The 72,089-nt window shown below is 40.9% G+C and overlaps 1 protein-coding gene and 1 non-coding gene across 2 annotated transcripts; one reads left to right on the plus strand and one right to left on the minus strand.

Moving 5' to 3' along the window:
- Positions 1-19,886: 19,886 nt before the first annotated feature.
- On the minus strand, positions 19,887-33,733 carry ARL14EP (ARF like GTPase 14 effector protein). The gene is made up of 4 exons (XM_070383629.1): positions 33,585-33,733; positions 23,316-23,803; positions 21,946-22,073; positions 19,887-20,425 (listed from the first exon to the last, which is right to left on the minus strand). Exons 2-4 carry the CDS (start codon positions 23,739-23,741, stop codon positions 20,197-20,199), a joined length of 783 nt encoding a protein of 260 aa, XP_070239730.1. The 5' UTR covers positions 23,742-23,803; positions 33,585-33,733; the 3' UTR covers positions 19,887-20,196.
- Positions 33,734-71,564: 37,831 nt separating this feature from the next.
- TRNAC-ACA (transfer RNA cysteine (anticodon ACA)) lies at positions 71,565-71,636 on the plus strand. The gene has a single exon. It is a non-coding gene; the product is annotated as a tRNA-Cys (tRNA).
- The last annotated feature ends 453 nt before the right edge of the window (positions 71,637-72,089 follow it).

Raw genomic sequence — 72,089 nt, forward strand, 5'->3', positions numbered from 1 at the left:
ATACCAACGAAAATACCAGTTATCTTAACTATGTCTCTTATTTTTACTATAGAATTTCAGACCCTACTGGCAAATTACCATAGTTGATGCTACATTTGTCTTTTAAAGGTGGCTGAGTCCATGAGAACTATAGAGTGAGAAGAGTCTGCAAGGATTTGGAAGAGAAATAGAGATGTGGCCGTAGGTCACAGCTGCTTGCTCTCCTTTTTAAATATATATTATATATATGTTCCAAGGGCCTGAGTTTTAAATAGGCTGTTTTACCCTTGAGCTCTGATGGTCTTTATCCTCAGATGAAAAGAGCTAACTCTCCATCTGGTCACCACCTTGTATTCATTTAATGTCCAGATCAGATCAGATCAGTCGCTCAGTCGTGTCCGACTCTTTGCGACCCCATGAATTGCAGCACGCCAGGCCTCCCTGTCCATCACCAACTCCCGGAGTTCACTCAGACTCATGTCCATTGAGTTAGTGATGCCATCCAGCCATCTCATCCTCTGTCGTCCCCTACTCCTCCTGCCCCCAATCCCTCCCAGCATCAGAGTCTTTTCCAATGAGTCAACTCTTCACATGAGGTGGCCAGAGTACTGGAGTTTCAGCTTTAGCCTCATTCCCTCCAAAGAAATCCCAGGGCTGATCTCCTTCAGAATGGACTGGTTGGATCTCCTTGCAGTCCAAGGGACTCTCAAGAGTCTTCTCCAACACCACAGTTCAAAAGCATCAATTCTTCGGCCCTCAGCCTTCTTCACAGTCCAACTCTCACATCCATACATGACTACATGAAAAACCATAGCCTTGACTAGACGAAACTTTGTTGGCAAAGTAATGTCTCTGCTTTTGAATATGCTATCTAGGTTGGTCATAACTTTCCTTCCAAGGAGTAAGCGTCTTTTAATTTCATGGCTGCAGTCACCATCTGTAGTGGTTTTGGAGCCCAGAAAAATAAAGTCCAATCACGGGCAAAAAGACAAAATGGTTGCCTCGTGAAACTGAAAAGTCCTGGGTTGACTTCGGACATAGCTGGATCCAAAGGCTCCAATTCTGTGTGTCTTGGTCTTTGGCTTCTGCTTTTGCCCTTGTTGTTTGCGTTCTAAGGCAGATTCTAGTTAGGCAGTGTCCAGATTAACTACCAATACGTCCAGTCGTAAATCCACGAGCTGAGCAACCCTCATCAAAAAACCCTCTTTTTCTTTAATTCTAGCAAAGTTGATGTTTATTGGCTTTGACTGGCCTTGGTAATCACGTACGTGTGCACGCTCAGTTGTGTCTGACTCTTTTGTGACCCCATAGACTGTAGCGCACCAGGCTCCTCTGTCCATGAAATTTTTCAGGCAAGAATACTGGAGTAGGTTGCCATTTCCTACTCCAGGAGATCTTCCTGACCCAGAGATAGAACCCGAGTCTCTTGCTTCTCCTGCATTGGCAAGTGTATTCTTTACCAACTGCACCACCTGGGAAGCCCTTGCTAATCATGGATCCACACTTAAAACATTCATTAAGGCTACAGAGGGCAGGAGGAGAAGGGGGTGACCGAGGGTGAGACGGTTGGATGATACCACTGACTCAATGGACATGAGTTTGAGCAAACTCCAGAGATAGTGAAAAACAGGGAAGCCTGTTGCGCTGCATTCCATGGGGTTGCAAAGAGTCAGACATGACTTAGCGACTGGACAACAAAGGCTACAGAGACACAGCTCTCTCAAAGGCTGGAGGTGGTGATGCACCCACTCCTGGAATCAAAGAGCAAGGTCTATTCCACCTGAATTCCATGGGCTGAGAATATAAGGGTAATGGCTCAAAGGCAAATTTCAGCGAAACACTGAAAGGGAGAACTGATACTGGGATTCAAAGCATGTGAACTTTAACTGGAGCAGTAGAAACAAAATAAAAATGAAGAAAAAAGCCAAAGCAGATTGAAGAATATTCCAAGGAGGAACCAAATGGATTTAATAATATGAACAGGAGAATGGAGTAAAAACTGACTTAGCTTTATAGTCACTGAATCTTCTAAGGTCAGATATATATAGAGAGAGAGAAAAAAAAGATTAGTGAAAGTTTTATGTGCTTTAATTTAGAGCTAGTATCTTTCTGGGAGCCAATTTGGAATGGGGACAAATTAGGCTGTTGTATTAACCAGGGTTCTCCAGAGATCTGGAAACAAGAGAATGTGTATAAACATATGGTGGGGGGTTAGTCACTAAGTCATCTCCAACTTTTGTGATCCTATGGACTATAGCCCACCAAGCTCCTCTGTCCATGGGATTTTCCCAGCAAGAATACTGGAGTGAGTTGCCATTTCCTTCTCCAGGGGATCTTCCCAACCCAGGGATCAAACCCAGGTCTCTTGCATTGCAGGCAGTTTCTTTATCGACTGAGCCACCAGGGAAAAGAGACATATTTTAAGGAACTGGCTCACATGATTATGGGGGCTGACAAGTCCAAAATCTGCAGGCAGTCTGGGGATCCAGGGGAGATCTGATGTTGCAATTCAGGTCTGAAGGCAGTAGAGGCAGAATTCCTTCTCCCTTGAGGTACACTGATCTTTTTTAAGGCCTTCAACTGATTACATGAAGCCCATTCACATTATAGGAGGTGTGAGCCAAGTTGCTTCAGTCATGTCCCACTCTTTGCAACCCCATGAACCCTGCCAGGCTCTTCTGTCCATGGAATTTTCCAGGCAAGAATACTGGAGTGGGTTGCCATGCCCTTCTTCAGGAGATCTTCCCAACCCAGGGATCGAACCCGCATCTTTTATGTCATTGGCAGGTGGGTTCTTTACCAGTAGCGCCACCTGGGAAGCCTCAGTTCAAAGTCTATTGATATATATATATATATATATATATATATATATATTTATATTTAATTGGTGTGTTGTTGGTTTACAATGTTGTGTTAGTTTCTGCTGTACAATGAAGTGAATCAGCTGTATAGTTTTGACCAACCTAGACAGCATATTGAAAAGCAGAGCCTACTTTGTCAACAAAAGTACATCTAGTCAAGGCTATGGTTTTTCCAGTGGTCATGTATGGATGTAAGAGTTGGACTATAAAGAAGGCTGAGCACAGAAGAATTGATGCTTTTGAACTGTGGTGTTGGAGAAGTCTCTTGAGAGTCCCTTGGACTGCAAGGACATCCAACCAGTCCATCCTAAAGGAGATCAATCCTGAATATTCACTGGAAGGACTGATGCTGAAGCTGAAACTCCAATACTTTGGCCGCCTGATATGAAGAGCTGACTCATTTGAAAAGACCCTGATGCTGGGAAAGATTGAAGGCAGGAGGAGAAGGGGATGACAGAGGATGAGATGGTTGAATGGCATCACTGACTCAATGGACATGGGTTTGGGTGGACTCCGGGAGTTGGTGATGGACCGGGAAGCCTGGCGTGCTGCGGTTCATGGGTTGAATCAAAGAATCGGACATCACTGAGTGATTGAAGTGACTGATACATATATCCCCTCTCACTTGGACCTCCTTCCCACCATGGCAGTGCACGTAGGTCAATCCCAATCTCCCAATTCATCCTATCCCTGCCCCTCTGTGTCTACCTGTCTGTTCTATATGTTTGTGTCTCTATTCCTGCCCTGCAAATAGATTCATCTGTATCATTTTTCTAGATAAAGTTTAACCCATCTAAAAAATACTTTCACAGCAGCATCTAGAGTATAATCTTTGACCAAAAACTGGATGCGATCACCTAGCCAAGTTGATACATAATATCAGCCCACTTGAATTCTGAGTGATTCTCACACTGAGCAAGAAGGCTTGGACCCCAGTGCTCAGGCCAAACCTCAGACTAGTTAAATCAAGTACTACCGGTAAATGAGGCTTAGGTAAAAGTATTTTTTGATACAGCAGTTGTTCTTTGAGCATGGTTTCCGGACCAGTGACTTCAACCTCACCTGCAAACTCTCTACTCCAGACCGAGTCAATCACACGATGGATTTATCCCTGGCCCTGCAGTCCATGGTTTTAACAAACCCTCCAAGTGATCGTGATGCATGCTCACATTTGAGCACCACTGGTCTGGAGTTCTCCAGCAATACAGGCCAAGAGGTAGCTCCTCATTAAGGATCTTAATAATGATGTTTGTTGGAAGGATACATATGAGAATAAGAGGGTCTTGACTGTATGTGGCCAAGCTGCACTGAGATGGGGTATTTTCAAGTTACAATAGATGGACTCATCTGACAGCAGCTCTGGTGACTGAATGAGGCTTAAGCAGTTGTTGAAAGTGTCGTGTGTACATGTAGAACCCTCCTCTTCTATTATAGTGCCTCAGCTTTTCTGTCACTGCATCTCTCCTTATACAAACTGAATTTTTCTCCTTTATTTTCTGTTTAAACTCCTGAGAGAAACTGATTGGCTGAGTTAATAATTTTCACTGTTTGGGCAGTGTCTCCTTAACATTTGCCCAACTTACAAGCTCTGCTGTCTGGTATGAAGACTGGCTTTCCTTGGGTCAGGACCGGGTGAAACAAGATGCAGGATGTTAAATGGCGTCTCCTAAGGCCACTTCCCTTAAAAGGCCTGAGCCACTAACAGGCGTTGTGGGTACTTCACAGTGGAAGGCTTGGTCTGTTAAGGATGTGTGGTTGTCTCTGACTGCTAAATCTATGCGTAGTTCTTTGACACAAAAAGACATCAAAGAGAAATTAAATATTTGTTCAACTATACATTTTGAGAATGAATTGGAAACGTTAACTAAAAACCTTTGGAAATGTTTCCCTTTCAATATTTCCTATAGGAGTCTTCTTGTGGCCTAATTTAGGAACGCCATGAGCCATAATATTTGGAAAAAAAATGAATCTTATTTGCATGCACCAGATTGTGGGGCCTGTATCTTATGTAGAAATTCTCTTTGCATAGTCTCATTCCTTAAGCCAGAAATGATTAGAAGCTTGCTGGTATTTTTAAAAAACCTCATGTAATGAAAAGAAAGCTCATGTGATAGTTTTCTCCAGATCATTTCAGATTGGCTCTCTAGGCCAATCTTTTTCTTTTTAGTACAATTTTGAATTGTGGGCAATAGGGAAAAGATATTATAGCAACAGATAATTTGTGATTGAATTACTATGAATTATACCAATTTAAATTTCCCTTGCATGGTTTGGGGTGACTTTTTATTTTGGCTGCACTGCATGGCATGAGATCTTAATTCTTCAACCAGGGATCAATTCCATGCTCCCTGGCCTGGAAGTGTGGAGCCCTAACCACTGGACTGCCAGGGAAGTCCTTGGGGTGACTTTTTTTTCTTAAGGGGGTGAATTTTTAATTAACCTATGGTTGACTTACAATACTGTATTCATTTCAGGTATTCATGTATATTCTTTCAGATTCTTTTCCATCATAGGCTGTTACAAGATATTGAATACTGTTCCCTGTGTTATTAATTTGCCTATTTTTTATATAGTGTTGTGTATCTGTTAATCCCACACTCCTAATTTATCCTAATTTGTCCCCCTCCCCATCTTTGGTAACAGTAAATTTGTTTTCTGTTTGTAGACACTCTTAATAAACTGATGTAATTTCACAACACTAGCTGAGCTGGGAAAATAAGTCCAATCCAAATCAAAAAGCTAAATAAACTTTGAGAAAGGTATGAGATTGTTACTTAAAAACCTTAAGGATACCACAATTCACTGAACATCCCTGAATCATTTTACCTCTCTTAATGCCAAAATTAAATTTGTACTTTACACAGAACCTCGTAGAAACCACTTACATGGTACCAGTATTACCACTATTGGTAACTTTATCTTATGCCACCAAATACCAAATTTTTTTCAAGAAAATATTATTTTTGGCTATGCTGGATCTTCTTTGCTGCATGTGGGCTTCCTCTAGTTTTGGAGAGTGGGGGCTACGGTCTAGTTGCAGTACGTGGGCTTCTCATTGCAGTGGCTTCTCTTGTGGTTTTCCCTGGTGGCTCAGATGGTAAAGAATCTGCCTGAAATGCAGGAGACTTGGGTTCAATCCCTGGGTCGGGAAGATCCCCTAGAGAAGGAAATGGCAACCCACTCCAGTATTCTTGCTTGGAGAATCCAATGGACAGAGGAGCCTGGTGGGCTACAGTCCATGATGTTGCTGAGATGGACATGATTGGATGACCAACACTTCACACTTCACTTCTCTTGTTACGGAGCACAGGTTCTGGTGGGTGGGCTCCGTAGCTGTGGCTCACAGGCTCCAGAGCACTAGCTCAGTACTTGTGGCACAGAGGCTTAGTGGCACGTGGGATCCTCCTGGACCAGGGATTGAACCAGTGTCCCCTGCGTTGCAAGAAGGATTCTTAACTACTGGACCACCAGGGAAGCCCACAAATTTAATTTTTAAAATAACTGCGATATTACCATGAGGCCCAAATCATAAATGTGGGCTACCAGAATTTAGGATAATTAAAACCAACATTTAATTTGTATTTATCAAATTGTTCAATATAACTGCTTGGATGTTGACAACAAAGGAATAATTAGAAAGCTAAATTTACATTTTGAATTGTTTTAGGTCTCCTTTTAAAAGATCAAATTCTTCAATCTTGGTTTTAGATATTAATGAAAAAGTGAAAGTGAAGTTGCTCAGTTGTGCCCGACTCTTTGCAACCCCATGGACTGTAGCCTACCAGGCTCCTCCATCCATGGAATTTTCTAGGCAAGAGTACTGGAGTGGGTTGCCATTTCCTTCTCCAGGGGATCTTACCGACCCAGGGATCAAACCCAGGTCTCCTGCATTGCAGGCAGATGCTTTACCGTCTGAGCCACCAGGGAATCCTAATAATTAGATATTAATAAGATATTAATAAGTTCTCTCATTAAGACAAAGACCCCACAACTCTGAGCCGAGGTTTGGTTTTTACTTTATTTCATTAAAGTAAAATGTGCCCTTATCTCAAAATGTGCCTCTGCAAAGAACTGAGTTAAAAAAAATCAGCCTGTTTAAAAATCATGAACCCCAAACTTCTTTTGTATTTTCATGTATTAGCTGTTACAACTGGGAGTACTGGAAGGTTTTGGCTATTTCAGTGATAGTTGCAAACATTTTATTTGTAATAAGTCCACTTATTCCAAAACCATAGTCTAGGAAGATTACAGCAACTTTGAACAAGCTTTTGTTTGGTTGTAGTGATATGAAATGAGAAAACTGAAAGTTCAATCTTTGTTTCACAAAGAAATTATTCCCTCATGGTTTCAAGGGGGAAAAAGTTAATAAATTTTAGTTGTGCCACTTCAATGGGGCTGTAATACTTTCAAATTGCATTTAAAGGTGGAAAATTATCAACCCAACTGAGTTAACAATCTGTTTTATCTAATAAATCTCCTTTGTCTTCTAGAAGTTAAATTATCTTGGTAAGATTAGTCAATCTGCCTAACCATGCAGTTATATATAATCTACAAATTGGGGTATATACTCTACAGAAGTCTATTACATCTTTAAGTTTTCAATGAAGTATTTGATGATTTTTTAAAAGAACAGATAAAAGCATTATTTCCCCAAGTTTTTCTGCTGCTGCTGCTGCTAAGCCGCTTCAGTCATGGCGGACTCTGTGTGACCCCATAGACCGCAGCCTACCAGGCTCCCCCGTCCCTGGGATTCTCCAGGCAAGAACACTGGAGTGGGTTGCCATTTCCTTCTCCAATGCATGAAAATGAAAAGTGAAAGTGAAGTCGCTCGGTCATGTCCGACTCTTAGTGACCCCATGGACGGCAGCCTACCAGGCTCCTCTGCCCATGGGATTTTCCAGGCAAGAGTACTGGAGTGGGGTGCCATTGCCGTCTCCGTCTCCCCAAGTTTCTCTAACTTTATAAAATGAAAAGAAATCCAGAAGTGTCCATGTATACTTTCCTATCCCCACTCATATTCTTAAAAATTTGGTGACCACTGCTGGGCAAGACCTAAAAAGCCATTCTACTTTGACAATTTTCAAAAATATCTCACATCAGTGTAATGACCAGTGTTCACATTTTAATTTATACACAAAGAGATTAAGCATATAGTAGCAGAGAGTTTATTTTCGTGAAAATACCAGCAGATGTCAGCAAAAACTAAGGCAGTGTCACATGAATCTATGCAAAGATGCTAAGTGATTTCTAACAGCATAATCATAAGAAAATCTCTAATTACGAAAGCTCAATTCATGTAAGACACCTTGGATTTTTATGTTGCTATTTTGACTTGTAAATAACCTTTTTGGAGGAGGGGAAGGTGGGCCACAGTGGTATCCAGCTTTTTTCGAGGTAGCAAGAGCTCTTTTAAGGAACTGAACTGCTCTGATTTTGTTTACTAAAACTCATCCACAACACTACATAACAAAGCAAATTACACTTTAGACAGACATTCTCAAAAGAAAAAATCAAGTAGTTTACAGAAAACACCTATTACGCAGGTACTTCAATAAATGTTCAGGGATTCAGAATGTGGAATATTTATGAGTACTCAAATGTATTTTTCCGAGGAGTTCATACTTTTCATCAGCTTTTCACAGGGGTCCATGACCTCCATAAAGTTAAGAACCATGCTAGAACTTACTATAAGTTATATTCTCTGCATTAATACATCATTCTCCATATGTGTGTGTGTATATATATATATATATATATATATGTATTTCAAAATACATCTGTTAAAAATTACTTAGCTGAACCCATGCCAGGAAAGCAGTTTTAGAATAGACTGTCAGGTTGTAGAACAGACGGTTATATAGAAATAGATGTAATATTTTAAAAAATAGAAGAATCTCATGTATAATATTCCAAAGATAAGCTATTTTCTTATACTTGTAAAAGACAAATGGGAAAAAGATCACTGGAATGTCAATCATTTTATTCAAATATGTACATGCATTTTTAAAACTCTGTTTGTGACCAATACTGTGTTAAGACCAATGTTTGTAGTCTTTCATTAACTTTTCAACCAGGACCCATATTTAGCCAAAGTTATGTGTTTATGCACATGACTGTTTATGCAACTTTTGTTTTTAAGACTTTAAAATAACAACCACGTTGAACCGTGTGTGTGTGTGTGTGCTCAGTCGTGTAGACTCTGCGACCCCATGAACTGTAGCCACCATACTTAAGCAAAATATAAAAGGGGTCTAGATGATGATTTCATTGTATTCTGTATTTCTGTAATTTTATGTTAAAACCATAAGTGGACTTTTGATGTCATGTAATGAACAAATATTTATAGAACTGCTCAAAAAAGTTTCCCTTAAAAAACTTACCTTTGAAAAATAACAGAAATGTTCTACTAAACAATGTTGAAATATAACAATTTGAGTTTTGGAGAACAAGATGGCGGAGGAGTAGGTGGATGTGGAGTACATCTCTATCCACGGATACATCAGGAATATACTTCAGACACATAAGTGCAAGCAGAACACCAGCTGAGAGCAGGCGGGAGTACCTGACCAGAGGAAAAGAACATAGAGAACCACGCAAAACTCCACAGGATGAAGGAACTGGGGAAAAACAGGAGTGTTAGTAGGACTGGACCTGCCCTCAGCAGGTGGGGGAACCGAAGCAGGGGTCTGATCCCCACATCGGGGCAATTGTCTGAGTCAGAGGAGAAACATTTAAGGCTGAGAGTGAAACAGCTGATCTGTGGCAGCCTAAATGGAGTGAGAATCAGACAGTCCTTGCCACATCCATACATACCCTGGACAGGGATGCAGGTCCCATGGAAGGGGCAGTGGCTGGGAGCTGGAGTTTAGGGACTGTGAAGTGATCCCAGGGCAAGGGCTGCTGTTGACTGTGGAGAGATGGATTGAGAGGATGTGAGGGAGGAGATTGTGATGGGAAATGCCTGTGGAGGAAAGCCGGGCAGCCATGGAAGCAAGGCGATACTGCTGAGTCATGCGTAGGGGGTTAGAGCCATCACCATAGTAGCCTCTCTCTCCCCATACCCCAGCATTGGCAGCTGAACAATAAAGAGGTAGACCCACCAAATGTCCGAGGCATTGAACTACAGAGTAGGACCCCAGCCAGGGGACCCCCTCTATGTGCCTAACACGCTGAACAATAGAGAAGGACCTCAGGCAAGGGAACCCTCTAAGTGCCTGAATTGGGCGGAGCTATAGAGATAGACTGGCTAAAGAGGCCTTCTGATCACCAGCTCTAAGAGGCTCAAAAAAAGACTGATAGGGCTATAACTCCAGTGGTGGAGGGGTAAGCCAAGCAGCTGTGCCACCTTCACAGTCAACTCTCACTGGGGCAGAGCTGCCATAGACAAAAAATGTCTTGCGTCTATGTGCACAGGGTTGCTTTGGTAGTGTCCAACTCTTTGTGACTGTGTAGACTGTGGCCTAACAGGCTTCTCTGTCAGGGAGGGGGTTCAGGCAAGAATACTGGAGCATATTGGCCCATACTGGTTGCCATACCCTTCTAGAGCACTGTATTTCCTGCTGGCCTAGCTACCAACCTCCCTGAGTACCGGGTGCTGCCAGAATCCCTCCAACCCAAGCAGCTGCGCCACCTCCACACCTGGCCCTCACAGGGGCAAACCCAAGTCCTCCAGGGCAACCTCAGGAGCAAACTCCAGTGGATGACCCACATGCAGAGGTGGACATAAAACCACAATTGAAACACAGGGCCAGTGTGGCTAAGGAAGAAGACCCAAAACCTTCCCACCATCTGTACAAGCTGCAGACTAAATCCACACAATCAACTAGGCAGATTCTGTGTCTATGGGATATATAAACGATCATTGGGAGTTCCCACAAAAGAAAACACCCTAGTTGTGGGCATTGTAGGCAAGAACACACAGGAGTAGGAGCAGATTGGAATCTGAGCTGTCCCCACAGCAGGTCCAAAGGTCAGCAGGGTTGGAGGGCAGCCTAGGGAGGTATGGTGGACTGTGACTCCCAGCGAGGGAAAGGACTTTGACAGCAGTGACTCAAGAAAAACATTTATTTTTTGATTCATTCTGTAGAATCTTTTGGATGATTTTTCTCCCCACACCCGACTCTGTTGTAGTTGCCGATTTTATTGGCACTATGAAATCCAATTAAGCTTTTGAGCTTTTTTTTCCTCAGTCACATTTTTTATTGTTCTAAACATCTGCTTCTACATTGGACTTGTGTAGTTATGTAGTTTTCCCTTTTTTCCCCTTAATTTTAATTTTTTTAAGCTATTGTTTTTTTCTACATTTATTCCTTTGCTTTTCCTACTGTTCTTTTCCCCTTGCAGTTAACCTTTAATGTATGTAAATCTTCATCTACCTCTATTTAATTTTGCATGTCTATTCTTTCTTTTCTTGCTCTCCTTTCCTCTGAACCTATTTGTTAGTTTTATTTTCATTGCTTTATTCCCCAATTGGCACCTTGCTTTAGTTTTGTTCTCCAGTTTGTGTTTTATTAGTTCTGTTCTGGTAGATATAACTTTTGGTTTCCTTTGTTTGCTGGATCAATATATTGTACTTCATTTTTGTTGAACTGTTTTGATTTTGCGTATTAGGTGTATATTTATATGTTTATATTCAGAAATGCTTTTTATTGTTGTTATAAACCTCTGCCTCTACATTGGCCTTTTGCAGTTCTGTGGAGTTTTCCTTTTTCTTTCTTCTTCTGTTTTTTTTTTTTTTTTTTTTTGTAATTTCATTTTTTAAACCTATTATATTTTTTCTACATTTATTCCTTTGTTTGCCTTTCCTACTGTTCTTTTCTCCTTGCAGTTAATCTTTAATGTATATAAATCTTCTTCATCTACCTCTATTTAACTTTGCATATCTATTCTTTGTTTTCCTTCTTTACTTTCCTCTCAACATATTTGTTAGTTTTGTTTTCATTGCTTTATTCCCCACTTGGTACCTTGCCTTAGTTTTGTTTTCCACTTTGTGCTTTAGTTAGTTTTGTTCTTAACTGGTAAATATAATTTTTGATTTCCTTTGTTCGCCAGGTCAATCTACTGTACTTTATTTTTGTTGCACTGTTTTAACTTTGCTCATGGGTGTATATGTGTATATTCCATTATTTTAATTATTATTTGCCTGATCTCATAACTGCCATTTGTCTGGGGTTCAGCTTTGGTTTCTAGTTTTTGGATATTTGTTTTAATCTCACTTAATGTCATAACAAACAACTTGTGGAATCTTTGTTCCTGACCAGAGATCGAGCCCTGAGCCTTTGGAGTGGGAGCACTGACTCCAAGACCCTAGACTACCAGAGAACTAACCCTGCTGCTGCTGCTGCTGCTAAGTCGATTCAGTCGTGTCCAACTCTGTGCGACCCCAGAAACGGCAGCCCACCAGGCTCCCCTGTCCCTGGGGTTCTCCAGGCAAGAACACTGGAGTGGGTTGCCATTTCCTTCTCCAAGAACTAACCCTAGGGAGTATCAAATAGTGAGAACTCACACAAAGGAAACCATTTGAATACAAGACCAGGCATCACCCGACCACCAGTCGCCTGCTGTGCAGATGCTTCATCTAAACAACAAACAAAACAAAAATACAAACCCAATCATCAGCAGATAGGATTACCACCTCAGTCTTTCCTTCAGAGGAAAAACAAACAAATAAACAAAAACTCTTAACAAATCTCACCCTATAGGAAGCTTACACAAACCACTGGACCAACCTTAGGGCAGAAACCAAAAGGAAGAAAGAATTCAACCTTCTTCAAGGGAAGAATTCAACTTTCCTTGAAGCCTGGGAAAAGGAGACCTCAAACATAATAAGTTAAAAAAATAATAATAATGAAAAGGCAGAGAAATACTACACAAATGAAGGAACAAACTAGAAACACAGAAATCCAAATAAAGGAAGAGGAAATAGGCAAACTACCTGAAAAAGAATTCAGAATAATGATAGTAATGATGATCAAAAACCTTGAAAGCAAAATGGAGAAAATTCAAGAATCAATTAAAAGAGACCTAGAAGAATTAAAGAATAAACATACAGAGACAAACAACACAATTACTGAAATTAAAAATTCTGTAGAAGGAATCAATAGCAGAACATCTGAAGCAGAAGAACGAATCAGTAAGCTGGAAGATAAAGTGGTAGAAATAATTTCTGAAGAGTAGAATAAGAATGAAAAGAACTGAGGATAGACTCAGAGAAAATGCACCAACATTTGAATTATAGGGGTCCCAGAAGACGAAGAGAAAAAGAAAGGGTATGAGAAAAAATTTGAAGAGATTATAGTTGAAAATTTCCCCAACGTGGAAAAGGAAATAGTCAATCAAGTTCAAGAGGCACAAACAGTTCCATACAGCATAAACCCAAGGAGAAACACACCAAGACACATACTAATCAAACTAACAAAGACTAAACACAAAGAAAGAATATTAAAAGCAACAAGGGAGAAGCAACAAGTAACATACAAGGGAAACCCCATATGCTTAACAGCTTATCTTTCAGCAGAAACTCTGCAGGCCAGAAGGGAATGGCAGGATATATTTGAAGTATTGAAAGGGAAAAATCTACAACCAAGATTACCTCATCCAGCAAGGATTTCATTCAAAATGGAGAAATAAAATGCTTTTCAGATAAGCAAAAGTTAAGAGAATTCAGTTCCACCAAACCAGCTTTACAACAGATGTTAAAGAGACTTAAATAGTCAAGAAATACAAAAGAAAAAAAGATCTACAAAATCAACCCCAATTAATGGCAATAGGAACATATATACCAATAACTACTTTAAATGTAAATGGGTTAAATGCACCAACCAAAAGACACAGACTGGCTGAATGGACAATGGGAAGCAAAACAAAGCTGGAGTAGCAATCCTCGTATCAGACAAAACAGACCTTAAAATTGTTAAGATTACAAAAGGAAGGACAGTACATAATGATCAAGGGATCAATCCAAGAGGAAGACATAACAATTGTAAATATCTAGGCACCCAACATTGGAGAAGGCAATGGCACCCCACTCCAGTACTCTTGCCTGGAAAATCCCATGGACAGAGGAGCCTGGTAGGCTGCAGTCCATGAGGTCGCTCAGAGTCGGACAGGACTGGGTTACTTCACTTTCACTTTTCACCTTCATGCATTGGAGAAGGAAATGGCAACCCACTCCAGTATTCTTGCCTGGAGAATCCCAGGGACGGGGGAGCCTGGTGGGCTGCCATCTCTGGGGTCGCACAGAGTTGGACACAACTGAAGCGACTTAGCAGCAGCAGCAGCAGCAGCAGCAGGCACCCAACATAGGAGCACCTCAATACATAAGACAAACACTAACAGACATAAAAGGAGAAATGGACAGTAACACAATAATAGTAGGAAACTTTAACACCCCACTCACACCAATGGACAGTTCATCAAAACAGAAAATTATAAAGAAACACAAGTCTTAAATGATACATTTGATGAGATGGATCTCATTGCTATCTTTAGGATATTCCATCCAAATGCAGAATACACCTTCTTCTCAAGTGCACATGGAGCATTCAATATTCAATATATTAGATTGTTTTTTTGAAGAATCAATATTATGAAAATGACTATACTACCAAATGCAATCTACAGATTTAATGTGATCCCTATCAAATTACCAACAGCATCTTTCACAGAACTAGAATAAAACATTTCACAAGTCATAGGGAAACACAAAAGACCCCGAATAGCCAAAGCAGTCTAGAAAAGAAGAATGGACTTGGAGGAATCAACATTCCTGACTTCAGATTATACTACAAATCTACGGTCATCAAGACAGTATGGTACTGGAACAAAAACAGAAATATAGACCAATGGAACAAGATAGAAAGCCCAGAAATAAACCCATGCACCTATGGGTACCTTATTTTTGACAAAGGAGGCAAGAATATACAATGCGGCAAAGACAGCGTTTTCAATAAATGGTGCTGGGAAAAGTGGACAGCTACATGTAAAAGAATGAAATTAGAACACTTCCTAACACCATATACAAAGATAAATTCAAAATGGATTAAAGACCTAAATGTAAGACCAGAAACTATAAAAACTCTTGGAGGAAAACATAGGCAGAACACTGGATGACATAAACCAAAGCAAGATCCTCTATGACCCACCTCCTAGAGTAATTTAAATAAAAACAAAAGTAAACAAGTGGGACCTGATTAAACTTAAAAGCTTTTGCATAGCAAAGGAAACTATAAGCAAGGTGAAGACAACCCTCAGAATGGGAGGAAATAATAGCAAGTGAAACAACTGACAAAGGGTTAATTTCCAAAATATACAAGCAGCTCATACAACTCAATGCCAGAAAAACAAACAACCCAATCAAAAAGTGGGAAAGACCTGAACAGACATTTCTCCAAAGAAGACCTGCAGATGGCTAACGAACACATTAAAAGATGCTCAACATCGCTCATTACTAGAGAAATGCAAATCAAAACTACAATGAGATATCACCCTACACTGATCCGAACAGCCATCATCAAAAAGTCCACAAACAATAAATGCTGGAGAGGATGTGGAGAAAAGGGAACGCTCTTGCACTGTTGGTGGGAATGTAAATTGAAACAGCCACTATGGAAGATGGTATGGAGATTCCTTAAAAAACTAGGAATAAAACCACCATATGATCCAGAAATCCGTCTTCTAGGCATACCCCAAGGAAACCAAAACTGAAAAATTATCAAAAAAACCCCCCAAAACTGGACATGTATCCCATTGTTCACTGCAGCACTATTTACAATAGCTAGAACACGGAAGCAACCTAGATGTCCATTAACAGATGGCTGGTGCACTGAGACGACCCAGAGGGATGGTATGGGGAGGGAGGATGGAGGAGGGTTCAGGATGGGGAACACATGTATGCCTGTGGTGGATTCATTTCGATGTTTGGCAAAACCAATACAATATTGTAAAGTTAAAAAAAAAAAAAAAGAAGTTGTGGTACATACACACAATGGAGTATTACTCAGCCATAAAAAGGGACACATTTGAATCAGTTTTAACGAGGTGGATGAACCTAGAATCTATTATACAGTGAAGTGAGTCAGAAAGAGAAAGATAAGATACTGTATTCTAATGCACATATATGGAATCTAGAAAAATGGTACTGAAGAATTTACTTACAGAGAAACAATATACAGAGAATAGACCTATGGACATGGGGAGAGGGGAGGAGAGGGTGAGATGTATGGAAAGAGTAACATGGAAACTTACATTACCATATGTAAAATAAATAGCCAACAGGAATTTGCTGTACGGCCCAGGAAACTCAAACAGGGGCTCTATATCAACCTAGAGGGGTGGGACGGGGAGGGAGATTCAAAAAGGAGGGGATATATGTATACCTACGGTTGATTCATGTTGAGGTTTGACAGAAAACAAAATTCTGTAAAGCAATTATCTTTCAATGAAAAAATGAATCCAGCATCTGACTTAAGTACGTGAAAGTGTTAGTTGCTCAGTCATGTCAGACTCTTTGCGACCCCATAGACTGAAGCTCGCCAGGCTCCTCTGTCCATGAAATTATCCAGGCAAGAATACTGAAGTGGGTTGCCATTTCCTTTTCCAGAGGAACTTCCCATCCCAGGGATCAAACCCATGCCTCCTGCATTACAGGCAGATCTTTACCATCTGAGCCACCAGGGAAGCCCACCATGGATTTAAGTATTAGGAAGACAAAATATTCTTTCTGCCAGTGCTCTGTCAAAAACATATTGGTCAAGGAATTGATAAAGTTTATTCCTGATAACTAGGCCAGTGAACAGTTATAACTTAAAAATGACATTTAATTCCATGGTCGAAAATGGCATTCCATCAAAGTAAAATCAGTCATTTAAAAGATACCAAAAGTACACAGGAGTAAAAATAAACCTCTATTGGTCAATTCAATCAAACTGGCTGTATAAATCTTTCAACAGCTAAAAAGTATTTCAAATTGCTAAAAGGCTAATTTGATTAAACTAAAGTACTATCTTTAGGGAAAATAAAAACCTAGTTCAGAAAACGTGTCTAGACAATAAGGTTTTAGACACATTGATAGGTCTTATAGTCTATCTAATAAATTAGTCTTACAATTTATTCTCTATCTCAACCACTGTTTCTCCACCTTTCTTCATTAGTACTCCATCATGGAGCTGTTTTTAGTCCTTTTAATCCTAGTCAACACCCTATTAACCACCACAGATAAAATGTACGTGCATGTGCACGCATGCTCAGTCATGTCCGCCTCTTTGTGACCCCATGGAATGTAGCCTGCTAGGCTCCTCTGAAGGCAATGGCACCCCACTCCAGTACTCTTGCCTGGAAAATCCCATGGACAGAGGAGCCTGGTAGGCTGCAGTCCATGGGGTCGCTGAGGGTCAGACATGACTGAGCGACTTCACTTTCACTTTTCACTATCATGCACTGGAGAAGGCAATGGCAACCCACTCCAGTGTTCTTGCCTGGAGAATCCCAGGGACGGGGGAGCCTGGTGGGCTGCCGTCTATGGGATCGCACAGAGTCAGACACGACTGAAGCGACTTAGCAGCAGCAGCAGCAGGCTCCTCTGTGGAATTTTCCAGGTAAGAATACTGGAGTGGGTTGCCATTTCCTCCTCCAGCAGGTCTTTTCAACCCAGCGATTGAACTCGAGTCTCGCATCTCCTGCACTGGCAGGCGGATTCTTTACCACTGTGGCCCCTGGGAAGCCTAATGTGAGGTCTATCTGTTTAAACGTTGCATATATATCCATGCTTTACATACAGAAACAGATTTTTGCCACCAAGGACAAATTTTCACCAAGAACACAGTCTAAGTAATGAAAGGTTTACAGTATTAAAACATTTTAAAAAAGAGTAAGTGGGGAGAAGAAATGATGTATTTTAGCACTTACGGAATTATGGAGTTTATGGAATGGAGATTATTTCTAAAATAGTTCAACTACTCAGATATATCAGATTTTTCCTGAAGTATGTACTATTCTCACCTATAGGCAGTCTTTGCTTTGCATGGGTGCTAGTGTCAATCAAAATACTCAATAATTAATGGAGAGAATTACCATTGTGTGACCTTGAAAAAAATGTCAAAATATTACAAGGTGTCAGTTATAAATGTAAAAGAATGAAAAAAATGTGACTTAGTATACTGTAATTTAAAATACCAGAAACACTGGGAATTAAAGTGCTATTTCATTGTAAAAAAACTAATCATGAATACTCACACTTGCCTTTTTGTTAAGTAACGTATGACACTGGGAAAGCATCTTTTCTATACCACTGCAAATTTTCATACTTCTATGTGGAAGTTTAGCTTCCACTATGTTATTGTTTGTGTTTTCAATGTTGGGAACCATCTCTGTAGTTTGCTTTAATGTGAAGTTTGTTACCTCTGGGACATGTTCATCCTTTTCATCACAACCCTCATTTATGATGAGTCTGCTTGCACCAAGTTCCTCTAGCTGCACATCTAGAGGCTCTAGCATAGCAACACTGGCAACATTCCCATGATCAGTGATTCCTTCTATAACCCCGTCTATTCATGTTTCACCTCTAGCTTTATCATTTTCATTTCTTGACTGCAATTTTGTCTCTGTTGGCCATTTCCGATTACACGCTTTGTAAAAGTGCCGGAGTCCAGCTTCAGCAGCCAGGGAATCTGCCTGAATGGGTGAGCGATGCCAGTGGGGGATGATGTAGTCTCTGACTCACAGTATGGACCTACATGTTTATTTCAAGCTTCAGGTTCTTTTTTATACTTTGACAAAAGCATTAGGTCAGAGGTTTGAAGTTTTTAGCTTCCTCCACCAAAATTGACTGTACTTAACATCCCTGGCTCAGACGATAAAAGCATCTGCCTACAATGTGGTAGACCCGGGTTCAATCCCTGGGTAGGGAAGATCCCCTGGAGAAGGAAATGGCAATCCATCCACTCCAGGACTCTTGCCTGGAAAATCCCATGGATGGAGAAGCCTGGTAGGCTACAGTCCGTGGGGTCACAAAGAGTCTGAGTGACTTCACTTTCAACTTGTGATTACATTGTAATTCATGCTACATTCCTGTTTATTTCTTATCTTTCTAAATCCTGTTTGCCCCTAGTATCTTAAGATCACTCTCTCTTAAAAAGGCTTCTGCTGCTGCTAAGTCGCTTCAGTCGTGTCCAGCTCTGTGCGACCCCATAGACAGCAGCCCACCAGGCTCCCCCATCCCTGGGATTCTCCAGGCAAGAACACTGGAGTGGGTTGCCATTGCCTTCTCCAATGCATGAAAGTGGAAAGTGAAAGTGAAGTCGCTCAGTCGTGTCCAACTTTTAGCAACCCCATGTACTGCGGCCTACCAGGCTCCTCTGTCCATGGGATTTTCCAGGCAAGAGTACTGGAGTGGGGTGCCATTGCCTTCTCTGAAAAAGGCTTCTAGCTATTCTTAATTATTTCTAAACCCTAAACTCAACAAACTTCTTTTGCCATAAATATTTCCCTCACAAACAAGTCTCAAACAACAATCCTTGGCCTCAAGCTGCGGCCTATGTGCTCATCCTGGGACATTCTTTGTAAAGATCCTTGAACAAATGTCAATGGTTACTTTATATTCTGGGCACAACTGTAGAAGGCTTTGTGCTTTCTCATGCTTCTCTCAAGCACCTTAACATTCTTTCCAGCCAACTCAACCGAAGAAGGGAAAGAACAAGTCAGAATCACAAGGCCTACCTCCTTCAACCCGGGGCCGTGCCTGCGAGATGAGGAGGGGGTTGGGGCCGTGCCTCCATTTTGCCAGTAATGCCTAACGTGGCTCCTGACATGAAAGGTCATGTGGGTGACAAGGAGACAACACCACTACGTGCTCTGCTGTCTGAACAAACTGAGTAATAGACGTGCAGCGATGAATCACTAGCAGGATTTGAGAAGTAATCTGACTACTCAGTCACTGACCTTGAAGTACACGCGTTACATACTGATTTGAGAGCTTAACAGCTAGCAGGAAGTTCGTACCTCATGGAACTACTCACAGTTAACATACCACAGTAACTGAAATTTGAACTGTTGCTGTTAAGGAACTGGTTTATTTAACTGTATCAGTGCCATGGAAATTTATGGACATGGGAGTTGTACAAACAGAGGACTGCCTATACATTACTTTTTTACATTAACCCAGAAAGGCTCAAAGAGATGACTGCTGAGTAATGAAACAGTCCATCTAAACTGACATCAAATAATTTATCTTAAGGTACCCAAAGGCAGTGTTAGTGCACACTGAGTACATATGTGTGATTTGGCAAAACCAACTTTAACATGTATCTTAGAATTACAGAACTTTAGAAATACAGAAAGGGTCACAATCGGACACCACAAATTATCCAGCATGTTTGTTATGAATTATTTCTCCTCCTTCGATTTCAATTTGCTCATATAGCCACTTTCGATCACAGCGGCATTCGGCACCACATTTGGTAGAACCGCAGGCAGGACAAGCATAGAAACAGCCTAAGCAGTCTTCATCGAGGCAGTCACAGAGGTCCATTCCACTGAAAATCAGGAGACCCTGGCTATCGTAGACCTTACTCTTTGCCGGGATCACCTGTCTGTAATACAAAACACAAGGCAAGTTATACACTTCATGCATATTTCATTTCTGAATATTTAGTTGACAATAGGGTAATAAAAAAAATGTAAGGGAGATAAAATGTTTCGGATTATAGATGAAACTTTGCCAAACTGATACCTGGGTTACCTGACTCAAAGTTACTCTACAATTAACAGTTAACAAACTGCTTGTGAGAAGAAGGCCCTCTCTTGTAAAGGGTTGAAACATATCCAAAGGAATGCAGGCGAAATGTGTCCAAAAATAATAATATAGCTGCTAAAACTATTTATCCCTTACCAAAAAGAAAAGACTAGGTAATAGTGGTGCATTTTATTAGCAACCAATCTCTTTACTGCTTTGTGAACACAGCTTTATTTTTATCACAGTATACCATCCAGCTGTTTTTTATACTGCAATTAATCTGTTTCTTGTTCTTTGACAGACTAGCAAATCTGGCCTCAAAGCACCTAATGACTCAATGGAAAACCTTCACAGATGGAATAATGGCCTGTATAAAAAATAATTCTGGATGATTACACTAACATTGCTTTGTCAATTTGTATTTTAGAAATGCTCAATTTAAAAAATCATATTCTGAACAATTTAGCTTTCTTGTTCGTTCTATTAACTACACCAAAATTGTTTCTATTTTGCTATGCTTAGAAGTTCAGTCATGTCTGTCTCTCTGTGACCCCATGGACTGCAGCCCGCCAGGCTCCTCGGTCAATGGGGATTCTCCAGCCAAGAATACTGGAGTGGGTTGCCATGCCCTCCTCCAGGGGATCTTCCCAACCCAGGGATTGAACCCAGGACTCCTGCATTGCAGACAGATTCTTTATCGTCTGAGCCACTAGGGAAGCATAAGTAATCCTTGCTTGAGGACATTCTATATACAAGGACTCTTTCTCTTAGAAAATGTGTCCTAAGTCATTCAGTCATGTCCCGCTCTTTTTCACCCCATGGACTACAGTCTGCCAGGCTCTGTCCACGGGATTCTCCACACAAGAATACTGGAGTGGGTTGCCATGCCCTCCTCCAGATCTCCCCAACTCAAACCCATGTCTCCTGTGGTTCCTGCACTGCAGGCAGATTCTTTACCACTGAACCACCGGGGAAGCCCATTTCTATTTTAGACATTAAAAAATAAAAAACAACCTTGCATTCTCACAAAATTTGTTTTAGTTGCCACCTATAGAGCAGAGACATACAACTGATGTATTAATGCTTTTCAAATAATTATTTTAGTTACAAGAAGTATAGTGTGCTTAAATTATTTTAATTACTGTGCCAAAAAGATTATATAAATGCACTTCATTGAGACTTTCTTAGAAACAAAAAAATTTTTAGAGTGGAAGGGAACACCTTAATTTTCTATGAGACCCTTGGGGGTTCTTACTAATTCCAGATTATCGAATTTAAACTATCTAACCAGAAAACTCAAAACTTGTAAGAGAAAGATAGGAAAACAATGCAGATGTGAGGCAAGCTAACATATGACTTAAACAACACATAGTGTACCTGTCTGAACCAGCTGTTGCATTTTTGGTAAGCCTTCTTTTTTCTCTTTTACCAGTTTCTGGAGCAAATTCAGTTTGCTTTCCTGGATTTGCAAATTGTAATGACCTCAAAGCTTTAGCAGTTCTTCCCTGAATAAAAGTTAACAAATTATTAACTCAAATCTTAATATCAAACCATACACAGATATTTCACTTAACATTAATCCAGATTATTTCTTAGTCGGGAACAGTCTGGAACTTGTAAAAAAGAAAGAAAAAAGTTTTAGTGCCCAAATGTAACAAAATTTATACTGGGTCCTGGAGCTATGCCTTTGAGGGGATAACAAAGGAAAAGCACTACATATAATTTAAAATTTTAATTATCTTTTAATTTGGTTTATTAATATAATAGAAAGGAGAAAATTGAGAAAAATATGCCAGCAGCAAGAATTATAAATTGCTTATAAATAGAAAATTTGACAAGTCCTCCTTTGACATACCAGTCCTTGTTCTACACCAGAAAGCTTTATGAAATCTTAAACTGTTCTGATAATGGTTAAATAATCTAAATGTAGGCATGTGAATAAGGAAGAGAGTTATAAGATATTTAGTACTTGCAATGTAAAAATGTATGCTTTTTGACAGTAGGGAGTCCTAAAATTAGCCTTGACCATAACAAGAATTCAGAGCTAGACGCAAAGGAAATTCACAAACATCTTAAAAACCCAGATAAGAATGGGATAGTGCCAAAGTCAAAAGAAAGGCTGAAATAAGAAACAATTATTTCAAGTCACAAAGTTCCTTTTAGAGCAGCAGTTTTCAAGTCTTTCATAAAAAAGGGAATTCATTCTGCTGTATTTCAAACTCTTGCTGGCAGGCATAACCCACTGAGTTACTTCTGTATCAGAAAAAGAGCTAAGATTGTTAAGCTCTGGCAATGCCAGAATGTCTGAGCACTAGGAGTTGCCGCTTGAAAGTCTAGGGAATAGTATATTATTCTTTCCCCAAGCCAACTCTCTTTACCATACAATCTGGGTTTCCACAAATATTTAGAAAACATCATCTATTTTCACCTCCCCAACTTTACATTCACTGCATTCAAGTCCATCCCTTGATATTCTAGTGGAATTGGTCCCACTATCAGTTCTGGATACCAAAATGCTAGGCTGCTGCTCCAGTCCCAGAGTTGGCCCTCACGTCTTTGGATTCAACCAACCACAGATTGTAATAGTGCTGTACTGACTGAAAGAAGTCCACATATAAGTGGACCTGCACAGTTCAAACCTGTGTTGTTTAAGGGCCAACTGTAATAAAGTGATATAAATGATTTCTTTATAATTAAATAAAACCCTACATTATAGAAGTAGCAGAGAAAAAATCGACTGTACATACGTCTGAGTCAGGTTTTCTTTTCTGCCGGTCTTCAGAATCAACATCCACACTTCCATTGATTATCTGTGTACATTTTGGACAAAGCTTCCAACCAGGTACAAGCTGTCTTCCAAATTTTGCACTCAGAAAAGTGGCATCATCTAAATCAATTACATGTAAATTTTTTTTGGCTAGTTTTTTGTGTATGTTAAATGGGTCACAACATGACTTCTGCAAATCCTCAAATCTGTCGATGTAAACTTTTGCATGATGGAAGCAGATTGTATTGTTCCCAGAAAGTGTCATTCCAGTTCTCAACTGAAGTAGAAGCATGTCATTTGATGACAATTCTTGCAAAGTCTTGAAACCTGTATGACGAGTATAATAGGTTTTATGGCACTCATTTGTGGTTCGAAGCTGGACTCCAACTGAACATGGATCCATCATGCTTGATTATAGTAAATTTCCTTTCTGATTTCCACCTAGAGATCACTCTCTAGCAGATCACCCTAGAGAAAAACATTAAAGACAGTCAGATTTGTGCTGCAAAAATTTTATCTGAGAAGCTGAAAAAGCATTTGAGAAAATGCAAGGTCTGCATAATAAAAAGAAAACTCTTAGCAAGCAAGGAATAGAAAGACATTTACCAAAAGCCTACAAAAACATAAGAAAGCAATCATGGCAAGTGTGACTATAGTAAATATGTCAATTCTACAGGAATTTATCTATAAATTCAGTATGATTCTAAACCAAATTTCACCAGGTATTCCACAAATCCCCCACCACCCAGAATTTAGGAAGCTGGTCTATGGAAGTGTAAAGGTTCAAGAAAGCCAAGATAATCTTGAAGGAAATCAAAATAAGAAATTTATTTACTATAAAGCTATTATCATTAGAACAATGTGTGGGATCTCTCAGGTATCACTGTTAGGGTAGAATTATTTACTATTAGATAAAATACAGGATGCTCAGTTAAATTTGAATTTTAGATAATGCATAAACAATTTAAATTATATCACAAATATTGCTAAAAAGTCATTTGTTGCTTCTCTGAAGTTAAAATTTAACTGGGTTTCCTCCTATGTTTTATTTGCTAAACTTGGCAGCCTCATTTACCGTGCCTTCCCTCTCCCCATCTTCTAGTACGTAGAGATCTTTCTTTGGTGCCAGTTCCACATTATCTCCCACCTCTTCTGTGCTGTTAAAAGAAAGCTGAACTACCACCGATGAACAAATTACAGGACCTCCTCAGGTAAAAATTAAAGTGCCCCGTCTGAAAGAAGACAAGACCAGTTGCAGTACAAAAAGTATTTTTCACACTGCTTAAAGCTCAATGGCATACTGGAACCATTCACTTGAGTGAAACTGTCATGATAAAAGTGTACACACCTGAATCAAAGCAGTTTTACATTCAAACACTGCTTTAAAAAATGAAAAAGAAAAAGGTTAGCTCAAGAAGCACAAAATTTCAGGCATTGATTTCAGTGGCTGCTGCCTGCTTTCTAACACCTACCCGCTCTGGTTACTCCTCCCCTGTAGTAACTCCCAATGTTCTCCCTTCTCTTCCCCTCCCTTAGGCTAAGATTCTAATATGAGTTCTCAGAATTTGTTTCCAAGCAACTGTTTCTTCTGCTCACTTAGGCCTGTGCTCTGGCAATGTCACCCACAATTAGTATTTTTTTTTTCCTTCAAGTGGTAGTCTAGTAGCCTCATGTTGTTCTCTTCACTTGCTGCTGCTACTGCTAAGTCACTTCAGCCGTGTCCAACTCTGTGCGACCCCATAGATGGCAGCCCACCAGGCTCCCCCGTCCCTGGGATTCTCCATGCAAGAACACTGGAGTGGGCTGCCATTTCCTTCTCCAATGCATGAAAGTGAAAAGTGAAAGTGAAGTCACTCAGTCGTGTCCAACTCTTTGCAACCCCAAGGACTGCAGCCCACCAGGCTCCTCCGCCCATGGGATTTTCCAGGCAAGAGTACTGGAGTGGGGCGCCACTGCCTTCTCCTCACTTGCAGCATGGTGCTATGTTTGCCAAGGCTTCCCAAGTGACACGAGTGGTAAAGAACCTGCCCACCAATACAGTAGACATAAGAGAAATGGGTTCTATCCCTGGGTTGGGACGATCCCCTGGCAGAGTGCATGGCAACCCACTCCAGTATTCTTGCCTGGAGAATACCGTGGACAGAGGAGCCCGTCGGGCTAGCACCCATAGGGTGGCAAAGAGTCAGACACGACTGAAGTGAATGAGCACAACACAGCACAATGTCTTCCTTAAATACATTACTATTTATTGTCCATGAACTAGTACTAGCATCAGCAGGGAACTTATGAGAAAAGAGAGATCTCAGTGGGCTCAGTGAATTAGAATCTCATTCAAAAAATAAATCCCCAGATGATACATAAGCACATTACAGTTTGAGATGCACTACTATAGATAATTCAATTAACAGAACATTCACCAAGCATCTTCTATATTTACAGAATACACCAAAAAAGAGTAAGAAACACATACAGACATGCACTTGCCTTCTAGGAAGTCTGATACTTAAGGGAAGATTATTTGAGAGGGGGAGAGGGAGCTGTAAATTTCATAAACTAGATTTGGAGAAAAATACCTGGCTTCAGTGGAAAACTGCACTGTTGAGAGTACAACCTTCAGGTTGTCACATTCTGATTACATGAGAGCTCTGCATCTTTCGCTGCCTTTGAGCTATTTTCAGGTGTAAAAATGTAAATGTAAATGTAAATGTAACTAACAGCAATGCAGAACAATTCTTGTCCATATTCTGGTAAATTCTGTTAGAGGTACAACTGACTCCCCTGGCCCACTGTGGAAGAAGACAGTTTTGCCTCTACTTGCTCATTTATTTCAATATTCCTGATCAATAAATGTGTCTGTTCTATCATTTGAACTGGTTATAACATTTTACCAATCCCCTTGTTAATAAGGAAAATAAAAACCAGGCACTACTGATTTTATACCAGTGTCACAGTCACAATTTTACTTCCTCCCTCTTTTTTTTTAATGGAAAATACATTAAACATAGGAAAAGTTTAATTTGCTCCAGCCAAGTCACTTAGACCAGCACAATATCTAGTATTTCTCACAGAAGGAAAAAAAAAATAAAAACCAGCTTCTTATGGGACTGGATGTAAACCATATACCAAATAAGCCCTAAACGTGTTCATTTAGACCTGATTACTTTAGATTGGTTTTCCACCCTCCCCTCCCTACCCCTCTTTCAGGAAAATTTCACTATGGTACAAGTGAGATCGGTCTGTAAGTACTTTCAAACTACACTGAGTGATGTAGGATTATTAATTCCTGAATGTCAATGAGTATCCTAAGGCCTTCCTATATAAATGTTCCAATGAACTTTATTTGTACATTTTCCACTTCAAATAGAAAAATGCCTTTTAACAAGTTAAATTTTACCTGAGACCTGTACTACTGGTTCTTGAACAGGCCTGCCTAAAGAAACCCTCCTACTCTCTGTATGGCTTCTGTAAGACTCAAGAACATCCCACTGTTTACCTATGACCAGAACAAAGGACCTCCAAATCCCCATTGTCTCATTTATAAATTTGTGAGTAATTAGCTGAATTGCTTGCTGAAATAATCAACTGGAACAAAATTGGAAAAATATAGCTAACCATATTTTAAGTTTCTCTCCTTCCTCTAGGCCCCTGAACTTTGGTATAACCTCGGCCAGAGCCAGCAAGGAATCCCTCCAGAGAAAAAGCTGGCCTCAGGCTAAAACAATCTGGGATCTACAATCAGACCAAGCAGTTCTGTTCCAAGCACTGTTTACTCCTCCCCTGAGAAGCTGGTAAATCTTTTGGTCAGAGAATTCTTTCCACTGCAATAATCTCTTTTCCCCTCTGGCAATAATGCTTTCAATAAAGTCTCTCCCTACTAACTCCGGATTTTATTATTTGACCCTTTCTTTAAAAAGTTCTGCATTCTCAATTTTCTCTTGCTTTAGAACTGCCAATACTTTCTAAACAGAGTAACTAAACAGAGTATGTTTTGTGATTCTAAGATTAACTTTCAATATTTTTATAGCACTCCCAGAAGAGTGGAGAGAGAAAGAAGTAAATATAGATTTGTTAGACTTCATTCTTCTATACCTGAGGTAGTAAACACAAGTACTGGATATTTGCTCCTCATATGATGTGAACACTGACAGCTCAGGGAATACGCCTTTTTAAAAAACTGAGGTATTGACACATTATATTAGTTTCAGATGAAACAATGCAGTATTTGTACATATTGCAAAATGATCCACACAGTAAGTTTAGTTAATATCTGTCACCACAGTTAGAAATTTCTCTCTCTTTGATGAGAACTTTTAAAGTCTACTCCCTCAGCAGCTTTTAAATATGCAGTACAGAATTACTAGTTAGTCATCCAGCTGGACGTCACCCCACTACTTATTTACAGCTGGAGTCTGGACGCTCTGACCCCCTTTTCACCCACTTTGCCCACCCTGACTCTTTGCAATGGCCATTTCCAATCTGTTCTTTTAATCTACCAGTTTGGTTTTTAAACTTAAATTATCTTTGCTAGATCCCTTGAAGTAAGTTTTAAGCATTTTCTCTTGCTATCCATTACCCAACTCTAAGGTAGGTAGGGTAGGTGCACTGAAGAAGTGGCCTCAAACAAGGCCACAATGCTAGCAGGTTTTCCTAATCCCATGAGCTCTAGGACCCGATCACAGGCCTCCTACGGGGGTTAAAGCAGCACCATCACAATCATCACTACCACTAACACAGCAGAGGGACACGGGAAATAATTAGGGAACTCATTGTTTTCTTCCCCGAACTATAGGGGAGATATGACAATACGTTCCAATGTGCCAAGTTCCCTAATACAGCCTGTGCTTTGTTACCACTCTTGAAGTTAGTAGGAAAAAAATCACATTAAGAGGAACTTTAACCAAACAAAAAACTTAAATGTATTTTTAGGTCAACTTTTAAGAATCTTTCCCTTTCATGAAAAATGTCTTTTTTCAGTATAGGGACAATTTATAAGGCATTTTCCCATTTATCTTTTATTTAATAAAATAATAATAATAATTCCATTCACCCCTCCTATGCAAATCAGCAGTTTCAGGCCTGGGTGCGTGCACACCGGAGAGTGCACACACACGTCATGCCTCTTGCAACTGTCAACTTTTTGTGCCCATTATCCTCAAATACTACCTACAGGACATGTGAATGGGTACCAAGAGAAGGGTTAAATGGCTAAGTGAAATAGTCTTAAATCTCAAGACCCAGGCACCATAAAGTAAACTTCAGACAATAACACAGTCCACAGTATCCAGTCAAAGATGACAGTGTAGAAGACCCTGAACTTATCTCTTCACATGAACATGCTGAATTTGTACCTACATACAGATCAATTCCTGCTGAAGAAATACTGAGGGCTGCAGAGCAAGTGATAGAGGGATCACACAGGATGGGTAAAAGAGACAGAGACATGGTGTCGACAGGAAACCCATCCCCCACAAGGGTCTTCAGCAGGGAGGAATATCATTGAGGAGCCTGTACACAGACTTGCCCATCCTGGGACAGAGCAAAAAAGCAGCTGTTTCAAGGGCACCTACACTATCATGAAGGGAATCCATTTACTAACCCTAAAGAGCCTGCCAAATGATCAGAGAACTTCTGAAACTGTAGCTGCAGTCTAAGGTACCAGGGAGACATGCGGGTTTGATCCCTGGGTCAGGAAGATCCCCTGGAAGAGGGCATGGCAACCCACTCCAGTGTTTTTGCGTGTAGTATCCTATGGACAGAGGAGCCTGGCAGGCTATGGTCCACAGGGTTGCACAGAGTCCGACACGACTGAAGTGACTTAGCACGCATGCTTGGGAATTTATATACATATATATGTGCACACACACGTTATTATTATATGTCAATATATATGAACCTATGGTAACCACAAACCTACGACAGATACACAAAAACCAGAAAGAAATCCAAAAGTAACACTGAAAAAATAAATCATCAAACCACTAGAGGAGAGACCAAGAGAAGAACTACAAAAACAACCAGAAACAATCAACAGAACGGCAATAGGTACATGGAAAAGGTCAGTTTTCATTCCAATCCCTAAAAAAGGCAATGCCAAAGAATGTTCAAACTGTCGCACAATTGTACTCATCTCACACGCTAGCAAAGTAATGCTCAAAATTCTACAAGCCAGGATTCAACAATACATGAACCCTGAACTTCCAGATTTCAAGCTGGTTTTAGAAAAGGCAGAGGAACCAGAGATCAAATTGCCAACATCTGCTGGATCATCGAAAAAGCAAGAGAGTTCCCGAAAAACATCTATTTCTGCTTTACTGACTATGCCAAAGCCTCTGACTGTGTGGATCACAATAAACTGTGGAAAATTCTTTAAGAGATGGGAATACCAGAGCACATGACCTGCCTCCTCAGAAATCTGTATGCAGGTCAGGAAGCAACAGTTAGAACTGGACACGGAATAACAGACTGGTTCCAAATAGAAAAAGGAGTATGTCAAGGCTGTATATTGTCACACTGCTTATTTAACTTATATGCACAGTACATCATGAGAAACGCTGGGCTAGAGGAAGCACAAGCTGGAATCAAGATTGCTGAGAGAAATAGCAATAACCTCAGATATGCAGATGACACCACCCTTATGGCAGAAAGTGAAGAAGAACTGAAGAGCCTCTTGATGAAAGTGAAAGAAAAGAGTGAAAAAGTTGGCTTAAGGCTCAACATTCAGAAAACGAAGATCATGGCATCTGGTCCCATCACTTCATGGCAAACAGATGGGAAAACTGTGAGAGACTTTATTTTCTTGGGCTCCAAAATCACTGCAGATGGAACCTGCAGCCATGAAATTAAAAGATGCTTCCTCCTTGGAAGGACAGTTATGACCAACCTAGAAAGCATATTAAGAAGTAGAGACATTACTTTGTCAACAAAGGTCCGTCTAGTCAAGGCTATGGTTTTTCCAGTAGTCATGTATGGATGTGAGAGTTGGACTATAAATAAAGCTGAGCCCCGAAGAATCGATGCTTTTGAAGTGTGGTGTTGGAGAAGATTCTTGAGATTCCCTTGGACTGCAAAGAGATACAACCAGTCCATCCTAAAGGAGATCAGTCCTGAGTGTTCATTGGAAGAACTGATGCTGAAGCTGCAACTCCAAAACTTTGGCCACCTAATTCAAAGAACTGACTCATGTGAAAAGACCTTGATGCTGGGAAAGACTGAAGGAGGGAGGAGAAGGGGACGACAGAGGATGAGACGGTTGGATGGCATCACTGACTCAACAGACATGAGTATGGTAAACTCTGGGAGTTGGTGATGGACAGGGAGGCCTGCTATGCTGCAGTTCATGGGGTCACAAAGCGTTGGACTCGACTGAGTGACTGAACTGAACTGCACTGAACACACATACCTATCAATAATCACTTTAAATGTAAGGAGATGAAATGAACCACATAGGGGTGGGGTGACTGGATTAAAACAATAAGTCCCATCTATATATTGCACAATAATGTTCCCCTGGTGGCTCAGGTGGTAAAGATTCTGCCTATAATGTGAGAGACCCAGGTTCAACCCATGGGTCTGGAAGATCCCCTGAAGGAAATGGCAACCCACTCCAGGATTCTTGTCTGGGAAATCCCACGGACAAAGGAGCCTGGCAGACTACAGTCCAAGGGGTCACAAAAAGTTGGAGACGACTAACACTTTATTGCAAGAACGACTAAGACTTTGATACACTGCACAGTGCTCGTATTGGGAACAACTCAGCAAACCTTTCAGGTCTCTAAACTCCATTTGTGATTTGTCTCTATTCCTAGGGTCCTTAAAGGTCAAAGAGGAACAGAATACTTCGAATTCAACAGCTGAGGGATGGTTTACAGACCAAGACGAATGAGTAAAGCTCTCTTTATTTTATCTGAATTCTGGATGTGGTCAAAACTGTCAAGCACTACTAACTACTCCTGGAGATGAACAATACTTTAATTTTTTAACAGTACTTCAGTTTTTTTAAACAGATTAATTAACAGTACTTAATACTACTTATAATACTATGGAGAAGGAAATGGCAACCTACTCCAGTATTCTTGCCTGGGAAATCCCATGAACAGAGGAGCCTGGCAGGCTATAGTCCATGGGGTTGCGTAAGAGTCAGACAAGACTTAGGGACTGAACAACAACCACAATTAACTTAATACTCAATATAGATGTTGGGTAAGTGATTGTGACCTTGAATTGTAAGCTAATGTGTGGAAAACACTCACCTCTTCCTAGAAAACAAACGTCTGGACACTGAGCATGGCATTATTGGTTCAAACATCACACAATGCAGGTCAAACTACACTACCTGAAAATTTCTGTTACATTTTAAGTCTTCATATTGGGGCTTCCCTGGTGGCTCAGCTGGTAAAGAATCCTCCTGCAATGCAGGAGACCTGGGTTCCATCCCTGGGTTGGGAAGATCCCCGGAAGAAGGCGGACATGATTGCACGACTCTCACTTTCACTGTTCTCTATGCTCGGAAAGCCAGGCAATGCTAATTAATCCTTCAAGACAGTGTGCCCATATTCATCTTTCTGGCATGCCTTACCCAAATTCTATTGTTACAGATTCTTTTTCCTCTGTTTGAAACTTTGCCTCTATTACTTCTCAGCTGTTGGAAGACAGGAGCTATATGGTGTTATTTCCTATATCACTTAAGTAAAAAGAAGAAGGAAGTTCAGGGACTTCCCTTTTTATAGCACTCATCACTGGCTTTCTTCTTTCCTGTTAGTTTTTTCCATTACATACTAAGCTCCATGAGGGCCAGGAATCATCTGGGTCCTGTTACAGCTGTAGCTTCTTTCGAATGAATCCATGTTCCTCAAACTGCCAGAATCTCACACGGAGAAGGCTGAATCGCCCCCAAATCAGTATAACCAGATGCTCAGGATCCTGCAACTATCCCAATTTCAATCCTGTGGTCACAAGCACAGTGATGGCATTCCTCCCACACACCCTTCCCTAGGGGCTTCTTCTCTTTGGAGCAGTAGTTTAAAGTCCTTAACACTTTCTTTGTTGAGTTAGTCACATCCAGACTCTTTTGTGACCCTGTGGACTGTAGCTCAACAGACTCCTCTGTCTGGGATTTTCCAGGCAAGACTACTGGAGTGGGTTGCCATTTTCTTCTCCAAGGGATCCTTCCAACCCAGAGACCAACCTGCATCTCCTGCATTGGCGGGCGGTTTCTACCACTGAGCCATCTGCCAAGCAACAGTTTCTTTAGCCTGATTAGAATCCCAACCTCCTTTCTTCCAAAAACTGAGCCTGGGAATACCTACTCCACTATCACGCAACTTAAAAGTTTCATCTTTTATATTTTTCAATAAATGATTCCCCTCTGGGAAACTAAAACATTTTAGGAATGACAAAGTATGGGAAGTCTTGCTAAGAACAAGATTGTAAAGGTAAAAGTATTGTTTTAAAAAGTGAAAGTCGCTTAGTCGTGTCAGACTCTCTGCGACCCCATTGAGTATACAGCCCATAGAATTCTCCAAGCCAGAATATTGGAGTGGGTAGCCCTTCCCTTTTCCAGAGGATCTTCCCAACCAGGGATCCAACCGGGGTTTCCCGCACTGCTGGAGGATTCTTTACCAGCTGAGCCACAAGGGAAGCCGAAGAATACTGGAGAGGGTAGCCTATCCCTTCTCCAGGGGATCTTCCCGACCCAGGAATCGAACCGGGGTCTCCTGCATTGCATGCATAACTACCCTACTTTTCACCAGCTGTTTGAGAATGTTGTAAGCCACCAGATCCAGCGTATGAGCCCCTATTATGTTCATGCTACCGGGATGGAGAAAAGAATACTATTCGACCTCCAGCCTCAACCAAACAGCTAGGACTAGGAAGGTTCTGATTTAAAAAATAAAACCCAAAGAGCAGTGGATGGGGTTCTAAGCCACAAAAGGTCTCCTCTAAATAAGACAAACCTTAAGTCAAAATTAGGACGGCTCCAGGTCTCCCCAAGAGAGGCGACAACCCGCGGAGTCGACAGGAACCGTGCTTGACTTCGACACAAGGGGCCGCAGATCGACCGGAGGGAGAGGGGGTCGCTGCAGGGCCGCAGGCCGCGGAAGGCCCCAAGAACGCAGCTGAAAATTCCCCTCACGTGTCCAACGTGCTCCCCCTCCTCTGCTTTGGGACCCTCCCTCAGCTGGCCCGAGCCCCGCTCCCACCCAGGAACGCGTCTCCACGCCCCAGACCCTCCCCTCTATCCCCTGTTTACCTTTAGCTCGAGCTCTCCACCGACCCAGTGCGCACCATAACCGCCGCCTCTGAGTGGCCTGGGTACGCGCTTTTCAACACTTCCTGGAGTTTACCACCGAGAGAACGGCGAGGGAGGCTAGAGAGGCTCAGCGCTACCATAAAGAGAGGCCCTAAAGAAGTCTAGAGGGGAACAGAGCTTGGCGGCCTCCGGGGCGGAAAGGGCGGGGCGGCATGAATTGGCGAATGATTCAAGGTGAGGCAATAGTTGCTTCAGATGCTGACGGAATTTTTTTTTTTTTCCTTTGACATTAGGGAATTGTGCCTAGGGTCAACTTTACCAAGATGCAAGTTCCGCTAACTTGAGTTGTGTTCGCGAGTTTCTACGTCTGTGCGTGACGCAGAATCTTTGCACCTCAAGCCTCCTAATCCCTGAAGAAGTGAATGAATTCAAAACACCTTAAGAAGGCCCTCTGTATGAGGTCTCCCATTTTATGATTTACTTAATTCAAGCGAAATATATTCCAAAATGCATCCCCTTTGTTATAAACTATAAGAATGTGTATGCTCACTGGCTCAGTCGTGTCCGACTCTTTGTGACTCGGTGAACTGTAACCTGCTGGCCGCTCTGTCCATGGGATTCTTCAGGCGAGGATACTGGAGTGGGTTCCCATTTCTCCTCCAGGGGCTTTTCCTGAACGAAGGATCGAACCCTTATTCCTTCTGTCTCTTTACCACTAGCGCCACCTGGGAATCCCATTATAAACTATGAGAATAGCTGTTTATTACTTCGAGTGAAATAGGAGGCCTCCCAGGCGGCGCTAATGGTAAAGAACCCGCCTACTAATGCAGGAGACATAAAAGACGTGGGTTCGATCCCTGAGTTAGGAAGATCGCCTGGAAAAGGCATGGCAACCCGCTCGAGTGTTCTTGCCTGGAGAATCCCATGGACAGAGGAGTCTGGTGGGGTACGGTCCGTTGGGTCGGAAAGGGTTGGACAGGACTGAAGGGACGAAGCATGCACGCTTCGTGTAGGAACCAGGAAGACACTTGCAAATTTTCTGAGGAGAACAAAAAGTGTTGTCTTTCTTGTATCCTTATTGTCTGTACCAATTAGGAGCTCATTAATTTTTAAAGCCTGGCTTGGAGAATTTTGAGCATTACTTTGCTAGCGTGTGAGATGAGTGCAATTATGAGGTAGTTTGAACATTTCTTTGGCATTGCCTTCCTTTGGGATTGGAATAAAAACTGACCTTTTCCAGTCCTGTGGCCACTGCTGAGTTTTCCAAATTTGCTGGCATATTGAGTGCAGCACTTTCACAGCATCATCTTTCAGGATTTGAAATAGCTCAACTGAAATTCCATCACCTCCACTAGCTTTGTTCGTAGTGATGCTTTCTAAGGCTCACTTGACTTCACATTCCAGGATGTCTGGCTCTAGGTGAGTGATCACAGCATTGTGGTTATCTGGGTCATGATGATCTTTTTTGTAAAGTTCTTCTGTGTATTCTTGCCATCTCTTCTTCATATCTTCTGCTTCTGTTAGGTCCATACCATTTCTGTTCTTTATTGAGCCCATCTTTGCATGAAATGTTCCCTTGGTATTTCTAATTTTCTTGAAGAGATCTCTAGTCTTTCCCATTCTATTGTTTTCCTCTATTTCTTGGCATTGATCACTGAAGACTGATGCTGAAACTGAAACTCCAATACTTTGGCCACCTGATGGGAAGAACTGACTCACTGGAAGAGACAATGATGCTGGAAAAGATTGAAGGCGGGAGGAGAAGGAGACGACAGAGAATGAGATGGTTGGATGGCATCACCAACTCGATGGACATGAGTTTGAGTAAGCTCTGAGTGTTGGTGATGGACAGGGAAGCCTGGCGTGCTGCAGCCCATGTGGTTTCAGAGAGTTGAGCTACTGAACTGAAGTGAATTTTTAAAGCAGATTTATTCACCTGGAATTTTTGAGGGCCCTCCATCTCTTAGCTAAGGGGCTAAGCCTTCAAATATTTTCAGGTAGGGGTAGGAGGACCCCTGTCCCACCCTGCCCTGCCCCACTAACCAGCCTATAAGGCAAACGTGGAGAAAAAGAGAGAAAGCAAGGCAGTCAGGCAGAGAAAGATTTATTATAGGAAGAAAGAAGAAAGAGACTGGCCTTAGAGAAAAACCAGTGCCCTCTTTTTAAAGCCAATGCTTCTTATACCCTATTGATGGGAAATTGTGCCCCAGAGGGAGGGGGCCTCAGTTTATCTTTAGCCAGCAGCTGGGGTCTTGTGGTCATGTAGTTGAAGGAGTCTCACTGTTGGGGTCGTCAGGTAGTCTTGAGAAACTGGTACCAGCAGGGAAAAACAGGATATTGCCATACGGGAGAAACAGAATGCCCACCAGGGCAATGTGGCCACTATGACTTTATTCCTTGTTTGTCAGGTCACCACAATGGGCCATATTTTAACTATTCGCTATGAGCCCCTTGTGAACCCTAACACAGCTGAGTGAAAAACTGGGTCAGGGAAATAAGAGCCACCAAAGCCAAAATGTTCTTGATTGTTGTTCTAGTTGCTAAGTCTTGTCCCACTCTTTGGTGACCCCATGGACTCTAGCCCACCAGGCTCCTCTGTCCATGGGATTATCCCAGCAAGAATACTGGAGTGGGTTGCCATTTCCTTCTCCAGGAGATTTTCTGGATCCAGGGATGAAACCCTTAGCTCCTGCCACATGTCCTGTATTACAGGCAGATTTTTTTTTTTTTTTACTACTCAGCCACCAAGGAACACCTACTGTCGGTTGTTTTCTGCAGTGAATCTATTGTTCTTCCTAACACCTCCTTAGTTTTCTGAATTTGAGCTTCAAGCCAACTTTTTCACTCTCCTCTTTCATTTTCATCAAGAGGCTTTTTAGTTCCTCTTCACTTTCTGCCATAAGGGTGGTGTCATCTACATATCTGAGGTTATTGATATTTCTCCTGGCAATCTTGATTCCAGCTTGTGCTTCTTCCAGCCCAGCGTTTCTCATGATGTACTCTGCATATAAGTTAAATAAGCAGGTGACAATACACAGCCTTGACGTACTCCTTTTCCTATTTGGAACCAGTCTGTTGTTCCATGTCCAGTTCTAACTGTTGCTTCCTGACCTGCATACAGATTTCTCAAGAGGCAGGTCAGGTGGTCTGGTATTCCCATCTCTTTCAGACTTTTCCACAGTTTATTGTGATCCACACAGTCAAAGGCTTTGGCATAGTCAATAAAGCAGAAGTCGATGTTTTTCTGGAACTGTCTTGCTTTTTCGATGATCCAGCGGATGCTGGCAATTTGATCTCTGGTTCCTCTGCCTTTTCTAAAACCAGCTTGAACATCTGGAAGTTCATAGTTCATGTATTGATGAAGCCTGGGTGTTCACTGGAGGCACTGATGCTGAATCTGAAACTCCAATACTTTGGCCACCTCATGTGAAGAGTTGACTCATTTGAAAAGACCCTGATGCTGGGAGGGATTGGGGGCAGGAGGAGAAGGGGACGACAGAGGATGAGATGGCTAGATGGCATCACCGACTCAGTGGACATGAGTTTGAGTAAGCTCCGGGAGTTGGTGATGGACAGGGAGGCCTAGCGTGCTACAATTCATGGGGCTGCAAAGAGTTGGACATGACTGAGCAACTGAACTGAACTGAACTGAACACCTCCTTACTGCTTTGAAGCTAAGCAGGATTTTGCCACTCCCTGATTTACACCAATCTTGGAAACTAAGAATGGGAGAAAGGCAAGAACAATGGGTAACCTCCTCAACTGTGTCTGTAGGTCAGTAGTTCTTTTAGTAGTTACTTTGCTAAGTAACTTAGCACTTTGCTAAGTTATAATGAGAAAAAAAGGATGAAATTTTATTCCTGTTCTCAAAGAGCTCATACACTAATGAGACAGAAGGATAAATAGCTAAAACCACAACTGTAGAAACAAAAGGATATCAAGAGGATAAAATGAGAGGTTCTAAAGCAAGAGTATTCTGGAAGGAGATTAAAGCCTGAATTAAATATCCAGCAAAAAGCAAGGGGAAAGATTTGGGATAAATTGACATGCTTAGACTATGGTGCAGGCAAGTGGAAGGGCGGCGTCAGCTGAGTTATGAGTTATACAGTGTTCATGTGTTTGCCACATCAGCCTTTGCCACTGATGATATGATTATGAGGGCTGGGGTTAAGGTCACAGCAGGGAGGCCCACAGGTGTAAAGTCCTTTGGGGTAATGGCACACACCTGCTCTGTTTGTTGTTTAGTTGCTTAGTCATGTCTGACTCTTTGCAACCCTATGGACTGTAGCATGCCAGGTTCCTCTCTCTGTCCATGGGATTTCCCAGGCAAAAATACTGCTGTGGGTTGTTATTTCTTTCTGCAGGGGGCTTCTTGACCCAGGGATCAAACCCGCGTCTGCTACATTGGCAGGCAGATCTTTACTACTGAGCGACCAGGGAAGCCCAGTAGCAGTGGATACTGTGACTAAACATGACATAAGATCATGAAGGTAAAATTCATAGCAGTGTGCACCATGGTAAAAAACTGCCACTCTAATGACACTTTCATTAATGGAAATAGAACCTAAGTTGGTTCATTTTGCTAATTACTATCAATTCTGAAAAGAACTAGTGGGAAGAAACTAAGCTGCTAGATTATCTGTGCATATGGTTTGCCATGTGCTTTGCATTCTCTAGGCTTCAGGTTCATAGTGGATCACATCCAGGTAACTCTGGGGTTAACCCACTTCCACCATGTGTGCTCTGTTGGATAGATAAAGGGAAACATGCTTGGTCACAACCAGAGCTTACTAATTAGCCTGAGGAGCAGACATGTGTTTTATTTGCATTTCTTGGATAGCACATGTATGAGACCATACTAAGTATTGCCTGTGGATGACTGATTTAGGGGTGACATAGCTGTCATCCTAGAGATGGCATAATTATTCATATCTTTGTTTTTCCATTCCTATTTGACTGTAAATGATGCTCTGTTCCATATTTTTTATTTATTTTAACTTTGGTATGCCTTATAGTTTACTAACTTCCTATGTATATTTAACACAATTCTGTCTATGTTTCACAAAGTACATGCTTACTCATATTCTATATATAAAACATTCTAGGAGTTTTGCTTTTATCTTTTAAAATGCTAGTGTACTTAACACTTCTGACTAACACTTTTTCTAACTTTCATCCATCTTTCAGACAACTGCAAGGAATTCAGTATAGCTGGGGGTAGGAAGCTGGCGAGGTAAGTAGAGGAAAGATAATACCATTTTAAAGCTACATTAGAGATAACTAGTGGCACCCCACTCCAGTACTTCTGCCTGGAAAATCCCATGGACAGAGGAGCCTGGTGGCTGCAGTCCATGGGGTCACTAAGAGTCAGACACGACTGAGCGACTTCACTTTCACTCTTTACTTTCATGCATTGGAGAAGGAAATGGCAACCCACTCCAGTGTTCTTGCCTGGAGAATCCCAGGGACAGGGGAGCCTGGTGGGCTGCTGTCTCTGGGGTCACACAGAATCGGACACGACTGGAGGGACTTAGCAGCAGCAGCAGCAGCAGAGATAACTAGATTTTATACTGGAGAAAACTAAAACTGTAAGGACTGTGAAGAATAGGGAAGAGGTATTGTCCTGGGTGGGGCTTCCTTGGTGACTCAGACAGTAAGGAATCTGCCTCCAGTGGAGACCTGGGTTCAGTCCCTGGGTTGGGAAGATTCCCTATAGAAGGAAATTGCTATCCACTCCAGTTTTCTTGCCTAAAGAATTCCATGGACAGAGGAGGGCTACAGTCCATGGGGTCACAAAGAATCAGGCACAACTGAATAACTAATACGTTCACTTCTTCACTTCACCATCCTGGGTGGGAGGTTCAGGTGGGATCTCTTGCCCTAATACAGGTGATTAATAGTAAGGACATCGTTTAACTAAGGCAATGGCTCTGTGGAGTGAGAGGTGATTCCTTTGCCTTCAAGACATTTAGTAATGTCTGGAGACATTTTTGGTTATTCCAACTAGAGGGTGCTATTGATAATCTAGTGGGATGAGGACATGGAAACTGATAAACACCCTACAGTGCACAAGAAAACCCATCACAGCAAAGAACCTGGCTCAAAATTGCAGTGTTGCCAAGATTGAGAAACCTTGAACTAAGGGAATTAAAAAAGTGTAGAAAGGATAGAAGTTAAGCAAGCAGATTTGGTTGGGTTTTGTAACAGATATGTATGTATATGTGAGGAGGAAGGTAGTATGCAAAAAGAACCGCACATTAGGGAAAACATGAAGCATTAATATGAAATGAGTCCCAAATTTGGGGTGAGATGACCTAGCACCCCAAAAGAGATTATGGAATATGAACAAGGATGGATTCTTAGTCATTATTTTCCTCCTCCTCCTCTTTTCCTTTTGTAAGCTTTCATATTGAATTTTGACATGTCAGACAGGAATACACAAGTCATAGCTTGATGAATTTTTATATCTGAATAACCACTACCCAGGTCAAGAAATTCCACTATCTCAGAAGATTTTTTTATGCCCCCACCCCTAGTTGTTGTCATATGTTGCCAAAGGAAATGAGCATTCCAAAACTTTTACCACAGACTAGTTTTACCTGTTTTTGGAATTGTACTGAATGTATGCTTTTGTGTCTGTCTTCCATGATACAACATTATATCCATCTCTATTGTTGTAGCAGTAGTTGTTTGTCATTGTTGAATCATATTTCTGTTACATGAAGGTGAGAAACTTTTATTTTATCCATTTCATGGTGGATGTGCATTGGATTGATCTTATCTGTGGCTTTTACAAATGATGCTGCCGTGCACTTTCTGTCTTTTGGTATGCATATATTCTGCACTTTGCATGAACATGTGTAGTGGACATATAGTGAAAAGTGGAATTGTTGGATCATAGGCAGTGTGTATGTTCAGTCTGAGTGGATACTGCCCAAGAGTTTTAAAAGGTTGTTGCTGAACCACACAAAGACTCTGGGATTCTTGGCCTCCAGAGGAGAAGAATTCAATCTGGGGCCAGAGACGAGGCTTGATAACTCAGAGCTTTTGTGTAATAAAGTTTTATTAAAGTATAAAGGAGATAGAGAAAGCTTCTGATATAGGCATCAGAAGGGGGCAGAAAGAGTACCCCCTTGCTAGTGTTAGCAATGGAGTTATATACTCTCCAATGAATCCAAAGAATGTCTGGAGGTTGTAAAGACCTCACCAGACCTTCTCCCATAATTTACATTTTAAGATAACAGGATTAGCCAGAAAATTTAATCCAGAGACTGTCCTCAGGCAAGATACATTCTTGTTATACAATCCATGTAAAGGCCAGACCTACTCCCATAGTTTACATTTTAAGATAACAGGATTAGCCAGAAGGTTTAATCCAGAGGCTGTTCTCAGGCAGGATACACTATTGTTAAATGATCCTAAGGAATGTAGAGGGAAAAAAGTTTGTCCTTTCTTCCTCCTTGAGAATTCCAGACCCCTCTCGCCTTGGGGACCCCTAGATTTCTTATCAACCTGCCTAGGAAATGACTCTCTCAGTTTCCAAAGTGGTTGCATCAATTTATACCCCTTCCAGCTCCATATTACACTCATAAACATGTTCCTATCACTTGGGATTATCAGTTGTTATTGTGGTTTTTCATTTTAGTTATTCTGGAAGCTGCATAAGTACTTTTTTTTTAATACTAAGTTGGGGCTTCCCTGATGGCTCAGTGGGTAAAGAATCCACCTGAAATGCAGAGGATGTGGGTTCAATCCCTGGATCAGGAGATCCCCTGAAGGAGGAAATGGCAATCCATTCCAGTATTCTTGCCTGGAAAATCCCATGGACAGAAGAACATGGCAGGCTATAGTCCATGGGGTCGAAAAGAGTCAGACACGACTGAGCACAAGCACTGGTGTTGGGGTGTGGGACACTAAGTTGTTTCAGTGTACCAGTTGGGTACGTCAAGACAACTCTCGATGGACCCTAGAATTAGATGCCTGGTTTAAATCCTAGATCAGCCACTTATTAGTGGGATAACCTATGGAAGTCACTATAGTAACTTAAGCTTCAACTTCTCATCTGTAAAATAGGGATAATATTATCTGCCTTATATGGTTGTGGGAAATAAATAAATAAATATATATATATAACTTCCCTCATGGCTCAGACAGTAAAGTGTCTGCCTACAATGTGGGACACCTGGGTTCAATCCCTGGGTGGGGAAGATCTCCTGGAGAAGGGAATGGCAACCCAATCCAGTATTCTTGTTGGTCAGGAGGGGCGGCCATGAGGAGATACCCCTCGTCCAAGATAAGGAGCAGCGGCTGCTCTTTGCTGGAGCAGCCATGAAGAGATACCCCACGTCCAAGGTAAGAGAAACCCAAGTAAGACGGTAGGTGTTGCGAGAGAGCATCAGAGGGCAGACACACTGAAACCATAATCACAGAAAACTAGTCAATCTAATCACATGGACCACAGCCTTGTCTAACTCATTGAAACTAAGCCATGCCGTGTGGGGCCACCCAAGACGGGCAGGTCATGGTGGAGAAGTTTGACAGAATGTGGTCCACTGGAGAAAGGAATGGCAAACCACTTCAGTATTCTTGCCTTGAGAACCCCATGAACAGTATGAAAAGGCAAAATGATAGGATACTGAAAGGGGAACTCCCTGGGTCAGTAGGTGCCCAATATGCTACTGGAGATCAGTGGAGAAATAACTCCATAAAGAATGAAGGGATGGAGCCAAAGTAAAAACAATACCCAGTTGTGGATGTGACTGGTGATAGAAGCAAGGTCCAATGCTATAAAGAGCAATATTGCATAGGAACCTGGAATGTCAGATCCATGAATCAAGGCAAATTGGAAGTGGTCAAACAAGATGGCAAGAGTGAACGTCAACATTCTAGGAATCAGGGAACTAAAATGGACTGGAATGGGTGAATTTAACTCAGATGACCATTATATCTACTACTGTGGGCAGGAATCCCTTAGAAGAAATGGAGTAGCCGTCATGGTCAACAAAAGAGTCCAAAATGCAGTACTTGAATGCAATCTCAAAAATGACTCAATGATCTCTGTTCGTTTCCAAGGCAAACCATTCAATATCATGGTAATCCAAGCCTATGCCCCAACCTGTAATGCTGAAGAAGCTGAAGTTGAACAGTTCTGTGAAGACCTACAAGACCTTTTAGAACTAACACCCAAAAAGATGTCCTTTTCATTATAGGGGACTGGAATGCAAAAGTAGGAAGTCAAGAAACACCTGGAGTAACAGGCAAATTTGGCCTTGGAGTATGGAATAAAGCAGGGCAAAGGCTAATAGACTTTTGCCAAGAGAACGCACTGGTCATAGCAAACACCCTCTTCCAACAACACAAGAGAAGACTCTGCACATGGACATCACCACCGGACGTCAACACCGAAATCAGATTGATTATATTCTTTGCAGCCAAAGGTGGAGAAGCTCTATACAGTCAGCAGAAACAAGACCAGGAGCTGACTGTGGCTCAGATCATGAACTCCTTATTGCCAAATTCATACTTAAATTGAAGAAAATGGGGAAAACCACTAGACCATTCAGGTATGACCTAAATCAAATTCCTTATGATTATACAGTGGAAGTGAGAAATAGATTTAAGGGACTAGATCTGATAGATAGAGTGCCTGATGAACTATGGGCGGAGGTTCATGACACTGTACAGGAGACAGGGACCAAGACCATCCCCATGGAAAAGAAATGCAAAAAAGCAAAATGACTGTCTGAGGAGGGCTTCAAATAGCTGTGAAAAGAAGAGAAACGAAAAGCAAAGGAGAAAAGGAAAGATATAAGCATCTGAATGCAGAGTTCCAAAGAATAGCAAGGAGAGATAAGAAAGCCTTCCTCAGCGATTAATGCTGGCTTAAAGCTCAAGATTCAGAAAACTAAGATTATGGCATTCGGTCCCATCACTTCAATGCAAATCGATGAGGAAACAGTGGAAACAGTGTCAGACTTTATTTTTTTGGGCTCCAAAATCACTGCAGATTGTGATTGCAGCCAGGAAACTTAAAGACTCTTACTCCTTGGAAGGAAAGTTATGACCAACGTACATAGCATATTGAAAAGCAGAGATATTACTTTGCCAACAAAGGTCTGTCTAGTCAAGGCTATGGTTTTTCCAATAGTCATGTATGGATGTGAGAGTTGGACTGTGAAGAAAGCTGAGTGCCGAAGAATTGATGCTTTTGAACTGTGGTGTTGGAGAAGACTCTTGAGAGTCCCTTGGACTGCAAGGAGATCCAACCCGTCCATTCTGAAGGAGATCAGTCCTGGGTGTTCTTTGGAAAGAATGATGCTGAAGCTGAAACTCCAGTACTTTGGCCACCTCATGCGAAGAGTTGACTCATTGGAAAAGACTCTGATGCTGGGAGGGATTGGGTGCAGGAGTAGAAGGGGATGACAGAGGATGAGATGGCTGGATGGCATCACTGACTCGATGGACGTGAGTTTGAGTGAACTCCAGGAGTTGTTGATGAACAGGGAGGCCTGGTGTGCTGCAATTCATGGGGTCGCAAAGAGTTGGACATGACTTAGCGACTGAACTGAAGCCATAAAGATATGGCTTAACCATAAAGATACGGTTAAGCATCTTGACCTTTAAACTGATTGATTAAAAGTGACTCTTTTTTTAAGGACAGGAGCCAACCAAAAACGTACAGATGAATACTGGTAAAGATATAGAACTGCTGCAATCCCTGCCTTTTTGAGGACTCTTTACCCCCTCTCAGTGTCTGTGCTGAGAGCTTTGTTCAGTTCAGTTCTGTTGCTCAGTCGTGTCCTACTCTTTGCGACCCTATGAATCGCAGCACACCAGGCCTCCCTGTCCATCACCAACTCCCTGAGTTCACCCAAACTTGTGTCCTTTGAGAGCTTTGTACTTAATTTCTATTTAATAAATACTATTCCATTGTTTCCATGAGTGTTTGCTTGTTCATCATGCGAAAGCTGGGCTGGATGAAGCACAAGCCAGAATCAAGATTCCCGGGAGAAATATCAATAAGTTCAGATATGCAGATGACACCACCCTTATGGCAGAAAGTGAAGAGGAACTGAAGAGCCTCTTGATGAAAGTGAAGAAGAGAGTGAAAAAGATGGCTTAACACAACATTCAAAAAACAAAGATCATGGCATTCAGTCCCATTACTTCATGGCAAGTAAATGGGAAAACAATGGAAACAGTGAGAAACTTTATTTTTTGGGGGCTCCAAAATCACTGCAGATGGTAACTGCAGCCATGAAATTAAAAGATGCTTGCTACTTGGAAGAAAAGCTATGACCAACCTAGAGAGCATATTAAAAAGCAGAGACATTACTTTGCTGACAAATGTCTGTCAAGCTATGGTTTTGCAATAGTCACATATGGATATAAGAGTTTGACCATAAAGGAAGCTGAGCACCGAAGAATTGTTGCTTTTGAACTGTGGTGTTGGGGAAGACTCTTGAGAGTCCCTTGGACTGCAGGGAGATCCAACCAGTCCATCCTAAAGGAAATCAGTCTTGAATATTCATTGAAAGGACCAATGCTGAAGCTGAAAACTCCAATACTTTGACTACCTGATGCAAAGAGCTGACTCATTTGAAAAGATCCTTATGCAGGGAAAGATGAAGGCAGAAGGAGAAGGGGACAACAGAGGATGAGTTGGTTGGATGGCATCACTGACTCAATGGACATGAGTTTGAGTAAACTCCGGGAGTTAGTGATGGACAGGGAGACCTGGCATGCTGCAGTCCATGGGATTGCGAAGAGTTGGACACAACTGAGCAACTGAACTGGATAATTATGTTTGCTACTATTTCTGAACTGCCAATTATGCTGTATATGGAAGCACTGGAGTGATCAGTCCACACATGTCTCTCATTCATGACATGCTATGTTTTAGTCTTAAAAGATGGAATGTTAAACTGAGAAATAGAGGTGTTATTTGATATTATGTCTCCGGACTTCCCTCTCACCACTTTGTACTCTTCTTCCTTGAAACAATATTTGAGTTAACTGATATAAAGAAATGTGACTTAGGGAATTCAACTAATGACTGGACAGTAGAACAGATTGAAAGTGCATTTTTAGCTGCTTCTGATTTTTCTCATTTCAAGCAAAGATTTCAGACTGTTGTGGGGGTGGCGTGGGGAAGGAAATACAGATCTGTTCACAGCTGCTACTCAAAATTCTAGCCATATAACCAGGAGAGAATTTGCCTCAAATTAAAACCCTAGGGCTTTTCATTGCCATCATAATCATTAATATATCAATTTAGATTCATTTGGATATCCACAGTGTGTTTGGCACTACATCAAGAAAAGAAGCTGATGGTGACAGGAAAGGTTTCAACCATTTTGCTTATGTCTGAGAATGACTCAAATGGTGTAAAGAAAAAGCAGAAATCATTAAAATTTTGTAATTCAACAGCACTTAAAATCATAAGATATTAGAACAAGAAAAATCCAACAGAACTCAGAACAAACAAAGATCCAACCGTTCTGTAGCACAGCTTCTTCATTTAGAAGTTGATGAAACTGAGTTCCAGAAATGGTGATGTTAAAAAACCAATGTAAAAGTGACAATTAGTTAAGGTTACACAGCCAGCAGAAATAGGGAAAGCCAAGAAGCATACTTAGGTCTTATAACTCCAAATGCAGTGTTCTCCCCATTCTGTCAGGTTGCGTCTTGATCTATTAGTGAGGATCATATTCTAAGAAAACCAGAAAATAAAATATTACATATACCTCTCTTCTTTTGAAGTACTCTCTTGAAAAATTAGGAGTCAAGCCATTAGCATCTCTCTTCTATATTAGCATTATTTTTGTTTTAAATTTAATTTTTCATTGAAGTGCAGTTGATTTACAATGTTAGTTTCAGGTGTACAGCAAAGTAATTCAGTTATATACAGATACATATCTATTCTTTTTCAGATAATTAGCCATTATTAATGATAGGGAGAGAAGATACTGATGGCATGGGGGGGATGCTTTGGCTTGAGAGGGGCTTATTTAGATGAACAATAGGAACAATTCTGAATGTTTTGTGGATTCCATGAGAGAGCCCTCCTTCGGGCTTTTGGGCAGATCTTTGAAGGGCAGTACTACCTGGGAGCCAGCAGAGGGAGAGCAGAACATTGTTTTGACATTTTCATCAAGTTTCTTCTCACTGTTTTACCTTTTGTTCTTTTTTGCACATATTTGATAAATTCCTTCACAGTGGTGAGCAAAATACTACTCTTCCCTGTACTTTTAGGAAGAGCAGAGAATGCCTTTGTTAGCAAACTGGAGTTTTTATTTAATTTATTGGCTATCATGTGAGCTGGGTTTGGAAAGTTCTTAAGCATATCGAGAGGATATTTTTTTGGTGTATGTGTCGGCTTTCCTTCAGAATAGTGGGTTAATTAAGTGACTTTAAATGTATATAACCAAATGAATTATATAGATTCTCTGACTTCTAATAATTACTTCAGAAAAATAACAATTAATAAGGTTTGGAATTATGTCACTGGAGTTTGCTATACAGAGGATACATGTGTACTGATTTCAAAGAAAGTTTGAAATTATGACTTTTTGTTGCTAGAGTTTTAGAAATAGAATTCATATGTCAGTTCAAGTAATCAACTACTCATTTTTCCAGAAACATTTCATAAATTTACACATTCATTATTGCTTTTTTTTGGTATCCTCAGAGTTTGAGGAATCAAACTGAATATGAAACACACTTGTCTTTAAGGAGTTCATGAGAGACTGACACAGAAATAGATCATTGAAATGGCAATATTAGACAATTAGACATATGTCTAATGTATATGTAGGGCAGTAAGGGTGCATAGAATACAGACATTCAACCCGATAAGGGGGATCTGGAGTGCTTCCTGGAGGAGGACCACCTAAGCTGTCAAAATGGATGAGTAGGAATGTACTTTATTCAATGTATTCCTTAGTCTGCCCTGTTCTTTTTCCTGTTTTTCTAGGTGCTTTCCTCCCACATCCACGTGCTTATGGCAAGAACAGCCTCTCAACTCACTGTTACGCTGTGTCCCAAGGCCACAAGTTTTTGTCCATGAGGCCACAGTTGAAATGTGCTGGGCTAATCAGTGTCCCTCCCTAGGAGTTTTCAACATAGGTCTGAGTGAAGCTTGAGAACTGTCAGCTGCTCTGTTTTCTGCCTTTTGGTGGAGGAAAAACAATGACAATCTGAGTTAAAATGCTGACAATGCACAGGGAGACGCAGAAGAAGCTGTGAAGAGAATGCATGTTCTCAGCATTCATCCTCTGGTTCTGTTGTTACTTACAGTAGCTATGTCGTCACTTCCCTGTCCTTCTGTTTCATGAGACATCCCAGTCTCCTTATGATACAGTTCTCTTTTTTCTCAAGCTAGTTTGAGTTGGTTTACTTTCCTTTGCAGCCATAAGAATCCCAGCTTGTATAAAGAGTTACCAGTGCAGAGAGATGGTGAAGGATGGTTCAGGGGCTTTGGGAATAAAGGTATAAAAACATAAAAAAGAATGGCATGTATACAGAAATAGAAATAGTTCAGTATTAGTGAAACATAGCTTGGCACTTTGTCTCTCATTTTAAGAGATAAAGTGGGTTATCTGTCATTTTATGGGGTCTAATTTTACTCTGAAGGCAGTAAAAAACCATAGCATGATTTACACAATGGGTGACGTAGTCAGATTTGTGGTCTAGGCAGATCACTTCAGCTTCTCTAGTGGCTCAGCAGTAAAGAATCCACCTGCCAATGCAGGAAACATGGGTTCAATCCCTGGGTCAGGAAGACCCTTTGGAGAAAGAAATGGCACCCCGCCCCCACCAAATTCTTTGCTTGGGAAATCCCATGGACAGAGGAACCTGGAGGGCTACAGACCATAGGATCACAAAGAGTTGGACATGACTTAGGGACTAAACAACAGGTCACTCTGGCAGGAGTTTCTTCAACAGTTCTCTCCTGTTGCCTGTTTCCTCACCCAGGACCCTAGTGGGTGGGGATGAGACCCAGCAAATATACTCTCACTAACCAGAGCAAACCCTAGGGTCATGACTTTTTATGACTTCATGTAATAGTTATTTAACAGTTTGTTCTTCCATCCATTCTGAAAGTACCACTAGAGCAGGGGCAATGTTTACTTTGTTTATTATGAATTCCCAAGGCCCAGCTTAGTATCTGGAACATGTGACTATTCAATAAAAATTTGCTAGTGAGTGGGTAAATAAATACTGATGAGGTAGAGGAGATAACACCAAGATATATTTTGGAAGTTGGCAGTCAAGGCTTGATGAGTTTGACGAGGATTTGTTATGTATGAAGCAGGAGACTGAGTATTTTGTACACATTAACTCCTTTTATCTTCCCAACAATCTTCTGTATGATGTGTAGCATACCTTTTCCAGCTTTTCAAGTGGGAGAAGAATAAGCTGAAAGAGACTGAGTACTAGGTTGAATTTATGAAATTCCATCTAATAACATCCAACTATAGTTAATAAATCTGGAGCAGGGGCCTGTCCAGTGCTAATCTCTGGGTCACCATACTATACTACTGCAAAGAGATGTGAAGAGTAAGGAAAAGGGGAAGTCAAGAATGACTCTCAGCTTTCTATCATAGGTAAATGATGGTGTCTCCAACCAAAGAAGAGAACACAGGAGATGTTCCACCAATGGAGATGATGAATTCGATTTGGGACATGTACAGCAGGGTCCCCAACCTCTGGGATCTAATACCTGATGATCTGAGGTACAGCTGATATGAGAATAATATAAATAAAGTGCACAATAAGTGTAAGGCACTTGAATCATGCTGAAACCATCTCCCCCACCCCAGTTTGTGGAAAAATTGTCTTCTATGAAACCAGTTTCTGGTTCCAAAAAGGTTCAGGACTGCAAATATAGAGGATAAGGCCTGTGGGATGACCATAAGACAATGTATACAAGTTAATATTTATGGGCTTGAAAACACCTTTGCTAGAGAATTGGATTCATTGGTTGTTGTGCTTAGTCACTCTGTCGTGTCACACTCTTTGTGACCACATGGACTGTAGCCCACCAGGCTCCTCTGTCCATGGGGATTCTCCAGGCAAGAATACTGGAATGGGTTGCCATGCCCTCCTTCAGGGGATCTTTCCAACCCAGGGATCGAACCCAGGTCTCCTGCATTGCAGATACTTTACTGTCTGAGTCACCACTATTAAGTTGTCAATAAAATTAAGATATTACGTGAGGAAAGTATGTTGTGTAAAGAGAACGCCTCAGGAAATATTATGTATTACAGAAGTAATTGACAGAGAATACAGTGCCATGGGAGCAAAGGAAATAGAGAATTTGGGAAGGAAGAAATAGGGAGGAGGGAATGATCCATGGTGCTATATGCAGTGGAGAGGACTTATCAGTGGACATATATTGAAAACTGTTCATTAGGTTTGTCAACCAGAAGTTTATTGACAACCTAAGTAAGGACAATATCAATAAAGTAGTTGGACGGAAGCCAGACTACTCGTGGTAGAAAAATGATTGGAAAGTAGAGCCAAGAAGAATAAATAATCTTTCAAGTGTTTTCAATGAGAAGAAGAAAGAGGCAAAACATTAGTTAAATAAGGAGTCTGGGAGAAAAGACACTATTTTTATATATTTTAATTTTAGCCTTTTAGAAAGGGAGAGGCAATTGAGTATGTTTATCAGGTGTGAGAAAGAAGCTGGTTGAGAAAAGATATTGGAGAGAAGGCCTCACAGAGGAGAGAGGATATGAGATGAAGCTTGGAGTGGAGGACTGCACCTTGATTTGCAGTTGGGACACCAAACTTCTGAGCTAAAGGAAAGTAGGTGGAGCCATATGTGAATGTCTGCATGGAAGCAGAATGCTGAGAGACATCCTGGTGATGGGTCTGACTCGAAGTAACAGGACACCAGTACTTCCTCAGTATCTGGGAGATTGGTCCCAAGACCTTCACAGATACTAAAATCTGCAGATGCACAAGTCCCTTCTATAAAATGGTGTAGTTCAGTCAGCCCTTCCTACTGCGGGTTTCACATCCTCAGATTCAGCCAAGTGAGGATATGGAACCCTCAGATACGGAGGCCCTACTATAAGATTGTCATCATGTGGTTTGGGAGAGCAAACTGATCAAAGATCACCTTGAAACTCTGAATGAGGGTACAGCCAAGGTGAGACATTAAATTTGATAAGGTTAACAATTAGTATGATTTTGAGATGTTCTTCTTAGTTTTCAGCTTTCTAGTTGACTGAGCAGTGAACTCAAAACCATCACATTAATCCAAAGGTTGGTTTTCACTGGATCAGATGTACATGAAGGATAGTTGTACAAATGAATCAGAGATGCTCTGTTGACTGCTTATAGCCCCTAGAAGCTGGCAGCTGTAGTTTCAAAGCTCTCCTGGGTACAAAAGACTGGCTTTGACTTGTGTGAGGCAGGCAGAAAGTTTTAACTCAGGTCCCTGAATAAAAGTAGGACCTTCAGATTGCTGCCTTTCAATAAAAGGGTAATTAGAAAAGCTAAATGTTAAAACCAAAAATTAAATAAAATTCTTCTGAGAAATAAACACTCTAAGTTTTTGCCATATGCAAATGTAAAGTCTCATTTGACAATCTTCCTAGGATTTTAATATGAACATTAATCTCACACCAGTGGGATCTCTGGGTGTCTAGCCAAAGCAGAACTCTTTGTAGCAGCACTTCTAGGAGTCCAGGGCAATAAAAAGTATCCATGAAGAGTTAGTGATTAAAATGTATGAATCATAGAAGAAAATAATTCAGGAGAGAGAATAATTAGACATGATGAAGAGGAATATTAGAACTTTAAGAACTTGGAAAAGTACAACAATCTGATAGATATGATAGAGTAACTGTGCTTAATATTATTAAAGTGATAAAAGGAGTAAAACCCAAAAGGAAAGAGTAAGATATTATAATATTAGAATAGGATACATTAATTCAAAAAATAGTTGAAAAGAACTATCAAAAATAAAATCATTGAAATAAAAGAACTCAATAGAAGGGAGGAGAGGTCACAGGGAAAATGAGAATTCCTGAAGTGGAAAGAAGAGTTGAGAAAATTAACCAAAATGCTACAAAGATAAGTAAAGAAATGAAAAATAGGAAAAAAGGGCAAGACATAGAGGACCATCTGGTGACCGTATGTCTAATATGATGAGAGTTCTAGAGGAGAAGAGAGGAAAGGAGAGGCAGTATATAAAGAAATTTCCATAATTGAGTGTGTGACAGTTGTAAGCAGCGTGTCTTTTTGTAACCTGACAGTCTTTGTCTTTCTACTGCAGCATATATCCTTTCTGTATTTGACACATTTACTAACATAATTGGATGTATATTGACCGTTATACTATCTCTTTTCTTTTTGTCTCATTTGTTTCATGTTCCTTCTTCCCTTCTTTGTTCGATTAATCAAAAATTTTTTAAATTATATTTCCCTTTATCAGCATGAAAATTATGCAAGTGTTGTCAGGTCCATGTGGCTCTTTAAATTCAAACAGGAATGTAAATTATTTAAAATAAAATAAATTCAGTTCTTCCCATCAGTACTCAGTAGCCACGTGTGTGCAGTCACTACTGCATTGGATGGCACACACGAAGCATTTCCATCATTGCAGAAACTTCTCTTGGACAGCGGTGATCCAGACAATCTGAAGGTCTGTGTATATCATCTAAATTTTCTCTTTTTCTTATTTCTTGGTAGACCTTGTCACCTTTCATTAAACAATGGATATTGTATATGGAAAAACTGCCTTGGTTCCACATGCTTTTATCTTCCCTCAGAAAGGATACACCTTGTTCTCTGTCACAATGCTAGGGTGGGAGTCAGATCATTTTACTTTGATCAACAACTGAGTTGTGAATCATCTGTGTTTCAATTTTTACTAAGACAAATATACAACTCTTTGCCCCATCTTGTGGACATATCCATCCAGAGGTCTTAACTGAGAGGCTGTGGGTGTTTATAAGGGCCTCTTCTTTTTGCTGGGTCATATATTGTTATTTCCTTGGCACTGTCAGACCATTGTAAACTCTGGTGCTTTCATTGGCATTTTCCTTAGATTCTTACCCTCTTGCTTTGTATACCTTAAAAAGTCAACTGTGTGTCAGGCTTGTCTCTTCCCATCCTTTCTGTCTTTGTGATTCTGGAATCCACTTTGGTCTTTTCTGTCCTGGCGCTAGTGGTAAAGAACCCACCTGCCAATGCAGGAGACTTAAGATATGTGGGTTTGATCCCTGGGTCAGGAAGATCCCCTGGAGAAGGAAATGGCAACCCACTCCAGTATTCTTGCCTGAAGAATCCCCTGGACAGAGGAGCCTGGCGGGCTACAGTCCATAGGGTTGCAAAAGAATTGGACACAACTTAGAGACAGCACAGTCCTGTATGATTACCAGAAACTCCTGCTGCTTTGCCTATTAGGAACTACCTGCCTGCATGCATGCTAAGTCACTTCAGGTGTGTCTGACTCTCTGAGACCCTCTGAACTGTAGCTAGCCAGGTTCCTATGTCCATGGGATTCTCCAGGCATGAATACTGGACTGGGTTGCCATGCCCTCCTTCAGGAGATCTTCCCCACCCGGGTGGAACCCACGTCTCTTTCTCTTGGGTCTCCTGCATTGGCTGGTGAGTTCTTTACCACTAGCGCTACCTGGGAAGCCCGTTAGGAACTACACTTCACCCAAATTAGCCTTTTAGCCGGCTAAATTAGGCTTTTGGAGAAGGAAATGGCAACCCACTTCAGTATTCTTGCCTGGAGAATCCCATGGACAGAGGAGCCTGGTGGGCTACAGTCCATGGGGTCGCAGAGTCCGACTCGACTGAGTGACTAACACAAATTAGCCTTTTAGCCTTTTATTAAGGCTTCCCTAGCAGTGTAGTTGATAAAGAACCCACCTGCAATGCAGGAGACCCCTGTTTGATTCCTGGGTTGGGAAGATCCACTGGAGAGGGGACAGGCTACCTACTCCAGCATTCTTGGGCTTCCCTGGTGGCTCAGCTGGTAAAGAATCCACCTGCAATGTGGGAGACCTGGGTTCAATCCCTGGGTTGGGAGGATCCCCTGGAGAAGGGAAAGGCTACCCACTCCAGTATTCTGACCTGGAGAATACCACACTCCATGGGGTCACAGAGTCTGACATGACTGAGTGACTTTCACTTTCAAGAATTAGGAAAGTAATTCCCCAAGGGGAAATTTACTGGCTTACCTTTCTGTCTTCACTTTTCTTTAGGATCTTGGCCCTTTCAGTCCTGGTTGCCTCAGCAGCTCTTAGTGCTTTCAAATAGAGATTTTTTTTTTTTTTAATCCTTGTTCTTTTTAGTGTTACTTAATACTTTTGTTTTACCTACTGACTTGGAAGAAATTTCCATGACCCCAACCCTTGAGAAGCAGATGTGACCTGAAAACTTTTCTTCCCACTTCCTTGCTTATCAGCAGATTCAAATTTCCCATTGTTTGATTCTTACTTCCCAGCCTACTTCTTCAGTGTTCTGCAAGGTAATCCCGTTCTTTGTGATGTTTAATCTGAAATAAAATGTTGGAAATTAAATCCTGGTTGTGGATACTCTGTAGCTTCTAAGTTTCCCATGTTACCAAAATGATAGTTGAGAGGCCATTCTTTGTCATTGAGAACCAGAGTGTTTGTTTTAGTCTATGTGGGCTTCCCTGGTGGCTCAGAGGTTAAAGCGTCTTCCTGCAATGCAGGAGACCTGGGTTTGATCCCTGGGTTGGGAAGATCCTCTGGAGAAGGAAATGGCAACCCACTCCAGTATTCTTGCCTGGAGAATCCCATGGATGGAGAAGCCTGGTGGGCTACAGTCTACGGGGTCACAAAGAATCTGACACGACTGAGAGACTCTGTCTAAAAACATTTGGAAACGGGCGAGTCCAGGTATTACAAGAAAGAAACTGACCTTATGAATGGCTTATTTCAAACACGTTCATAGTTTAGAGAATGACCTAACATGTTTTCCTATTGCTGTTGAATTACCTTTTGGGCCAAACAGAGTAATCAGGGAATTCCCTAGCAGCCCAGTGGTTCGGGCTCTGTGCTTTTACTACCAAGGTTGTTGTTGTTGTTTGATTGCTAAGTCCTGTCTGTGACTCCATGGACTGCAGGATGCCAGGCTTCCCTGTCCCTCACTATCTCCAGGAATTTGCTCTAACTCATCTCCTTTGAGTCAATGATGCCATCCAACCATCTTATCCTCTGTCATCTCTTTTCCTCCTGCCCTCAATCTTTCCTAGCATCAGGGTCTTTGCCAATGAATTGGTTCTTCACATCAGATGGCCAAAGTATTGGAGCTTCAGTTTCAGCATCAGTCCTTTCAATGAATATTCAGGACTGATTTCCTTTAGGATGGACTGGTTGGATCTCCTTGCTCCAAGGTACTCACAAGAGTCTTCTCCAGCATCACAGTTTAAAAGCATCAGTTCTTCAGTGCTCAGCCTTCTTTATGGTACAATTCTCACATCCATACATCGCTACTGGAAAAACCATAGCTTTGACAGTCCAGATCTTTGTCAGCAATGGGATGTCTCTGCTTTTTAATATGCTGTCTAGGTTTGTCATAGCTTTTCTTCCAAGGAGCAAGTGTCTTTTAATTTCATGATTGCAGTCACTATCTGCAGGGATTTTGGAGCCCAAGAAAATAAAGTCTGTCACTGTTTCCAGTTTACCCTACTGCCAAGGGTTCAAGTTCAACCCCTAGTTAGGAAACTAAGATCCCACAAACCACGTGCTATGGCTGAACAAACAGAGTAATCATCCAATGGGTACCGATAAGTACCCTGTTTTTCAGTCTGTTGCCCTCTGTCCTTGTACTGCCTTGGTTTCCTCCCTTTCCCCAACTCCCTGCTGGGTTCTGATAAATTTTGCTGCTCCGGAAAACCTTAGGCTCTATCTCTGGATGGAAGTGGTGGACCCTTATTTTCCTAAAAGGATCACCCATAAGGCAAGCAAGTTCTTCTTTAGAATCACAAGTCAATCTTAGAGCACTTACATAACTGCATTTTTATGGAATAGGTCCTCTGTGCATCAGAGATGAGAGTAGACAGTGATGACATAGAGGAGACAGAGGACCCTGTGCTGCGGGATTATGAATAAAGGGAGTAGGATGGCATGACTAATGAGAGAAGTTCTAAGATACTCAGCTTTTACCACTTGCTATTCTTTTTCATTATATTTGCTCTTTGACCAACTGCGTGGCATCTTAGAATTTAGTGAGTACTTGTGACCCTGATGCAGCTTTCTGGCATTCTTTCTCTGCTTAGTTCCCTTCTCTCTGGTGTTCTGCTATAGAAATTTCTGCTGCTCAGCCTCCTAAATTCTGATCTCTGTCTCCCTGGCTTTGTAAATGAGCCTTTTTCTGCCCTACTTATACCTTCCTTCTTTGCAGGCTGGACACTTCTTTTGGGCAGAAATTGGGAGTAAGCATAAGGGGGTCAGAATCCTTCACTACCTGTTGTATAACGTCTGAACACAGTTCTTTCACAAAGTTGGTCCAGTTTTCTGTTTATGGCGAAAATGTCTAGCATCAGTTAGCAGAAGATAACCATGCTTTCCCGGAAGTTTATAGCAATCCAGTCCTAGCCCAGGATTAGATTTTCATACTCAGGTTCAATCCCTGGGATGGGAAGATCCCCTGGAGGAGGAAATGGCTCCAGTATTCTTGCCTGGAGGATCCCATGGACAGAGGTGCCTGGTGGGCTGTAGTCCGTGGGGTCGCGAAGAGTCGGACACCACTGAAGCAACTTAGCATGCATGCATTCATTCCTGAAACAATTACTAGCCAAGGGTTTGTGGTTATCATCTTTTTAAAACCAATTTTATTGTTTATTTTTATTTTTGGCTGTGCTGGGTCTTCCCTGTAGTGTGTGGGCTTTCTCGAGTCACACTGAGCAGGGGCTACTCTCTAGTTACAGTGCATGGGCTTCTCATTGAAGTGGCTTCTCTTGTTGTGGAGTGCAGGCTCTCAAGCTCAGGCTTAGTGGTTGTGGCACACAGGATTAGTTGCTCCATGGCCGTGTGGTATCTTCCTGGACCAGGGATCAAACTCGTATACCCTGCATGGGCAGGTAGATTTCTTAACCACTGGGCCACCAGAGAAGTTCTATGATTATCATCTTTGATGCAATCTATTGAGAATCTACTGAAAGATGCTTGCTCCTTTGAAGAAAAGCTATGACAAACCTAGACAGCATATTAAAAAGCAGAGATATTACTTTGCCAACAAAGGTCTGTAGGGTCAAAGCTATGGTTTTTCCAGTGGTCTTGTATGGATGTGACAACTGGACCATAAAGAAAGCTGAACACTGAAGAATCGATGCTTTTGAACTGTGGTGTTGGAGAAGACTCTTGGGAGTCCCTTGGACTGCAAGGAGTTCAAACCAGTCCATCGTAGAGGAAATCAGTCCTGAATATTCATTGGAAGGACTGATGCTGAAACTGAAGTTCCAGTACTTTGGCCACCTGATATGAAGAACTGACTCATTGGAAAAGACCCTGATGCAGGGAAAGATTGAAGGCAGGAGTAGAAGGGGATGGCAGAGGATGAGATGGTTGGATGGCATCACTGACTCAAAAGACATGTGTTTGAGCAAGCTTCAGGAGTTGTGAGGGACAGGGAAGCCTGGTGTGCTGCAGTCCATGGGGTCACAAAGAGTCAGACACGACTGAGTGACTGAACTGAATGAGAGTCCATTCATGGAAGTGAGGTTGGCAAACTTTCTTAAGGACGCATTTCAAAATGAGGATATATATCAAAGGAATAAGAGAGAACTTTTTTGGACAAATTAAATGTTTTATATTTTGGTAGTAATGCTTATTACATAGCTTAAAACTCATCAAACTGTAAACCTAAAATTAGTGAATTTTACTGTAGTTAAATTAGCCTCTATAAAATCAATTTAAGAATGATTATTGGTTGATTTTGTTGTGATATACAGAAAGCTATATTTTAAAAAGTACAATATCAACAGAAAAAGAAGTCTGAACCCCAGTCTCTCAACCTTACGGGGAGCATTGTACAAGATAATATTTTAACTATAGTATTACTGACAGCCAAAAATAGAGAATCTTCTTAGGTCAGAATTCTTGACAGATTTTTTTTCTTGTGTTCTTTCCCTTATATTTTCCTGGCCACTGCCATTTCTCAGGTATCCAGGTTCTTTCTCTATCATACCCCACTTGAAGAGAAAGTGCTTTTCACTCTGTTTAATGGAATGGCCTCTTTTTCCTTATAAGAGTCCATCCTCCTTAGCCTCCCTTAATAGCCTGTAGACTAAAACAACACAGAACAGTGTCTCTGTTTATCTCTCATAGAAATCATCTTTTCTTTAGTACCAGAGTATCTTATTGTTATTTCATTTGGGGCCATTGGTGAGAGAAGCCATTATAATTTTGGAATTGTTGCCCAGTGGCAGATACTAATAGTTGTCTACAGAGCATTCATCTCTCTTTCTCCTGCTTAGAACTCTGAATCTGTTCCAGTATCCACCACACTCTTCCTGCAGCCATGTGACTCAGGGGAAGTTGATCTTATCCTCTTTCCATGTAGCATGAGCTCAGTAAATCTCTGTTGAGTGAATTGCATTGATTAAACTTTAACTTCTCATTTGATCATCTGTTTCCCCTAGTAGACTTAAGACTGTGTTATTTACTAGGTAGTGTTGGCATGGTCGGAGAAGGCGATGGCACCCCACTCCAGTACTTTTGCCTGGAAAATCCCGTGGACGGAGGAGCCTGGTGGGCTGCAGTCCATGGGGTTGCTAGAGTCGGACACGACTGAGCGACTTCACTTTCACTTTTCACTTTCATGCATTGGAGAAGGAAATGGCAACCCACTCCATTGTTCTTGCCTGGAGAATCCCAGGGACTGGGGAGCCTGGTGGGCTGCCGTCTCTGGGGTCGCACAGAGTCGGACATGACTGAAGCGACTTAGCAGCAGCAGCAGCAGCAGCAGCAGCAGCAGCAGCTTGCATGGTGTCTTAGGCCTCTAGGCAGGGTCTCTGAAAATGTAAGAGACCTGGAAAAAAAATACCAAAAAAATAAAAATGGGGCTTTGTATTAGTCAGCATTGGTTAGGCTATACTGCAACAACTGATATTTCCCAGGTCTTTAGCAGCTTAATACAAAAGCTTTATTTCTAGCTTATGTTACATGTTCATTACAGGTTAATGGTAAGGGAACGGGCATGCTGGGCTCTACAAAGTCACTCAAGAACCCATACTGATACAACCTCCACAGTCCCTTAGCTGCACTACCTAGAAAACCCAGGCTTCCGGATTGCCAAGGTAGAGAAAAGGTGAGTCTAAAGAACTGAGGCTCTTCTTTGTCCATCGTTCTCCTTTCATTGGGCAGGTCTAATCACATGGCTTTGCACAATTATAGCCATTAAGAAATACAGCTTTCTATTTGCCTGGAGGCAAGGAAGGCTAGATATTGGTATTAGATCATGTCTCTAAAAGTTCCAAAATGTGAAAATAAAACTGAAAATCTGAATTCATAAATTTAAATTAATAAAAAAATCCAAAGTTTAAAAATGAAGAAAATCCACATTAATAAATTAAATGTTGACTTCATTGTTGAGTATTCATAAATACTTCAGTGATTTTGAAAAGTTTATTTCTTAATTTCAAAGTCCTCAATAGATACAACTGATCAGATCTGATCAGATCAAATCAGATCAGATCAGTCACTCAGTCATGTCCGACTCTTTGCGACCCCATGAATCGCAGCACGCCAGGCCTCCCTGTCCGTCACCAACTCCCGGAGTTTACTCAGACTCACGTCCATCGAGTCAGTGATGCCATCCAGCTATCTCATCCTCTGTCGTCCCCTTCTCCTCCTGCCCCCAATCCCTCCCAGCATCAGGGTCTTTTCCAATGAATCAACTCTTTGCATGAGGTGGCCAAAGTACTGGAGTTTCAGCTTTAGTATCATTCCTTCCAAAGAAATCCCAGGGCTGATCTCCTTCATAATGCACTGGTTGGATCTCCTTGCATACAAAATCATAATTCATGAATTATATGTGCTATTTGTATCTAATGAGTCACACAATAAATTGTAAGACTCTTTCATGACTTTTACTGGTACATTTAAAAATGCTTGAGGAACTTCCCTGGTAGTACAGTGGCTAAGGCTCTGCACTCCCCGTGCAGGGGGCCTGGGTTTGATCCCTAGTCCAGGGACTAGATCCCACATGCCACAACTAAGTGTTTGTATGCTGCAACTAAAAGATCCTGCATGATGCAATAAAGATCGAGGATCCAAGACCCAATGCAGCCAGATAAATAAACAAACATATTTAAAAAAAATATGTAAAAATGCTTGAAATGATGTGTGGTCTCTAAAATCAAGAAATCCTAGGAAAGCATTTTAATAGTCCTTCCATGAGGGATGGTCTTTCTTGCTTGCCATTTTTTCTCTGGATCCCTGACAGTGGAAAAACTTGCAAATACTTGTTAAACTACTGAACAAATAGATAAAATAATTGTTTGTACTTTTGAGGAAGGTATACTCTTAGTGAAGAAACTGATAAGTAAAAATATTCAGTACATTTCTATAAATGTTGCCAGTCAGAGTCTCAGTTGGAAAGAGCTGGAACACACAAAAATTGAATAATGTGAGGAGAACTTAATGGAGATATGGCACAGAAAGGAGGAAGAAGCAGTATCTGGAGAAAAGGACACCTAAAGAAAGGTGACTTTAGGTCAAGGGATTCAGTTAGCCTGAAGCAACCTTTTCTGGATCAGATAGAGAAAGTGAGTTGGAAAAGTCCATGCCAGGCAGAGGGAATAATATTTGGCAAGATACAGGGGTGTGAAAAGTCCTCTGTGTTGAAGCAGTGGTGAGAAGCACAGCATGTTGAGGGCAGGCAGGGAAGGAAGGATATGGACTTGATGGAGCTAGAGACCAATGGGAGCTGTTCCATGAAGGGCCCATGGAAGTGGGATGTTCCTCTGTTGACATGGTACATAGGAAATCAGTTCCTCCAAAACATTCCTTGAGTCCCTGGACCCAACATCCTGGGCCTAGAGACACAGTTTCTCACATGCTCCCACTAAGCTGCCAGAGTTGCCTTGGCACAGCAGTGCTTTGGCTGCTTTAAGGCTTTGACTCACCCACTGTGCTTTGTGGGCTTCCCAGGAATTGCTGCCAGTTGACTGTGGCGCCCACTCCAGTCAGGTGCAGATAGTTGTCAGTTCCGTCGACAGGTGCAGAAGCAGTGGTGGGGTGTTTGAGTTTGCTCCCCAGGATCCATCCAAAGGCTAGGAAGCCAGGTGCAGGCATCCTAGATGTGGGTAGTTAATGGGAGAGTAGTTGTGCTGATGAACCTACAGATGCCTCTTTTAGTGCCTGCAGACTTCAGCTCTGACCTCTAGTCTTGCATTCTTGCACTGTCCACATGCCCAGATTCCTCATTCAGAGCTTTCCTAGTTCTTCCACACTCCTGCTGGTCTGCTTCATGGCTGATTTCCAGCTCATTTTCTCTTGAACTCCTTGTGTGATCACCACCTGGGAAGTATTCTCTGGTTCAGTTAAATTACCATAGGCCATACTTGCACTAAGCTTTACTTAGAAGGATATAGGTCAGTAAAATAGATAACTAATAAGGACCTAGCACAGGGAACCCTGCTCAATACTTGGTAATGACTTACATAGTGTGTGAACTATGTCTCTTCAGTTGTATTGGACTCTCTGTGACCCCATGGACCCCACCAGGCTTCTCCGTTCATGGGATTCTCCAGGCAAGAATACTGGAGTGGGTTGCCATTTCCTTCTCCAGGATATAAATAAATAAGTAAATAAATATACATACACACATATATATATTATTTATATAATGTATATTATTTAAAATATATATATATACATATATTATTTATATAATATATATATATCGGAATAGAATCTAAAATGGTGGGTATATGTATATATGTAACTGATACACTTTGTTGTACAGCAGAAACTAACACAGTAAATCAGCTATACTCCAATAAACATTGATTACCAAAAAAAAAAAGGATATAGGTCAGGAAAAGCAGCATGCCAGTAGCTCAGGGATGTGTTTCTCTTTAGTGTGAGCAGTCTTTGCAGCAATCCCTACAGCCATCCAGGAGCCAGACTTTTTTGCAGCCCCACCAGAGTTTTAGTGTGAAAGTAGATGGTCCATTTGGGGAAGTACAACATGCACCCTGGCTTAGAAACCCTGTTCCTTAAGTATAACCTAGTGTCTCACATTACGATCTCAGGCATGGGAACATGTTCCTGCAAGGGGCATGTTTAGTTACGAGAATTATCACTTCCAAAGCTATAGATTCCAACCAAGAATCTATGGTTCACATACATAACTTTTGATCCAGATGCTACTTATGAATCCAGAGTTGTTTTTACCATAAGTGCTGTTGCTTAATGGCACAACTGCTCTTTTACCTTTATTAACTTTTCAGGGAAACAGTGCTAAAATGTTAACCCAAGGGCAATTTTGTAGAAAGGGTGTTGTTAACCATTTATCTAGAGGAATTTTCATTGAGAAGATATGACTTGAACAAAGACTTGAAGGAGGTGAGGGAGTCAGCAGTGTGACTATCTGGTGAAAAGCTCTCCAGGCAGAGGGAACAATCAGTACAAATACCTGAGGTGGAGGCATGTCCGGGATGAGTGAGGAACATCAGGGATGTCAGTACACCTGGAATAGGGTGAGTTAGTCCAAGAGTAGTAGGAACAAGTCAAAGGTAAGTGATGGGGATATAGCTCAGGTGGTATGCCCTAGGACACTGTCAGGACTCTGGGTATTTCTCTGAGTTAAATAGAGAGATATTAGAGAGTTTTGAAAGTTGTCTTGCATTTATGAGAATCATTCTGGCTGTTGGATTAGTCAGTTCTTGGGAATACACTGTGAGCAAGTGTGGGAGCACAATGACTTGGGAGGAGGCCGATGCAGTGAGTCAATGTGGACAGTACTGTGAGCTCATGCAGTAGCAGTTAAAGTGGGAGGTACTAGTCACATTCCTGATACATTATAGACAGAATGTGCAGTTCCATGTTTAGGTTTGCATTTATCTATAAAATATAACTTATTAAGCTTATTCAGATATCTATTTACATGAATATAGGACATAAAGAGCTACAGCAAGGTGTCCTGAGAAGTTTGAAATATGGCCAGTAAGTGTTCAGTCTTTGATAGTGAAGCAAGTCAAAGAATAATAGATCTTCAAGCTCAAACAAACTTCATTGGAGTTCATTCAGGAGTCTTTTTGAATGTGATTAGTGAAAAGCCAAATTTCTCAAGTCAAATCTGCTCACAGAGTTTAATACCAGGCAGAATAAGGACTAGATTCTGGACTATGGTAACTTCTTCAAAGTAATACCACCCTGAGAAGGCTCATTTTACTATTAACTCTTTTCCATTGGTGTTAGAATAGTATATTTCCTAATAAAAATGGGTAAACTGGCTTTTGATTAACAAATCAGATTTTATCAGTAAATTTGTAACTTTTAGGGTGAGTTGGTTCTCTGGAACTTAAACATTTCTGTGTGAACTGATAAAATAGAGGCCATCAAAACTGAAGACCTTATTCCATTCACCAACATATAATAATGTGAACTTCATCAGTGGCTAGCCAGTTCCTCTCCTTGATATCTAAAAATAAAAATGAAACAAACAAAAATGTATATATCTTCCTGCTTACAGGATGTGTATAAACAAGAAATACAAATTGTAATAAAATTTAGTGAAACTTTCTTTGGAAGATCAGCCAAGAACTCATGGTTGCAAGATACAGTGGTCAGTCCTCCTACCTCTTAAGTGTCTTCCCACAAATGTGATCTCTTTCTTGAAAGACTTTATGTGGCTTCCAGGGTACTTTGTTCTCAAGATGTTTCCTCTACTTGGAATACTTTTGGCTTTCATTTGGTTTTATGGGCTCATCCATCATTCCTGACCTCTAAATGTTGGGGTTCCTCACGTTCAGTTCTCATACCTCTTCTATTCTTTCTGTACTCATTCCCTTAGTGACTTAATTCAGTCCCTTAACTTTAAATACCACCTATATAAATTTCAAATTCACATTTCCAATTCTGATCTCTTTTCTGAACTCTAGGCTTTTATATGAAAACTGATGACATCGCCACTTGGTATCTAATAAACTTCTTAACTCTTAAGATGTCTTAAACCAAATTCTTGATTTCTACTTTATTCTCACCTCCTCCCACCAAAAAGGAAAGTAAATAAGAAAAGCTGCGATTAGTGCAGTAGGGTTATGAGTTTAGCTGGTTGCTCAGGCCAAATACTTTGGAGTCATCCTTGGTTATTCCTTCTCATATCCTGTATGAAATTGAGCAGCAATTTCCTTTGGCTTTACTTTCAAGTAAAGTACCCAAATCCCGCCTCTTTCCATCACTTCAGCGGCTGCAACCCAAGTCCAAGACATCCTCATCTCTTGTCTGGTAAATGACAAGAACCTTCTCATGGTCCTTCTGCCTCTTCTCTTCTTATCTGTGTGTTGATTAACTTTATGTGTTACCGTAATTGGGCCATGAGTGCCCAGATATTTAGTCAAACATTATTATGGGTGTATCTGTGAGGGTGTTTTGGATGAGACTAACATTTGAATTGGTAGATTGAGTACAGCAGATTGCTCTGCATAATGTTGGTGATCCTTATCCAGTTAGTTACAGGCCTGATTAGAATAAAAAGTAGACCCTCCTGTGAGTAACTGGGAAATCCCGCTGAATGTCTTGAGCTGGGACATCTGCTTTTTTCCTGCTTTCAGGTTTGAACTGACAAATCATCTCTTCTTGAGTCTTGAGCCTGCCAGCTTTTAGACTAGATTTTACACCATCAGCTCTTCTGGTTTTCCTAGCCTTCAGACTTAAACTGGAACTATACTACCTGCTCTGCTGGGTCTCCATTCCGCCTGCTGACTGCACATCTTGAGACTTCTCAGCCTCTGTAATCTTGTAAATTCCTTATAATAAATTAATCTCTCTCCTATCTATCTGTCTATCTAATGTTTTATTGGTTCTGTTTCTCTAGAGAACCCTGACTGGTACATTCCATAAGTCTATCCTCTCAAAGCAGCCAGAGGAATCCTTTAAGAAAATAAATGTGATCACATCACTTTCCTGCTCAAAATACTCCAGCGGTTTCCCCTCATGCTTGGAGTAAACTTCTAAGGTGCTTCCTTAAGGCCCTGTATGAGCTGGCCTGCCTTGTTCCTTACGCCACCTTGTGTCTCACTGACTGCTCTCTGTGGTGTCCCCGTGTCAGGCTGTCTTCCTTGCTGTCTCTTGAACACACAAACCTAACGTCCATGTCAGCGTTTTAAAACATGCCATTCCCTCAGCCTAGAATTCTCTTCTTCAGTTTATCTTGGCTTATTCCTAATGAGTTTAAGAATCTACCCAAACATTAATTATCAGGAAGTCTTTCCCTAATAACCACTCTTTTACTCTCAATCTCTTTATCCTACTTTGTTTTTTTCTTGGGCTCTTGCTTGACATTTTATTAGTTACACATTTATTTAGTCTTTGTCTTTATTCAGTCTTTATCTGTCTCTTCTGGTTAGAATATAAGATCCATGTTATACTTTGTTTTACTAAATGCTTTTGACCTGTCTGTATGTGGTAGATTCTCAGTCAATGTTTGTTGTTGAACAAATGCCTGGAATATAAATAACTGCACTTTCCTCACTTAAACGTCAGATATATGTTGTTGACTCTTGCTGTTGCCTGGGGCAGTCTTTTAACCTGATCACAGCTCACTCACTTGCTTTGTGCAGAGGCCTTTTTGCATGCTAGAGTTGGGCCTCGCTTAGTTCTCCAAGGATTTCTTAATTTAGGAAATTCTACGGGTAAACTCATAGGTGTATGCTTGTGTTTTTAGATATCTTAATTAACACAAAGAGAGAGCTATTTTCCTTATTAACAGAAATCCTATCTATGTCCCTTTTTCCTTCAATGGTCAGCTGAAAATAGGAACTAGAACATGTGATCATGTGTGACCAGATGGAAGTTTCTTAGCCTCATCTTGCTAAGTGGATGATCTATCCTGAGTTCCAAATAACTGACTTAAAATTTTTTAAATGTTAAATAATATTATTTATTTTTAAAGATAGGTGAAATGTATTTTAGGAAATCGCCCATAATGTCTATGACATAAAAAAATAAAGATCTACTCATAGTAAACCTAGTTCAAACAGTACAGAAGGCTTCTAAATGATTCCCAGTCTCTCATCCAAAAGTACTAACTATAAATAGTTTTTTGTGCTTCTTTCCAGAAAAGAAATTATGCCTACACTAGCATCTAGAAATATTTCTGGTTTTTATTCACAGAAAAGGATCATACTTTACACTTTATTCTACACTTGCTTTTGTAACTCAGTAATATGGCTTGGCCATCTTTCCATTATCAGCTAATGTAAGTTGCCCCTCTTATATCATGGGCTGTATGATATTCCATAGTATAGATGTCATATTTTGTTTAATAAGAACTGTAATATTAAAAGGATTTGTTGCTTCCATTTTTGGCTACAGTAAGCACCCTATATCGTATCTTGCAAGTGTGGCTGTAGATAAATTCCTTGCAATGAATTGCTGGATCAAATGAATCAAATTCCTCAGATTTTGGAAGATAGTGGTTAATTGTCTTCAAAATGTTGTATAAATCTACACTGCTACCAACAGTGTCAGTCTTGGTCCAATTGTTACATTTTAAAAATTATGACCAATTTTTTGAGCTATGACCAACCTAGATAGCATATTGAAAAACAGATACATTACTTTGCCAACAAGGGTCCGTCTAGTCAAGGCTATGATTTTTCCTGTGGTCATGTATGGATGTGAGAGTTGGACTGTGAAGAAGGCTGAGCGTCGAAGAATTGATGCTTTTGAACCGTGGTGTTGGAGAAGACTCTTGAGAGTCCCTTGGACTGCAAGGAGATCCAACCAGTCCATTCTGAAGGAGATCAGCCCTGGGATTTCTTTGGAGGGAATGATGCTAAAGCTGAAACTCCAGTACTTTGACCACCTGATGCGAAGAGTTGACTCACTGGAAAAGACTCTGATGTTGGGAGGGATTGGGGGCAGGAGGAGAAGGGGACGACAGAGGATGACATGGCTGGATGGCATCACTGACTTGTTGGATATGAGTCTGAGTGAACTCCGGGAGTTGGTGATAGACAGGGAGGCCTGGCGTGCTGCGATTCATGGGGTTGCAAAGAGTCCGACATGACTGAGCAATTGAACTGAACTGAATGTCTTGTTTTGGTTTGCATTTCTTTAATTATGAATTATGAATTTTTCCATGCATACTGGTCATTTGTTTTTCTTTAAACTATTTTTTCACATATTTTGCTTAATTTTATTAGATTGTCTTAATCTTGATTCATAAAACTTTCCTATATGTTAAAGAAATTATTCCTTTCATGTATGTATTACAAATATCCTCCCCAGTCTTGAATATAATTTTTAATGACTAATTTTTTAAAATGTAGTCATATGGGGTCGCACAGAGTTGGACATGACTAAAGCGATTTAGCAGCAGTCACATGATTTCTGAATTGTATCTTGCTTAGAAAGGCCTTTGCCATTCTGAGATTTTGAATGCATTCATTGATTCTTTTAGAACACTCATGGTTTCATTTTTAAAGTGTTTAAATCTTAGATATTTCTGGAAATTATTTAATTGCTGCATATCAAATAGAGATCTGACTTAATTTTTTTTAAATGGATCATCTAGTTGTCTCAAATCATTTATTGAATAATCTATTCTTTTTGACCATTTATTTGAAATACTCACTTAGCAAATGGAGTTTACGTCAATTTTTGAATTCTCTCTTTATTCCATTGACCCATATGCTGCTTCTTCAGTCACAAACTGTAACTTCTCACCATGTTTAATTATCAGGGTGAGCTTGTCCTTCTCATTTTCTTTTTCAGAATATTCCTGGCTTTTGGTATATGTTCTTTTTCTACAGTTGAACTTTAAAACTCAGTCTTTGTAAAGCTTTAATCTGTATAGAGAGGAGTCTAAAGAAATCTCTGCAATGCTCAGAATGATAGATGGTAGAAGTTGGGGAAAATTGATTCTAATACTTGTAGCCCTAAACAGGGAAAGCAAAATTCTTTAGATGGAATTCTAGAGGCATGGATGCTCCTGTGTAAGTCGTCAAAATCATGTGATTCTTGTTTTTACAGTGACAAAGTCAACCACTAAGTGGGAAAAATAAGGGATCCAGTAAAAATATTTAAGAATAATTCTAATTGATTGACTAGATATTTTCCTGCCTTCTTCCCCAACTCCCAAAGTATACTTGGTATAAGCAAGTATCATTTTTAATTTTGTATTTTTTATTTGACATTTTCTCAACCTTTTTTTAAAATCTTCTACTGTGTTGGCACTAAACTTAGAACAAATCTCTTTGGGAATCTGATGCCCTTTCCATTCACTCTTTAAAAGTTCTTAAATATTGACAACCATCAGTTAAACTCCTAAAAATCTCTTCCCCCATGGATTTTCCACTAGATTTGATTTCTTTTATTTGCACTTCCCATTATAGAGGAAGTAACAGCTAGCGTGTTTCCCTAAATACTTATGGTCTACGCAACCCCACCCCCACCCACCCCCACCTTTTAATGTAAGTTGATATTTTATCAGCTGGGCTGAGCAGCTGGAGAGATTTCAAAATCAATGAGTATATTTTGGAATTCTTATTAAAACTCTTAATCTTAGTAATGTTCTGGTATATATTAGTATTCTCATTTAACAGAAGTGTAAACAAGCTAAAAAAAGCTGAGAGAGAGGAAAAATATAAATTATATTTATTGCACACTTACTGTGTGTTAAGAGTTGGGGGTGCTTTATTCCATGAGGGCAGTGACCATGTTGGTTCTATTCACCAGTTCATCCTCAGTATCTAGTGTGCTGCTTGGGCCATAATCCCCACTGAATATTATTTGGTAGAAAGCTTGAATGAACATTCATATTGTCCCTGTCTTGGTGAGTGTGTTTATGGAACAGACCAGTTTGTATCCCTATAAAAGCTTCGGTAAACCTGGATTATTATATTCTGTTTTATCAGAGTGTCTCAGTGACTATGGGAAACCTTAGTAGATTTTTTAAAATTTCCAATAATTAAATTTTCACCTCTTTATGTTAAAGGCTAGGGGATAGGTGTAGGGGTTCGAGGGCAATACAGAGAAAGCTGTGCTTATTCTAGAAAGAATGTATCTAGACTGTATTTCCCTTTGTCAAATGTTATTACTCTAACTTCTATAACACTGTAAAGCTTTATTATTTTAAAGATAGTATTTGGTTAAATTATCGACCCATCCCCATGGATAACAGTTGCATGGGAGGAAAATGTGTTTCATATCTTGAAATTTCAGTTTATATTTTTGGGACAAAGTCAGGCTGGTTTTCCTTTGGCATTTAATTATGTTTGTGTTATCCACAACACTCTTTTCCATTAGCAGAATTAATCTAGGGATGGTTACACCTCCTCCACAAAGCCATTTGTTTTTTTCAGGTTTTCCATCTTCATTGCTTCCTATGCCTATGACACAGCTTGTGATTCATCACTCATTTTAAATACTTTGAACAATAAGACTTCTGCCTTTCTCAACCCTGGAGAGCTTGGGGAACACTCTCATCACTTACAGCACACATGAAGAGATACATTACAGTAGCCTCAGGGTCTCCTGCCACCCCAGGATCATTTTTCACAGAAATGTATTTTAACATTCGAGAGCAGTTGTGTGCCTTTTCTGCTAAATTGTTGAGCTATTTAATGTCTTTTTAATGTAAGAAGCCATTTGCATTGTCCTGAAGTGTTACAGCCTTTAAATGAATCACAAGATAGTATGAAGCCCCATTTGCTCCCAGATTTCATGTGCTATAGTAATAGTGAAGGAAAAATCATACTCATTTCTCAAACACTGTTGGCAGTTTCTGTTGCTCCTAATGCAAAGGTTTGGTTTTTAATTTGTTGGTTTCTGCATAGCACAAATCATATTATTGGTTTTAAATGATGATAGATGCTATTACTTTAGGTATGAGGGAAAACAAAACAGGATTGTGGTGTGAAAACTCAATTTTACATTGCTTGATTAATTTATTTTAGTGGCATGTAGCAAAGACTATTCTTTATTATGTTGGAATAATCCAATTTACTGTAAACTAGTCTAACAAATGAAATGCCCGGAGGTACCTTATAAATTGCAGTAGTGTTTTTGTTGTACTGAATATAAATGAATCAAATACAAATTCCTAAGACAGTTTGTCTAGCAACATATGTATTTAAATCATTGACCTCAATTTCATTGTTGATTACATTCAGCTTAGGTTTTTTTTTGTTTACATCTGCTCAATCCTGGCAGAAATTTGAAATTGCCAATCATTTTGAATTACAGATTTCCTTTCATTTGGTTGGTGAGGAAGTTTCTTCATGCTCCCTTCTCACTGGCCATGCTATAGACTGAATGTGCCACCCCTATGCCCTCCCCAATTCACAAGTTGAAACCTAATCCCCAATGTGATGGTGTTTGGAAATGAGACATTTGGGGGTGATTAGGTCAAGAGAGCAAAGCCCTCATGAATGGATTAGTACCCTTATATTAAAAGAGACCCCAGAGAGCTCCTTCCTCCACCTCCTTCCACCATGTGATGCAGGCAAGCATGCCCAATTGTATCTGACTCTTTGCCACCCCATGGACTGTAGTCTACCAGACTCGTCTGTCCATGGAATTTTCCAGGCAGTACTGGAGAGGGTTGTCTTTTCCTTCTCCAAGGGATCTTCTCGACCCAAGGATTGAGCCATGGTTTCCTGCATTGCAGGCAGATTCTTTACCATCTGAGGCACCAGGGACGCCCCTTTAGCATGTGAGGACACAACCAAAAGACTGTTGTCTGTGAAATAGGAAGCAGGCTCTCTAGACTCCAAATCTTCTGGCACCTTGATCTTAGACTTGTTAGCCTCTAGAACCTAAGAAATAAATTCCTGTTGTTTATAGGCCACCCAGTCTATGGTGTTCTGTTATTATAGCCTGGACTGACCAGGCCAAGAAGATAACTTAAATGAGAGGGTGGTAAAACTTTCATAAAAGTCTGAGTTGACAATGGATAATAATGTAGCCAATAAATACAACATGAATTAATATAATACTTAGAGGACCCTTCATAGATTCCACTGAGTGAGAAAAGTAATATGTGGAAAAGCATGTAAAGAGGGTTATTGCATGTGCATACAGGTGTGTCATATGTGTATATACCTACATGTCTAAATATTTTGACATGTGCTGTGCTGTGCTTAGTCGTTCAGTCATGTCCGACTCTTTGCAACTCCATGGACTGTAGCATTCCAGGCTCCTCTGTACATGGGGGTTCTCCAGGCAAGAATACTGGAGTGGGTTGCCATGTCCTCCTCCAGGGGATCTTCTCAAGCCAGGGATAGAACCCAGGTCTCCTGAATTGCGGGCAAATTCTTTACCATCTGAGCCACCAGGGAAGCCCATTTTGACATGTAGAAATATGTAAAGGTGCAAACACACTAGTTGTTAAATCTAGGTTTCCCTGGCAGTGAGATTGGGTGGGAATAGAATCAATAAACAAATTAAAAGATAGTAAATACTCCCCTAAAATGCAAATTCTTTGCTTATTAAAATGGGCATGTTTGTACCAATTGACTGTCTTTAGAGGAGACAGAATTCAGGTACAGTGGAAGGTCTTCTTCATTTATTGAATGGTGAGTAAATTAGATTTCTCCATACTTAATACCTTTAGTATTGGACAGTAAATAAGGGAAACTGGAAATCTGATTCTTTTGTTTGGAAAAGGAGTATGATTTTAATAACATGAAATAATCAACTCCTATTAATTATTGGTAAGCCAAAACCCCAAAATGAGAGTGACTATTCATATAGGGCTGTCTCTTTCCTTTAGTCAATAAGAATTATTTAGCACCTACCATGGACTTCCCTGGTGGCTCAGATGGTAAAGCATCTGCCTACAATGCAGGAGACCCGGGTTCAATCCCTGGGTAGGGAAGATCTCCTGGAGAAGGAAATGGCAACCCACTCCAGTATTCTTGCCTGGAAAATCCCATGGATGGTGGAACCTGGTAGTGTATGGGGTTGCAAAGAGTCGGACATGACTGAGCAACTTCACTTTCATGGGCCAGGCTCTATGGGAGGTGTTGGGCAGGCTACAAGTTTACAGACTGCAAACTTTAATGAACCTATACTATAGTTGGGGCTCCAAAATAATTTTCTTGGGCTCCAGAATCACTGCAGATGGTGACTGCAGCCATGAAATTAGAAGATACTTGCTCCTTGGAAGAAAACCTATGACCAACCTAGACAGCATATTAAAAGGCAGAGACATCACTTTGCTGAGAAAGGTCCATATAGTCAGATCTATGGTTTTTCCAGTAGTCACATATGGATGTGAGAGTTGGACTATAAAGAAAGCTGAGCGCTGGAGAATTGATGCTTTTGAACT

Source organism: Bos mutus, chromosome 15 (genome assembly GCF_027580195.1).
Source record: "Bos mutus isolate GX-2022 chromosome 15, NWIPB_WYAK_1.1, whole genome shotgun sequence".
Taxonomy (NCBI): Eukaryota; Metazoa; Chordata; class Mammalia; order Artiodactyla; family Bovidae; genus Bos; species Bos mutus.

Excerpts from the sequence above, each read along its gene's own strand:
- ARL14EP (XM_070383629.1), bottom strand. The coding sequence starts at position 23,741 with ATGATGGATCCATGTTCAGTTGGAGTCCAGCTTCGAACCACAAATGAG. Across the intron at positions 22,074-23,315 it reads AAAGAAAACCTGACTCAGAC|GGAAGAACTGCTAAAGCTTT; the intron begins GTATGTACAGTC and ends ACTTTTATTCAG. Across the intron at positions 20,426-21,945 it reads GCAACAGCTGGTTCAGACAG|ACAGGTGATCCCGGCAAAGA; the intron begins GTACACTATGTG and ends TTTGTATTACAG.